Source organism: Porites lutea, chromosome 2 (genome assembly GCF_958299795.1).
Source record: "Porites lutea chromosome 2, jaPorLute2.1, whole genome shotgun sequence".
Taxonomy (NCBI): domain Eukaryota; kingdom Metazoa; phylum Cnidaria; class Anthozoa; order Scleractinia; family Poritidae; genus Porites; species Porites lutea.
This window is the reverse complement of record NC_133202.1, coordinates 43,024,155-43,095,573: the sequence shown is the minus strand read 5'-3', so window position 1 is coordinate 43,095,573 and position 71,419 is coordinate 43,024,155. Positions and strand designations below refer to the sequence as shown.

At 38.7% G+C, this 71,419-nt stretch overlaps 8 protein-coding genes across 8 annotated transcripts; all 8 read left to right on the top strand.

Moving 5' to 3' along the window:
• Positions 1 to 1,552: 1,552 nt before the first annotated feature.
• On the top strand, positions 1,553 to 3,353 carry LOC140928694 (uncharacterized). Its single transcript, XM_073378474.1, has one exon. It carries the CDS (start codon positions 1,971 to 1,973, stop codon positions 3,039 to 3,041), a length of 1,071 nt encoding a protein of 356 aa, XP_073234575.1. The 5' UTR covers positions 1,553 to 1,970; the 3' UTR covers positions 3,042 to 3,353.
• A 5,794-nt stretch (positions 3,354 to 9,147) lies between these two features.
• On the top strand, positions 9,148 to 18,903 carry LOC140928685 (uncharacterized). The gene has a single exon (XM_073378465.1). It carries the CDS (start codon positions 9,148 to 9,150, stop codon positions 18,508 to 18,510), a length of 9,363 nt encoding a protein of 3,120 aa, XP_073234566.1. The 3' UTR covers positions 18,511 to 18,903.
• Positions 18,904 to 28,927: 10,024 nt separating this feature from the next.
• LOC140926249 (histamine H2 receptor-like) lies at positions 28,928 to 29,917 on the top strand. The gene has a single exon (XM_073376023.1). The coding sequence runs from the start codon at positions 28,928 to 28,930 to the stop codon at positions 29,915 to 29,917; it is 990 nt and encodes a 329-aa protein (XP_073232124.1).
• A 5,044-nt stretch (positions 29,918 to 34,961) lies between these two features.
• Positions 34,962 to 35,939, top strand: LOC140926248 (histamine H2 receptor-like). Its single transcript, XM_073376022.1, has one exon. It carries the CDS (start codon positions 34,962 to 34,964, stop codon positions 35,937 to 35,939), a length of 978 nt encoding a protein of 325 aa, XP_073232123.1.
• Positions 35,940 to 41,223: 5,284 nt separating this feature from the next.
• LOC140926247 (histamine H2 receptor-like) lies at positions 41,224 to 42,237 on the top strand. The gene has a single exon (XM_073376020.1). It carries the CDS (start codon positions 41,224 to 41,226, stop codon positions 42,235 to 42,237), a length of 1,014 nt encoding a protein of 337 aa, XP_073232121.1.
• Positions 42,238 to 49,960: 7,723 nt separating this feature from the next.
• LOC140928698 (trace amine-associated receptor 6-like) lies at positions 49,961 to 51,178 on the top strand. The gene has a single exon (XM_073378478.1). It carries the CDS (start codon positions 50,126 to 50,128, stop codon positions 51,086 to 51,088), a length of 963 nt encoding a protein of 320 aa, XP_073234579.1. The 5' UTR covers positions 49,961 to 50,125; the 3' UTR covers positions 51,089 to 51,178.
• Positions 51,179 to 55,956: 4,778 nt separating this feature from the next.
• Positions 55,957 to 56,987, top strand: LOC140926246 (histamine H2 receptor-like). Its single transcript, XM_073376019.1, has one exon. The coding sequence runs from the start codon at positions 56,028 to 56,030 to the stop codon at positions 56,985 to 56,987; it is 960 nt and encodes a 319-aa protein (XP_073232120.1). The 5' UTR covers positions 55,957 to 56,027.
• Positions 56,988 to 61,672: 4,685 nt separating this feature from the next.
• On the top strand, positions 61,673 to 69,291 carry LOC140928692 (uncharacterized). The gene is made up of 7 exons (XM_073378472.1): positions 61,673 to 61,822; positions 62,098 to 62,277; positions 62,995 to 63,250; positions 63,473 to 63,651; positions 66,381 to 66,613; positions 67,789 to 68,032; positions 69,029 to 69,291. Exons 1-7 carry the CDS (start codon positions 61,756 to 61,758, stop codon positions 69,199 to 69,201), a joined length of 1,332 nt encoding a protein of 443 aa, XP_073234573.1. The 5' UTR covers positions 61,673 to 61,755; the 3' UTR covers positions 69,202 to 69,291.
• The last annotated feature ends 2,128 nt before the right edge of the window (positions 69,292 to 71,419 follow it).

Genomic DNA, 71,419 nt, shown 5'->3' with positions numbered 1-71,419 from the left:
TATATAGAAGATCGTTCTTAACAAAAATTCACTGAATAGTCAGGCTGAATAGTATTCAACATAAACTAGACATGATCAGAGCAGACTACGTTCAATAAAGGGTCGATATCCATCCCTCTCAAAGCTGCCTAAAAGTACGGATATACTACTACTGCACGAATGCTTGTGCTAGTTTGAAAGAATAATGAACTGCATTGTACCATAATAAGACAAGACCGTCAAATATAAATCAGGAACGTTTCAAGTCTGCCTGAATCTGTCTAAAGAGTCAAAGGTCTAAAGGTGGCACACAAAACACTTTTTAATTTGTAGAATAAACGTTTCCTTGTAAAATACGGTTTTGGACCTGTTTTGTCCTAAGAATTAAAGTGGTTCATGGCTTCGTAATAGATTTTGAGAAAACTAGGTTTAATAAACATAGATTTGTACAATAGTAGCCCGCAAATAGCAGTCCGAGAGTTCTCCACATGTTAAATTTCTTATGTCAAGACAAAATTCACAATAAAGTGTTATTGCCCCTTTGAACGTTTTAATTGCGTCTTAAGTTTTATAACCAGTATAATTTTGCCCTGTTAAAGTCAGAGTGGCGGAGTCGGGGTGGGTTGGATGGGCTAGAGAAAGCGACAGTCTTAGACAAAAGTAGTTGGTACACTTCCTCCCAACACTGTTTTTTTACTTTTTTCCCCCGTCTCCTCGTCCTCCCAATGTTGTTTATCGCAGTTACCTCACCAAATCTTGCACATCAACATTGGGAGGGCAAGAAGACCGAAAAGTATCCCAACAATTTTGACTGAGACAAGGTGCCCAAAGCGTTCAACCGCAAGAGAACGTAACCTAAATCTATTTTGGGTGCCGATTACGTCTAGTTGGCCACCAAAGGAAAAAAAAAATACGTCTATCCGACCGTGTGCGACGAAATCAGCTCCCGCTGGCCCTTGGTGATATTGTTGTTCGAGGTAGACGTCAAGATGAAATGTTTAGAACATTCTACATCATTCTATTGTTTTAATTCACAACGGTTTCCCAAGCAATTAAAACCATTTCATCACAACGTCGGGACAGTCGAAATTCAGGTATCCATACTTTGCTCCGGGGCTTTAAGGAATAAAACAAAACAAGTGAATTTACCCTATACCTACAAGGGATTTCCCTTGTTTTATTCCCCAAGTCTCGGAGCCAAGAATAAATTTTAATGTATCAAAATTACCTAATCGAATACCTTACAGCCAGCGGTTGTGCAAAAGTTGGATAGCGCTGTCCACCGGATAGCGAATGTAGAGATTATTGGAGTTAAAGACGCCAAACAGTTAGGTATGCTGCCAAATATGAAGGTTGCTCATTTAAATTTCTAACTTATCTTAACCAATGAGACGTTGTTACCAAAGTGTCTGCAAATGTACCACCCGCAACATGAAATCATTGCGCTAAGAGAGTTCAGGTTTTCAGCTGTCAGATTATTAAATTATGTATACAAGCGTACCTGTTTTTGAAAACACTCATTTTAGATGACTCGGTCTTCTTTCCTTAATCGGCAGAAAACCATTCAGGTGTCCAGATTCTCTGGAATGGGGACTATGTAAATGCTACAGCTTCAGAAATCGATTCCGAAACGATGTTGATCCGATTCGTTTTTCCTTGACATTTGCTCACTTAAGGAAGATACAGTTTCAATGACCTCAAACGAATATTGTGATTATAAGAATAATCATTTGAACCAACTACAACCCCTTACGTACCAAATTTCTGCGTCGTTTTGTCTTACTAGCCATCTTTTTAATTTTTCTCTGAGCTCCAAATGGTGAATTCAGTCGTCGAGTGCAACTTGCGGTAAAACAAAAAATCAGAGGGAAAAACAAGAGTCGTTAACCGCAAATTTTCTCCGCCTAAACCTTTGAGGAAAAACTTCAGGTCCTTTGTAAACGTGTAAAAGGAAGCCTGGAATTATTCGTTCTTCTGCGCTCTTCTGAGAAATGTCGAAATCAGTTAGATTCGCTGATCAAGGTGTAATAAAAGACTACGCGGAATCTGTAGCCACGGATATACTTCAGGAAAGACAGAAACGGAAGTTCCAAAATAGCAAAGCTGGGAAAGGAAAAGGGAAGAAGCGGCGGCGTTCAAACACTGTCCAACACTTGGCAGGTAAAAATGGTGCCAAAATAGCGGGCTTTAACAAAGGCTTACTTTCAGAATTCATCATCTTTCTACTACTACAGGGTTTTGACTTGATCAGTAACATTTGGGTCTTGAGCGAGTCAGTTGGAGTTCAATCTAGAGCGAAAACGTACGAAGTTTACACAAACGTAACATCACTAAACTATTCCGTTCCAGATTTTTGTGTCGATGTACAATGGTCAAAAGAAAAGATGACACAAGAGATTGACCATTTCTCTTCGGTAATTTACGTTTATTCATTTTTCCTTGCGGTTTCAGTGTGTATCTTTACTTTGCACTTATTGGCTTGGTTGTATACCCTCCAGCGTTCACTTAGAAGTCGACGATTTAACGCAGATACCCAAGAAACTTTAATCAGAATGAAGGTGTATTTTCTTATCGCCGCTAGCCTGCTGCAAGACATTCCACTCTCTGCAATCTCCGCTGAGCTGTTTTCTGTGCAGCAAGGTGGACAAGGCTTGGTATGCTGGAGTTGCAAAGTGTCAGGGTCATGCCAAGATGTTAAGCAGCTGGAAGCTAGGCTAAACAGGAGTACCGTTGCTATGTGGCTCAACTTGGCAGCCATCGGTCTCACGTCTCTTTGGAAAGGCATCTCGAGTTTCTATCGATGGAGTCGAGTGAATTATTGCGAGGCGTTCTATTTCAGAGCTTGTACAGCCGTGTTTGCTGGTGGTCTTTTCTTCATTGTCATCCTAACACCAGCTATGACAGTTCTCCAATACCGCTATTTTATTAAACCAGACGTAAGTGGGGGATTGCTGAAGGATATCATCGATCGCGTGTATATTATCGGTGCGATATTTTGGGTCTTGGTTCTTGCTGTAATTTTTTGCTGTCCTTTGCTGAATTTAATACGGGTGACGCAGTAACCACGACAATGACATGTAAGCTTGTCTCTGGTGTTTCAATGAGACTTCTTGAAGTCCGCCTCTTCTCTGGAAATCAATTCAGTCACTTACCCGTAACAGGCGGACGTCGCAAAAACAAGGTTAATAAAAAAAAAACTTAATTGGAGGAACACAATTACCGGTAAACCAGAGTAGTTTTCATTGTGGCCCGCCAGAATGACGCAAGTGCCAGTTATCATGATCTCTGCACAAACTACCTTGGAGCTAAAGAAGCGCTTTCAAGTCATTAATTTTATCCAAGCTCAATTGCGAGCTTTGTAAGCAAGACATATTACATACAGTACATGTACATACCTAGTCTCCCTCGCAGCCGTTTTTAGTATCGTCACGCAACGCTCCTAGGAGCAGGAGGGAGGCAAGTACATACCTAGCCTTTGGCATTTTACCTCGATAGAACGCAGCCTATGATTTCGATACTGAAACTTATTTCTCGAAGCCTAGATGATGCCAACTTTCTTAGGTCTAGCAATGGATTGCTTTTTTTCTCCGTAAATACGCGTCATGCGTAGCGTAGAGTCCACTTTTGTTACGCATGCTCAGCGGGCGTAATACGAGTGGACTCGATGAATGACATCATCCTATCCGAAAACTTCCTTTTTCGTTCGTCCACAGGAAAACGATAAGACAGCGTTTTTGGTGCCTGAGAACGCCGTTTGCGTATGGGCAGATTAGGCTAAAAAAGCTCAATTGCCATGATAATTTTCTGTCAGTCTCGTCTTTGTTCATATAAATATTTCAAGCAAAGCACATTGCATAATAGTTAGACAGTGTTATTGTCAACTTATTTTTAATTACAACCTGTAAGCAAGTCTTTGTTAGTGTCATTTTGTAAGCACTGTGAAGACTGCAATAATAAATACGGAGGAAAAAAACTTCTTTTATATAGATATAAGCTTGTTGACTTTTTCAGTTGTCTATATGTGCCACAAAGGCAATCCTTGTTGATTTAAGTACGAACTTAACTTGACGCTAAATGCTGTAAGTCTGTATTTTTTCTCTCCATCTTGTTGATAATTGTGTTAATGTTAGTGTTCTTTTTGAATAAATTTTCTTTAAAAAAAAAGATAAGAAACTTACAAACGAGCAAAACGAGTCGATATAATATGTAACTGCTGACAACAGATGAATACTTTAACCACAACGCAAAATTGTTGTTGTGATTGTTATCAAAGTGGGTAAGTCAAAGTCGACTTAAATGAAAGTGAATTTTTCTGGCTCTAACATTAAGGTCAGTAAAGCAATGTATAATCTTGTTTTTTAACTAATTTGCTCGATGCGTGGGCCGGGCTTTGGCGTGATTATGAATCATAAATTCATAAAGTTGAGATTATCCACGAAATCCTAAGAATCCGAAAAATTCAAAACAAAACTCTCATGAAATTGTATTGGAAATACATACAGAAATACATCAGGGAAACACATAAAAGATGGAACATTTTCCAAGATATTGGGATTTGTTTAGCCCAGATAAACGATGTGAAGTTTTCAACTTGGAAACTCAAAAGTTGGAACCGCGTTGAGGTCTGAATTTGTGAAAAAGAGTCAAGGTAAATCGTGGGGAAAATTTGAATTCTCCGAGGATAGGAAAACCAAAAAAGTCTTAAAATCTTACTGCTGTAACGCTATGAATTATACATTTCTTATTTGAATCACAAAATATAAATTGGTGAGAAGCTACAGGTGCCAAAGACCGCGATATTCAATGACGCTTCAATCCCTCGCGATGCTGACGTTCTGGCAGAAGCAGTGATTTCTTGACAACTGAACCCATTCAGAAAGGTTTAAAAGGGTAAGTCCTAAGAATCAGGCAATTAATTACACAGTTTATAGGTGTCAAGTTTCAATTACCTGAAACTGCAAAGCTTGTAAACTTTTCACACGTCTATGCATGAACTGCGTACCTTTTTTATTGCCAACTTAAACATAGCGTTTGTTAATTGAAACGGGCTTTTTTAAAAGGCGGCTTTTTTTGCAAAGGAAACAGAAATGGGGAAGACTTGTGTATCATTTAAAGAGTAATGTTTCTTCAAATCATTCAGAGAGTATTTTTGACTTCGAAACAAAGAAATCAATTAAAATTACATAAATTCTCAAGAAACGGTAACAGGCCTCTGTCCATAAAAGGGCTGCTGATACTCATATTCAGATCCAAGTTGCTGGGTTTGTAGTAGAAATTAAATGACCGTGATTAATCCAGTTTAGTTTCTATTCCTTTTGCTTCTGCATTTAAGGAATTATACGTCGTTTACGAGTTTGCTAGCAATTAAACTCACATTGCGGACGAATGTCGTTAGTAAAATATCAACGCATGTAATTTGATAAGCATTCAGAGAAGCATGCAGCACAGTAGAAAGGCAAAAGTACTGAGATTTGCTTATCGTTGGTTAAGCCAAGATTTTTAAATTGAAGAGAGATTTCAAATAAAAATGTGAGATAAATTTATTGTGGTTTAACAAATTTATACACTGTAGAAGGTTTCATCAAATTTGTGGCTACGTTGCCAAAACCATTGTTTTCACTCATTTTATGATTAATATTTTATACAGGAAGAACAAGAGCTTTTAACATTTTTAGCAATTGTTCTTCTATTAAACTATTAGCTATCGGATCTTTAAGAGATTTATTTGATTAAAGAAGTAAAATGATCAATTTAAAGGGGACAGTCGGCCTATTAAATGTCTGCAATTCCACAATTGGTTTCATTTCCATGAAATGACCAAGCTATCCATGCCATAATAAAGAGATGAAACTTCATTTAATTTCGAGATTCAAATCTCGATCTTAAAACAGTGCTTAATTCGATTCAGTTATAATTTAGTTTTAGCATCATATTGAGTCCTTTTTATTCTCCTTATTAATGTCAAATTCGCGAAGCATAAATTGTAAGATCGTAAATATTAAAATCCGTTCTCAAATACGGCTGGTATAATAGTAAAATTAAATTATTTTCAGCTGGGAACAAAGTGCAATAAAAAAGCTCCGTTGTTTATTGTGGTGTGAAATATAAACGATTGCTTGGGCTGCTGTCGCTAGAATAGCCAAGTTTTGAGTATTCTCGATTATCCATTTTTAGTCTTGACTAGTTTTACAATGGAATAAGTGATGCAATCACAATCAAGTTAACATTAACTCTGAGAAAGAAAACAGTTTAACTTTCGATATACAGTGAGTTTGAATAGAACGCCGAAGTTGGCAACTAACACTCATATTATTACATAACATACTCGGTCTGCTTATTGTATGAAATGTAATATAAGTACTCATTTCATTATATTAGTATGTTATAATTGACTAAAACGAGTTAATTTTCCTAATGAACAAATATATTTCAAAATATTGAGATTATTGCGCAAGTCTAATCAAGCGCAGAAGTGGACAACAGCACACTGTTAATATTCCAATCGACCAAAAGAGGGCCCCTATGATAAACAACTTATCTACTAAGTCCGCCAAAAATCCGGGAGTCACGCCCGGTAAAGTAAAGTATCGGTACTTCAAGATTGTCATAGCAGGTGTCATTATAATACAGGCATAAAGAAAGCCTGCGAACAGAGATGTTGTAGCTCGGATTATGAAGACATCACATTCGTCTGCACGACTCCATCGAAAGAAGGAGGAAATTGCCTTCCACAAAGTTGTCAGGCAAATGGCTAAAATAAGGAAAGTCAAGGCCTCGGAGCTAGGAGCTAAAAGCGTTTCAAGGTAGTCCACAGTTTTGCAATCTGGGTCCACTGAACACTGCCAACATATTAATCCACCAGTACCCCTTCTAAGAAGGTACAGTTCAATCGCAATAGTGGAACATGGAATGTCCTGCAAGAAGTTTGCCGCCAGAGTAAACACGATCTTTCCCTTAACCAAAATATCCCAATTCTCTTGCAGAAAATCGGCTGTCATAAGTGAAAACGCAATGGTTGAAACCCACAGTAGAAAGTGAAGACAGAAAATAATTGTCGCAACAATTGTAAAAGTCAAGTAGATTTCAACTGTGGTTCCATATTGGTCAAGCAGTTCGTTGGTTTTTTTAGTATCAAATAGTGAACTGGAGCAGAATTCCAAAGGCAAAACTGTAAGGTTTCTCCCTGCTGCTTTTTCAGTTGCGTTGTTAGATACTAGCAGCGAGGCAAATTCTTCATACGTTGCCGACGATTTTGAAGATTCAAAGTAGACGCCATAGTTACAGTAAATATCAAAACCTTGTAAAAGGAGAAATATTATAAATTCCACTACAATTCCCATGTTAAAGCCACCTGGTACAGCATTTTGGTTTTTCTGGACAACTTTTCTCGCCATTTTAAAAGACTGAGTTCCTCGCTCTTGATTAAATTGTAGTGATGATCACCATTCGTGCACAAAATATTAGATTTAACCACCGCCCACAAAATTGCAACGCTTCGTTTTGATGCATTAAATATTAATAGGCTTAAGACAAGTCCGCGTTTGTCCGGCTGGATTGTTTTGAAGTTGCGGATGTCGACCTAGTGTAAAGATGCTTTGTGAAAAGATCCAAGTTAAAATGTCATTTTTAGGGTGGATCTCAGTGTCAATCTGAGTAAGGATATTTGCCTCGGTGGTTCTCATGTCACTAGCATTGTAGGAAACAACTATTTTCTCAGGTATGGACATTTATAGACAGAATTTAATTCGTACATCTGCTTGTACAATGACACTTTTGTTTGTGTAGCGACGTTAGCGAATAAAAGTTTATGCTTTAAATATATATAAAGTAAAGATATATCTTTAATCCGACGAGCCTAATTACTAAATAAGAATTGAAACGATATATAGTGCATCATCAAATCTTGAACTTTAAATCATTTCTAGAATTTAAATGTAAATGCGACTAAAGCTGCATTTGTAAGGAAATAATCGATTTTAATACAGGTTGGAATTGATATCGACAGAGATATAGACATTTGGCAATTGAAAGCGATTGGGTAGTGTTACTATGTAAAATGTTCTCTAAGTTCTGCGAAGCGACGAGGCGAGACAGTTTTAAAGTTATGTTATCCCCTGTCAAATTTGTTTTTAACAGTCTAAAGCTGGTACCAGTCAGAATACAGGTGTTTGGTTTGAAAGAGGTTTACACTAAATTTTATATAGTGAAAACCCGTCGAGGGGTGATGCCAGTTATTCGCGAGTTGGCAGTATTTTAACAAAATATAATACAAATATCAAATAATATTTAAGGAGGGGGTTTCCAACCACCTAAAGGTGGTTGAAAACGAAAGAAACGATGACCTGCTTTTCTTCAGATCGTAATGATGACAGTTATTGCAAAAAATCAAGTACAAAATGGAAACCTAAAGACTAAAGGATAGATAAAGCAATGATAATACCAATAAACCTTGTTAGGTCTTTCCATTTCTTGAAAAAATAACTCCCGTAATAAAAAACAATGTGACTTTTTAATTTTGTCGAACAAGTTTTGAAGCCTTCATCATTCCGACTAAGACCAGTTAAGCAATATTATGAACACATTGTATCTGTTACAGTAATGTTTTAACCCATTTTAGTATATTGCAATAACTCCTTCACTAACTAAACAAACTTTACTGTAAAAACTGTGAGCGGTTTTCATTGTGGTCCATTAGTACAAAGATAAAATACTAAAAAAATAAAATTAAATAATTCAAATGGAAAAAAAATTTCAGTGAAAAATGATAACAATTCGGCATGGTTAAACATTATGAATGTCTGGCAATGGCAAAATTGTGAATTCCAAAGTTCCCAGAAAATCTCGTTCATTCGCCTCCTAAAATTAATTGTGTTGGGTGGTTAGGTCTTTAACGTCCCTAGCTAAATTATCCCTAAACTGAAATTGCCCCTGAGCAATTGAAACCTCGAAGTTCACTTCAAAATGCCAAATTAAAGGTTGGACGTGTTTTATATTTGAAAAAGGTTTGTAATCATTTACTTCCTCTCCTGGAAATGACATTAAATGTTAAAGAAACCCGTTTATCGATTTTACTTATATATTTCCCCTACTCAATTTGTTCAGTATCACTAATAAGCTTGCGTTATTCTTTCTCTCCAACCCAGACTAATACGTCATCACTGACTCGTCATGTCTGACGAAGACTCAGACAACGCTTCTCAAAATCTTGTGCAAAATCTGCTTGGGCAGATCAACACAACAGCAGATAAGATTAACAAAAAGAGGGAACATTTGGAGGAAGTCACCGAAAAATATCATAATGAAGCAAAACACCTCCAAGGAATGCTTTTAAAGCTTCAAGGACTAGAGGCTTCGTTTATCGAAGGAGATAAAATCAAATCCGAATTTTTGGAATTTTCTGAATTGCTTAGCGACAGGTGCGATGACGTCATAGAGAAACTCGGGAAGCTGGACACAATCCTAAATGAAATCAGATCAGAAGAGGATAAAAAGGCAGCGTTTGCTGACCGTGCTCGCAGCTTGGATGTTGAATCGCTTTCAAAGGGCGAAGGACGCCAAGAATGTCTGGATTTGAAGCAAGAAGTCGACGACTGGTTTGATGTCATCCGCCAACTGTTTAAAGAAGCGAAAAAGAGGAAGATCTCTCTTATCTCAAAGTGCAATGTTGAAGATGTTTCTCAGTCATTGAATGCTTGGAGAAAGGCTTCCGAAGTTGCAAGAGAATACAGTCGAAAACTTGCATTTTTGAAGAAAGACGCAGAATCCATGGAAACCTCAATGAGGTCTGAAATAGAGAGAATGGAAGGTGAGGTGCACAGTCTCAAAGACAAGAACTTGACATTGGACAGCGAAGTTTCACTTTTAAGGGAGAAGTTAGTTGACGCAGAAAAGGTGATTCTTCAAAGCCAAACGATGCATGATGAAATAACAAAGGATCTACGAGAGAAAATTGATGCCCTTGACAATGATTTAAATGAGGAGAAACGGGCGAGCTGCGAAATGGAAATGGAAGCCGATGAAATTAAAGGAAAGTTACAGGATCTGGAAGCTAGAGAAGAACTTTATCAGCGTAAGATTGATATGCTTCAGGAACGTAATAAACTGCTGGAAGGAGACGTGGAATCCTTGAGAGAAAAACTCATTGTGGGTGAAAAATTAAAAGAAGAAGCCGAAACGCTGCTTTTTGAGATACAAAAAGAGTTGGATATTGTAGACATTGCAAAAGAGGACAGTGCAACAGCAGAGGACATATCTGACTCCAGTCGAATCCATCATCTTGTGCAGGGGCTGAAGAAAAAGCTGGAAGAAAATCAGGGCTACATCGAGAACTTGGAAAGCGAAGTAAAGGGCGAAAAAGATCGCAACAACGAGAAGGTTGAAGAAATAGAGAAGCTCCTGCACAGAATCGAGATTGAGGAAAAAGGTAAAGAGGAGCAGGGACAGTTAATTGATACTATCCGAAATTTACTAGATGAAAACGAAAAGCTTGCTACTGATCTTGAATCCCAAAACAATTCCTTGAATGAGGAAATTTCAGTAGAAAGAGAAAGAGTGGTGGAGTTACGAGGAAGAGTTGGAGAGCTGCAGCAAACTATCAGTGATGAGAAAAGGGTCAACTTTGACATGGAAATGGAGGTTTCCAAGTTGAAAAACAAAGTAGAAGATGAAGAGTCTAAGAATGAGCTTAATCTAAAGAGGATCGAACTGCTCCAGCAAGAAATTTCGAGCTTGCTTGATACTATTAAAGAAAAGGTAAGCATGAATGAGGAGCTTCGTTCTCAAATTTATGATTATGAAAACGTTAAAGACAAACTACGCGCAGAAAGACAAAGAAATGACGATAATCTGCAAAGTATAATGGAGTTGCAGAACAAAATGATCAAAACGGAGCAAACATTAGAAGAAAAAGAAGAGGAGATAAGAAATATTAAGGACGAGCTGAAAAACACTAGCCAGAAATTAGAGAATGTGGAGAAAGAACTGGATTGGATCAAAGAGAATAATGATCTTTTGTCAGGTATACTTCAGGAAAAAGACCGAAGCTTACAGGAGAAAGAAGAGCGATTAAAACAAGCGATAGCAAATCTCAACTCAGAACGATCTGTCCAGGAGGAATATTCCCTAAAATGCACAATGCTGGAAAAGAAAATTTACCTCACCGAGTCGGAAAACAAAGAGATAATCAAAGTTGCCGAACTCGCCGAGAAAGAATTACAGAAAGAAAGGGAGAAGAACAGTAAGAAAGACGAGGAGGTTGTGAAGCTGAAAGGCCAAATCGAGGAGGAGCGCAAAAAGAATATGGAGAGCGAACGCATTATCCATGAGCTGGAAGAACAGCTTTCCGATGCCGATGCCTTAAACCAATATAATCAAGGAATAAAGTCAAGTTCTATTGAGAACATCATGGAGGCAGAGAAGCAGAATGAGCAGCTTTTGAACGTCATAGAAGAATTAAAGGAGAATGTTAACGAGAAAGAACTTGGGATTGAGGAGCTTGTTACAAGATATGCTGTTGAGGAACAGAACTTGAGGGATGAGGTAGCTCAGCTAAGTGGACAGTTGGCATTGTCTAAAATGGACAACCATACAAAATCAGAGATCATAAAGTATCTAAAAGAGGAAATTGAGAGAATGCGGAATGTGATGAGAATCAAAGAATCTGTCCTTGGACAGGGAGAAGACAGAAGACAAATAAATGAGAATGTGGTTAAGCAAGTTCAGCAGCTAGAGCAAGACCTTCAAGCGACTGCCTCTTATGAAGATATAAAGGGCAAAGGAGAAACATTTGGTTCTAATGAAGAGCTAGAAGAATATGAATCAGAAGTTCAAGAACTGTTGGAAATCTTACAAAGCGAAAAGGAGAAAAACCTTATGTACGAAGACATGATACAACGACTCGAAGAAATCGTGAAACTTCAAGACGAGGCAAAGGATGTCGATGAATCTGACGTGGCTGGAGCAAATGATACGAGAAATGAACTTTGCGCCAAGAAAGAAAATTACAAGTACAAAAAGCGCAGGTATATGGAAGGAGAAGTACTCAGGTTGGAGAGCTTGGTGGATGATCTTCGTGAGCGACTAAGAGCTGAGAAGAAGCAAGTCCACGATCGAGACAATCTTATTTCCAAATTAAACGAAACAAGCAAGAGAGACTTTGCAAGAAACGAAGAACTTAATGCTCAGCTTCAAGCGATGAAAAATAAGGCTATGCAGCAGCTTCAACACTCTGAGGAGATGGCGAAGAAAGTTGAAGATGGACAAAAACTTATCAGAGATTTGGAAGTACAGGTGGACAAAGAGCGACTCCGTGCTTCTACCATAGAAGCTGTTTTGGCGTCCGAGAAAGGACGATCCACTGACAAGAAGGATGTTACAAAAGATCTGAAACGAAGGGTAGAGGAGTACCAGAAGACTGTAAACGACATTAAGGGAAAAGTGGACAAGATCAATCGGCATTTGCATTGCATGTCGCCTGGTTCACATGACTCACATCGCTTTGGGCAACCCGATGTCTCCATGAAAAGAATCAATGAGAGACTAGCCTCACATAGCTCTTTCATAAGGGAACTCAAAGCAAGTGTTGGTGCTGTAGAAGAGACAAGCAAAAATATGCGTACAGAATTGAGAACACAATCAAACCAAAATAGCAAGCAAGATAAGAAAATTGAAGATTTGTTAAGCAAGTCTACAGAATACGACAATTTAGTGGAAGAGATGAAGAAGGAACTTGGAGAAATAAGAAAGAGGTATCAAGAATTAAGCGGCGAGCTTGCACCAGCTGAGGAGAGCGATACAGCTGATGGAAGACCAGAAAGTCCCACAAAGATGATCCGAAGCATGCCTGAGCACGAACTTAGCAAACAATTGTCTCACTTTGAAGAACTTTTAGAGACTATCTTTTCTGAGGAGGCCAGGAGAATCGAAGAACTTCAAGATAAAATGGATGAAGTGTTCAAGAAGAACATAGAGTTTTCGTCCATTCTTTGTGAAATAAGAGACAACCTTGAAGAAGACAGAGTAAAGCGAGTACCTTGGGAGGTTGAGCGAGATGAATTGAAGGCTGCTCTAACAAAAAGTGAAGTCAAAATGGATCATTTGCTCGCAACACTAGAAAAAGCAGAAATGGCAAAGGAAAGGCTACAAGAAAAGATAAAGTTTCTCGACGAAGAGCTAAAAGAAAAAGAAAAGTCGTTAGTTACGTTGCAGGCAGACATTCATGAAGCAGAAGGAACCATCAGACGGCTAGAAGCAGAGGTAGCCGACGAAAAAGAACGAAACTCTGATTTGCAAGAGCGAGTGATTAAAGAAATGGAAGACAACCTCAAAGAGAGCAAAAAGAATCTAGAAGAAATAAGAATTCAAGCGGACAAAGAGCTAAAAAAGACAGCCGATATGTCGGCAGCGGAGAAATCAGAAAAAGAAAGGAGAATCAAAAGCCTGGAGAACGAGATTGCAAAGCAAAGTGATTTCCTTGAAGAATTAAAGTCGAATCTAGAAAAGGAACAAAACCACGTGTTTGAATTAAGTGAACGCCTTGAAATCGAGCGAAGTCACTCTACTATGAAGGAGAACACGATTGAAGACTTAAGTAAGAAACTAAGAAGAGAAATAGATCGAAGTGACGAATTTCGCAAGTTTATAGAAGAGGCCGAAGATAGAACACTAAGGATCAGTGAAGCTCTGACAAAAGAACAAGTCCACGGAGTTGAGCGTGAAGAATGTATAAAAAAATTACAGGACCGGATAAAAGATGAGCAAATTAGACTAAGCGAAACAAAAGAGGCTTTAGAAGAGGAGTTGCAACTGACCAACCAGCTTAAAGAAAAGTTATCTTTAGAACAGCTTCTTAAATCAGAATTTGAAAGCGAGCTCGACAAAATCAAGGCGTTTCTCTTAGAGGAGAGAAAGGATAAGGAGAATCTCGTGGAAAAGGTAAACAGAGACAAAAACAGGATTTGTGAAACCGAAAACCAGCTAAGAGAGCAAGAAGACGACGCCAAACAAAAAGATGCCATCATAGAGGAACTCAAGTCTGATTTAGATACAGAAAGAAAGTGCTATAAGATTTTAACGGAACGGCTGCATGCAGAACAAAATCGAATCGTGGAGTTAGAGATAAAACTTAACGAAACCGAATCAGTGATAAACAGCGACAAGAATATGTTAGAGAGTCTGAGAGAAAACTGCTTGCAAGGGGAAGAGAGGCATTTTGAAATTCTTGAAAAGCTGGAGCGAGCAGAGAAGCTGAACAAAGAAAAGGAAGAAGAGCTGAGCGCGTTCATAAGCGAACTAGCAACGGAAAAGTTAAGAGTAGAACAACTTGTAGCCAACTTGGACAATGAGCGATGCTTGAAATTACAGGTACAGGAAAGGGTCAAAGAATTAGAAGAAACTACCAGTAAAGATGAGGTTTTGTTTGAGGAAATGCGTCGTAGACTTGATACAGAGGTTCTTAAACATCGTGAAACTTCGGAGCTCTGCGACCAGGAAAGATTATTAAGCCAAGCATTTCAAAAGAAAGTCCAGGATTTGGAAAGGCAAGTTACTCAAGACAATGAAATCTTTGAGGAGCTCAAAAGAAACGTTGACAGGGAAAGAGAACAGAGTCGACAACTAGATGAATTGCTGCAACAAGAGAGGAGTGAAACTGTGCGTCGTGACAACGTTTTGAAAGAGTTGGAGGAACAGCTTTACATTGAGCGTATAACAAAGGATGACGTTAAGGGACAGTTGGAATCAGAGAGACAAAGTAGCTTTGATTTGCAAGAACAATTGAGACAGAATCGCGAAGAAGAGTTTAATAGAAAAGATGTAGAGGGAAAACTGGCGGAAGAGATGAAAATTGAAACGGAGGAGAAGGTAGAAATCCAAGCGCAGAGAGCACAGGAACTTGAATGTATGCTAGAAGCGGAAAGATTTAAAGTTTTCGAGAAAGATAGTGAAAAGAACGAATTTCAGAGGAAGCTGGAACAAAATGATCTGTGGCTTTCACGGATGGCTCATGAGCTCGCAAAAGACTTGGAAGATAGCCAGAGTTCCACAGATGAGGACGTTTGTGGCTACGAAGAGAATGAGAGCGTGGGACGTCGCCATGAGAATGATAGAGAAAATCAGCCTACATATGACGACCTGTTTAGTAAAATATTAGCAGGACGTATTGCCAAGAAAAATGTCAAACTCAAGTCAAAGGAGCGAAAAAGACGACTCGCGGAAAGAGAAACTATGTTAGAAGACATAAATCGAAAATTTGAAGATGAGAAAAGAATGAAAGAACACAGGCTTGCTGAATTGGAAGAAAATGAAAATAAGCTAAGAATGTTTGAGAATGAATGTGAAATACACCGCAGGGAATCTACAAGGCTGCAAGATGACCTAAACAGCGAGAGAAATCGTAGCCAATACTTTGAACGGTTACTGGCTGAGCAACAAAAACAAAATCAAGATCAAGACGAAATTGTGAAGTCACTTGAAATTCAGGTCATCGAGGGTTCCAATCACCTGCATGCTACTACAGAACAGTATGAAAAGCAGTTGCAAGAAAGTCGTGCACGACAAGAAGAAAACAGGAAAATGCGGGACTTGTGCAAAGTGCAACAAGATAAGATAGAACAACTTGATAAAGAACTGGAGGACATGAGAAGCTTCTACCTTGAAAAAGAAAACCTGACTCAGGAGACCATGGAGGGGATTAAGACCTTAAAGAAGAACTTAGATGAAGCTGAACACAATATTCTTTACAACGAGGACCTTCTTAAGAGAGAGAAAGGAGAGGACGCCACTGACGGCAAAATGTCACTGGTAGGATCAAAAGCGCTTATTGGCAGTTTAAGGGAGGAGGTGACAAACGTTAAGAGAATTATTGACAACAAGTTAGCAGAACTAAGCAGCCTTCGTAAACGGTTGAGTGGAAGAGGAGATGACGGTGAAAGTGCATTGTTAATAAGAATGGAGGAAAGGGCGCAAAAAGCTGAAGCTCAACTAAAGAAGCTCCAGGCGTCTAATCAACTTCTCCTGACTGACGTTGACGTGAAGAAGTTTTTAGTGGAGGAGATCCAAAGGGAAGCTAACGATCTTAAAAATACATTGAACGAAAAAGACAAAATAATTATAGAGCTGAGGAAGGTAGAAAAGTCAAAGAAGCCACAAGAGGTCTGCAGTGACAGCCAAGAAATACAGAACCTGCGAGCGACCGTAACACAAAAGGAGAAACAAATCCAAGATCTTACAAACGAAATGCAGAAAATGAGGGTGGCTTTGGGAGAAAAAGTGAAACAAATTCAAGTTCTTGAGAAAGAATACTTAGCTAAGCTATCCGACAAAGACAAAGATCGACGGTGCTTGGAAGTATCGGTGGAAGTTATGAAGTCTGTTAATGACGGATTAAAGGCAGAGAAAGAACGAGAAGACGCAGTTAAAAACGCTGAGAAGAGAAAGAAGGGAAAAAAGTATATAGAAACCGCAACTGAGATGGTAGCCGATCTGCGGGAGCAAATCGAGTCCCTCAAAGCAGACATCGCTGATCACCAACAAATGGCTCAGAATTTGAAAGAGGACGACAAGCGCGCAAAATTACCCAAAGAAAATGAGAAGAATTATGTTAAGAGACGAGGCAGTCTTCGTGGAGTTGTAGCTTTACAAATTGATGAAAAACAAAAGAAAATGAAGCGTTTGAAGATGCTGCTTAACTCCATCGAAAATCGACACGGGAAGGACATGTTGGCGCTTACAGAGGGAGGTATGACACGCGATTCATCGAGAGATGGTCTAGCTGAAGAAGCCATTATAAGAACCGAGGATGCTAGCCTGCAAAGGACGTTGCCTCTACCTGATCTGGTAGGAAGCTCAGAAAAATGCGCTTTCGTTGAAGACAAAGAATTGAGACTGGGCCATTCTCTCGACACTAACCCATCATGTGTTGACTCAAACTTACTCTTCAACAAGGATCTTGACGAAAAGTCGAGAAATTCCTGCTCTATCAAGAGGAATTTGCTTGCATTTTTCCTTGTCGCTGTCGCTATTGGTTTTCTGACAACTGGTTTTAAATCAAGAGGTTTCGAAAGCGTGCTTGCGTCTTCTGTTGCAGCTATAGTACTTCTGTTATTTGCTTATCGCCTCAAAAGAAACGCGACTGGTAAAACGACACCTAAGAAGGAATATCCAGAGACAGAGCTCCTCGAAAAAATCACCCAAATGAAGATTCGCCAAGAAGGAGACGCAAAGTTGATTGAAGAGCTCAGAAGACAACTGGAAGAAGAAATCTCTGACAAAGAGGTTAAACGTGTAGAGCTGGAAGAGCTAATGGCCAGCAAAGATGCACTTTTCAATTCTGACAAGCAGCGAGATTCGGAAGAGTTCGAGGCAAAACTGAAACAAGAAATCGAAAAAACTAAACTTTCTGAAGCAGAAAAAAGGAAAAGTGGACTTGAAGAATACAAAGCTTTACAGGCAAAAATCGATTATATGAAGCACTTGAGGGAAACTGATATGGAGGAGAGACAAGCCAAGATTGCGGAACTTGAAAAACTAGCTGTTATTTCTGAAGAGAGGCGTGAGCATGGAATCAAAGCTATGAACATACCAATCTCAGCTATTCCTGTATGTGTTGCTATGTCAGTGTTTCTGTGCCAGCTTTCTGGATACCACTTCACAGCCCCCTACGCATTGTTTACCCTGTTGATAATCGTTGCTTTTAACGCTTCTTTTTCTAAAAAGAAGGTTGCTCAGATGTTGAGAGATGAAAGGCAAACCTTTGAAGAACAGAACGAAGAAATAGACGAGATGACGGATCTCTTGGACAGGCAGTTTGAGGTGGTAAAAACTCAGAAGGCTGCGATAGATATGCTTGTAAAAGAAATTGAAAAGGAAAAAGAGGAAAGGAAGGAAAAACGAAACACGTTAGCAAAGTTAATTTGGCAGCTTCAAGAGATGGAAGGAATGCAAAATATTATTTCAAAGCAGACTCCGAGGGGGACGGAGCTTGAATCAGCCGTGAGAATTAAGGCAGAGGAAAAGGCTCTAGAGAGAGCAAGGTTCTACAACAGAATGGTCAGCACATTGAAAGAAATAAACGCTGAAGATGAGGACGACGATGATATGACAGATGACGTGTGCAACGCTGTACAAGAATTGGCAGACTATGCCGAAGATCAGCTCGAAGAACAAAAAAAGAAAGAGCTTGAAGGGGAAAAAACGCCCCACCTAGCAACGAAGTCCCCAGTCTCATGGAAAGCCGTTGTATTGGTTGTAGTCAGCACATGCGCTTTAGCAGCATCGCTTGTTCTTAGGTCATATTTGATTTCTGCGCTCATTATCATTCAAACTGTCATCTATGGGTTTCAAAGGAGAGAAGGCTCAGTGGATCATTTTAGGGAAAAGCTTAGACGCGAGAGTATACGAAACAAATCATTACAGTTGGAAACAGAAAAGCTGAAGAAACTGCTAGAGACAGAAAACACGTACAAGATGACGGATGAGTATGCACAAGAAATTAAAGAGAGAAAGACAAGAAGAAAGTCCAGAAAAATTTTTTGATGACTGTAATGAATAACAGACCTGAGCAAATAGCCTGGTCATACTTTGAAACCAAGAATTACTATTAAAGTATTTTTACATCATGAATTTTTGGTGGAAAGAAAGAACGAAAATGACATTAATGATGAGGTAAAAAATGTAGGAGGGAAAATGGTTAAGAGAGAGAGTACAATTGTACGTTGGTCCTTTTCAATTTCACTTTTAATTAATACAAGGATATTCCTTTAACGTTTTAAGGCTATCGTTTTCGTTGCGGATAAGCAATACTTGCAGATTCATTACTTTGAACTTTTGTGGATTGTGTTTATGTGTTTTGCCTAACAAAACAGAAGTCTTATTGCTAAAGTAGGCGTTGTAAATATTTTCATGAAATGTTATGAGCATTAATTATCAACTCTTTTTTTTTTTTTTTTTTTTTTTGTATTTTATTTATTTATTTTCTTTTTACAGGTATAGTACAAACAACATACAGATCGAAACATACAAACACTACAAAATTTACAACAACTACCTTAATTACAAAAAACAAAAAAAGAAAATAGAATAAATAAATAAAAAGCTACGCTGCACTACACTACAAGGCTTACATAACTTATTCGACTTGAACTTAAAATACAGAGTAATACAGGGAGTATTAGAAAAACGAAGTTTGGATAACAGCTACTGTTGTATTAATGGGAGTAACGGCTTCCATTTTTTATCATGGAAATGGATTTTGTTGTTTCTTTTCGCGATAAAACGTTCGGTTTGAAAAGTTTTTTTAAATTTATCGACTAGCAGACTTACACATAAACAGCCCTTATTTAACTTACAGCGGTAAATAAAATATTTGCTTTCAAGAATGATGTAATTGACTAGAATGCTTATATTATCTGTATCTAAGATCCCAAAAAGGACATTCATGATATCAAACCTAATAGTTATATTAAAAGAATCAAGTACAGACTTTAAATCATTCCAAAACATGCTTACTTTTGTACAATGGAAAAAGAGATGTTCTATGGTCTCCAACTCCTTTTCACAAAAATCGCACAAGGGAGAATCTACTTTTTTGAACTTAAACAGCATCTTGTTCGTGTATAAGATCCTGTTTAATATCTTATATTGGAATTCTCTTAATTTAGTATCCAATGTTGTTTTGAAGGGCAGTAGATATATCTTTTCCCAGTCCAACTGAAATGTGTGTGTGCTGAAAGCTTCGTTATATTTCTTTTGCGCTGTTGGTATACTGGATATCTTAGAAACAAAACTGTCATATAATGACTTTGATTTAAGATTTTGGAAATTGACTTTTTTCCCTTCAATACGTAACTTGAAATCAGTTTGGATTAGATCATGAGTTTTTGAAGAGATAGAGTTTTTATTTGTTTTTAATATTTTGCGCCATTCTTCAGGAAAAGCATTGAAGAGACTGAAAAGTAGAAAATGTTCAACTGGTGAGAGAGTTGAATATAATGGTTCCTTGTTCGACTTGAAACCTCCCCACGTGTCGTAGAGGTCTCCAATTTTTACAATTCCAAGATCAATCAGCCTACTGTTATAGACTGACTTTGATTCAATGCAAATGAACTGGTTGTTCCATATGACCTGATTTGCTATTTCAGAGGATGAGGAGGGGTTGTCTTCATTTAAAAGGGTCCACGCCACAATGCATTCTTTGTAAAATTCTGGAAGAGTTACCGGTAGTTTAGTGTAGTTAAAATTGCAATGAAACAAGAATTTTCCCCCTACTTTCTTAAGATAAAAATCCAGAAAAAACTTCCAGCCAGCGGGGTCAATGGAGAGATATCTCTTAATACAAATTATTCTTTGGGCAGAGATCATTGACTCAATGTTGGGCATTTTCAAGCCTCCTTTATCAATAGGGTTAATAAAAGCTCTGCGCTTTACTTTATCTTTTCCCTTCCAAACAAAGGAATATAGCAAAGTATTTATTTTTTTGATAAACTCTTCTTTATATGAAATGAGAACAACCCTGTATAAAATCTTTGGTATGGCGAAAGACTTGATCACTTGAATTTTTCCAAGTAGTGTAAGACCTCTCCAGCTCCAGCCCTTCAGCAATCCCCTCAGAGATTTCTCGATTGATTCAAAGTTAAGCTTATAAAACAGTGCGTGATTAAAGGTGAAATGAACCCCTAGGATCTTTATGGCCTTACTTATTTCATTAACACCTAGTTCTGAGCTGTTTACTTCCATATTTCCTAGTAGAAGAATTTCCGTTTTGTCGTGATTGACCTTCAATCCGGAGTATGTACTAAACAGATCGATAGTATCAAAAAGGGTGCGATGCGAAAATTTGTCCCTAACAAATGATGTCATATCATCAGCGAATGTAACTAATTTGATTTCGGAACCACCCACCTCAATACCCTTAATTTGATCGTTATTACGTATGGATAATGCCAATAATTCAAGTACTATTATGAAAAGAGATGGCGAGAGTGGGTCGCCCTGGCGAACACCCCGTTTAACATTGAAAGAGGGGGTGGAAAAACCATTATTAAAAACACAACTTGATATATTATTATAAAACGTCTTGATCCACCCCAAGAAGGATTCTCCAAAGCCAAAGAACTCTAGCGATTTGTGGAGGAAGTTCCAATTTAGAGAATCGAAGGCTTTCTCAAAATCAATTGCGGTCATTATACCTTGGTAGTCTCGCATTTTAGTAAATTCCAACACATCGGTTATCGTACGAGTTGCATCAAAAATTGTTCGTCCTTTTACAAAGGCATTCTGGTCATAATGGATAATATGTGGTAGGACATTTTCTAGCCTTTTAGCGATAGCTTTTGAGCCAATTTTAACATCAACATTTACCAGAGAAATCGGTCTCCAGTTTTTTATCCATCTTCTATCTTTGTCCTTTGTCCTTTATCAACTCTTGACACATTAAGAAAATAGGTTTCGTATCACTTCAAAGACATCAATTTTGGTTACAATTTTGCCTTTCTTTTTTTTTATGTTATTAAACCTTTAAAGTTGAACTTTATTTACTGTCTTTAATTGGTATAAATCTTGCACTAAATGGAAATAAACAGCTTGCTTAAATCTAAGAAAGCCTATACCAGACGTCGGACAATCCTCTTTGTGACAACTGCATGAGTCAACTGTGAAATCTCCTGGACCGGGTTATTCAAAGCAGGTTTCAGATACTCAAGGTTTACCCGAAATTTGAATTCATTTAAGAAATCCCAGTTACTTTTAATAGTAGCTTACAATCATAGTTTTGGATGTTGTAAAATAATTTGCTGTTTGCTAAATTGAATCAACTGAGGAAATGTTCTTTAAACAAACGAAACATAGACTCCATGATTAAAACTTAACACCGATAATCAGCCTACACTGAAACATCTGTGCCCTGATTCTTAACAAATGGAAAGCAAAAGAACGCATAAAATTCAGTAACGTTTCCTCCGACCGGTGTTGGGTGCTTTGGAGGCACCCCTATAACTTCAAAAGCACTCACGATAGGGCCATCAAAATTGCACAGAATAATTTACTCATAACATCTAGGCATAACTTGATTGACACGATGACGTAATTTGACGCCATTATGAAGTCATAATGTTGAGTTTTTTGGCAGAATCCAAATTCCATCAATTTTTCCCCTCTAGGCGAAAATTACTTAAATAGTAAGGTATCTGAGAAAATCAAGGATTTGGCTAACAGGTTAATAATCTTTAACAATGCAGCGATGTCGTGATGACATCACTTATTATTGAAGAAGGAACTAGAACCGTCGGCCAGTTTGAATCCGTCATTTTGAATTAATTAAATGAATTCAAATTCCCTTAAACCTGCATAACTCGAGGTAATCGTGATAAAAAAAAAATGATTCTTGTACAAAAGGGTGTATAGGAAGCAAAAAAATAAGCAAGTTGTGAAATTCCGAGAGAAATACACACTCTATAAAAGTGAACCCAACATCTGCTATTTGGTCATTTAAATTTATGTTTTTTCTCAAACCAGTCACTAAAAAAGCCTGGATTACACTAACAGTTATAATAAATTTGATGAAATAGTTCTAAATTAGGGGGTAAATTCAAGATGACTTAAAAAAGTTATCAGGCCTCAACTACAAGTTCGAATGCAGCGTCAGTGTAAGCGCGCAGTCTTTCTTTACGAGTGCAATACCGATGCCGAAACCGTAGCAGCTTGACGACATTGCCGTAAACTAGAAAAAATTTAAAAGAGCCTAGGATATTACGCAGTAGTCGTAAGACCAAATCGAATTGACGAAGAATACAAAACTGCAACGTTTCTCTCGGCGATCGGCGAAGAGGCATTGGAAATTTACGATGGAATGAACCTCGACCCGCCTGAAAGTGCAAAGGCACTGGGTTCTGTTCTTCAAAAGTGCGAAGAATTTTGCGTCGGGCAAACAAACGAAACATTCGAGCGGTACGTTTTTAATTCCAGGTCGTAGAAGGAAAGAGAAAGCATTGACCGTTTCGTTTCATCTCTGCGGACACTAGCCAAATCTTGTAATTTTTGTCAAGCTTACAAGATTCTTTGTTGTGCCATAGGATTGTGTTTGGTGTTACGGAGCCCGCCTTGAAAAAGAAGCGACTGCAGGAAAGGCATGTCAGCCTAGAAAAAGCGATCGATATTTGCCGAAAAGCGGAGAGACAACTGCTCAGCAACTAAAGGATCTCGTGGCAGCATCGGACACAAGTGGGGAAGAACCGAACATTTTGCTAAGGTTTGTATGCAGCGGGAAAGAAAGAAAAATCCTGAACGCCGGAATTTCGTTAACACAGTATCTAGGGACTTTTCTAATGACTCTGGAGAATCCCTTTTCACGGTTCGACTAACTCCGGAAAGAGAATCGGTACATGCTGTACAGTCTACGTTTCCTTTCAAGATCAGTACGGCAATGAAGATCATGGGTGTACCGGAAGCTGATTTCCAAATCGATACCGGGGCTACATGCGAAGTTGTTAAGTTGAGTGCGATCAAGGGAGAAAAATACATACTAGACAGAATCATGCCAACCAATCAAGTTTTCAGGGTGTACAATTCCTCTACCCTCAGACTGTTTGGAAAGTGTAAGACTCAAGTGAAAACCCGGGGATAAACGTGGACTTTCACCACTGGAGAAGACGAGCGTTGTTTCAATCTGATCGGAAGTAGAACAGCCCAGCAGATGCAATTAATTGCCTTCAGGGATAAAAAGATCAAGACTTCGTATCCCGAAGTAGCTGAACTCGCGAACAGCGAGAGCGTGAGCGTAAACCTAACATGTAGCCAAACGTCCGCTGAAATTAATCTTGAACACATTTGCTCTAAGTTAGGTTCTTGGACCCCCTTTGCAGCTCGAGGTCGACAAAGATGTTAGACCCGTTCAGCAGCCATTAAGAAGAGTTCCTGAAGCCATGAGAAAGCCTCTGAAAGAGCACCTTGATGATCTTGAAGCTAAAAGTGTCATAGAGAAAGTGGAGAGACCTACCGAATGGGTGAACTCTGTTGTAATTGCAAGAAAAGCTAACGGCAAGCTTCGCCTCTGTCTGGACCCTAGGCCTTAGAACAAAGCGTTAAAGAGAGGTCAGTTTCCAATGCCAGTGATTGAAGACATCCTGTCTGAGCTGGGCAAAACCAAAATGTTCACTAAAGTCGATTGCAAGGATGGTTATTGGCAGGGAAAACTTTTAAAAGTTGTTCTTTGCTCACGACGATCGCCACACCATTCGGCAGATACGGGATACCCTTTGGAATTGAGCATGCCAGTGAGATTTTCCAGTTGCGCCTACATGAAGCAGTTGAAGGTCTAGACGGAGTGTATGCGATTGCAGATGACATCCTTGTAGGTGGTGTTCGTGAAACGATGCAAGGTGCGATTGCAGGTCATCATCTCAAAATCAAGAAGCCTTTGACAAGATGCGAAGAGCGTGGCGTTAAGCTAAACAAACAGAAAGAGGTTTTTAAGCAGACAGAGTTACCCTGCACTGAACATTTGCTAACCTCGAAGAGAGACCCACCCAAGATTGCAGCAGTACTTAACATGGAGAATCGGACTGTTCCATTTGTTGTTCAGCTCATTTTGGGCACCGTGAACCTAACAAAGTTTCTGCTATGCTGTCCGAAGTTTCAGAGCCTCTCAGGCTACACACAAAGAAGGACACGGAATTTCTGTGGGATGAAATCAATGGTAGAGCATTCAATAGGATCGAGGAGATGGTGACAGCTCCACCAGTGCTGAAGTACTATGTGCGAGAGAAGGATAGTCATTCAGTGTAATGCAAGTGAAGGATGGTAGGCCGCTAACATATGCAAGCAGAGACCTGACTCCAGCAGAGAAGAATTATGCGCAAATATAGAAAGAGCTTCTTGCGATTGTGTTTGCAACCGAAAGGTTTCACCAGTATACATACGGGAGGCAGGTGCTTGTCGAGTCAGACCGTGAGCCCCCGGAGACGATTTTTACTAAGCCACTGGTTTCCGCCCCAAAGAGATTGCTGAAAATGATCTTGAGGCTGCAACGATACGATTTAGACGTGCGGTACTGGAAGGGAAAAGAGCTCGACCTTGCAGATATCCTAAATCTGCATTTTCCCAAGTTAAATGAGACCACTGGAGAGCACAGGGAGCACGTCTTCTTAACCAGATCCGCCCTTGTGGAGGGACTTGAAGTTGAGCAAGACGTTCAAGAGATAAAACACCTCCTGGTGAGCGAGCACGAGGCAGAAATGTTCCGCAACGAGACCAAGAACAATGATGTTCTGCAAGCTGTAATATCCATACTACAGTCTAGGTGGCCAGCGGATAAAAGAAAGCTAACTCCAGCAGTGGCGATCTACCATGATTGCCGCGACGAATTGGTGGTCCAGGGTTGATTACTCTTCAGGGGTGACAGACTCGTAGTCCACTAGACACTTTGCAAGCGTATGTTCCAGGCGCTTGAATCTAGCCATCAAGGGATAGAGTCGACGCTAAGACGTGCTAGAGGAACAATTCACTGGCCAAATGTGCGGAGTGATGTTAAAGACGTCACTTCCAGGTGTGAAACGTGTGCAACTTACAGTAACAGACATAGAAGGAGACGCTTATCGATCATGACGTTTCAGATTGTCCTTGGGCGAAAATCTCCACAGACCTGTTAGACCAACAGAGTTACATGGTGACAGTGGATTAATTCTCGAGTTTCTTCAAAATTTAGGCTGTACGACTTGAAAGCTACCACTGTAATCAATAAGCTTAAGGCGCACATGGCGAGATTTGGAATTCCCGACGACATTGTGTCAGACTCAGTGGTTCCCAGTACAATAGTCGAGAGATTAAAGCCTTCATCAAAGAGTATGGGTTCAAGCACGTGACAGCGATCCCCTACCATCATCAGTCTAATGGAAGGCGGAGTCCGTTGTCAAGGAAGCACAGAAGATTCTTAAGAAAGCTGCCGAGTCTGGAACTGAACCCTACCCTACGAGGACCGGAGTCCACTAGAGAATGATAGATGTTATTCAACACATATTCGTACTTTTTGTTGTTGTTGTCAACGTACAACGTTCAAACTCCTTTCGATACACGTACTGATCTAGTCTTTCAAAATCCTAGTGTCTTAAAATTTCATGATATAGTAATATACTTAATACAAATAGATTTATTCATGGAATTTGATCAAAACCATACCCTACCTTTAAAATTTCATTTTAAATTTACCTTACAAAGGCAAATTCACTCGTATAATACAAGAACCTGTTGTAAATTTTGTCTGTCTTTCTGTCGTACTCGAATCAAACAATTCTCGGTATTTTATCAAGGACTTAAATTTTATAACACCTTAAACATAAATATCATCAACGCTTCCTCCCCTTTTTCCTTTAAAGGAGCACCTAAGGCATTGGTTTGCAATAATTATTAGTATTCTCTAACAAAAATCTTGGGAAAAAGCTGTTTAATATTCAGCATTTGTAAACTTCCTTAATATTGACTGTTATTTTGATTTTCCATCTTATAGTATTTTGTATCCGTCGCTGTAATTTTTATGCTATCTTTAAATTAAAAATTGTAATTGAGGAGGCCTAATTAACATAAGCTTTACTGAGTTTCCTTTAGGCCTCCTCGCCATTTCTTCCTACATTTTTTTGTATCGGTTTGTAATTGTAATAGTGTTATGTGTGGCAAATAAAATCCAAATCCAAATCTAAATGGCAAGTTCATGCATGAAGATTACTGTCGCTCTCTTTGGCCCGTGTTTTTGCATGTTTGCAACAATCCTTGGTAAATTGAGCCTTCCTCAGTCTGGTCTGGCCTTCTTTACGGCACTTTCTGTCCAACAACTTCTTATCTTTTGCGTTGTTCAATGCCACCCAACGACTTTTTTCAGTAAAGTATCTGTTCTGTGAAGCAAATATTGCCTAGAATTTTCTATTGCTTGAGGACGGCTAAAAATTTTTAGGTGTTTGTTCTATTCATGTACAGTTTTCGAAGCTTATTATATCTAATTATTTCCCTACTACTTTCTGAAGCTTAATTCTTTACACTTCACTGCCCAGGTAAGGATATTTTTCGTACAAAAAGAAAACCTAAAATTTTCGGATTCAAAAATGTGAAGGAGGGGGTAATCAGAAAAGTTCTCACTTTCGAAACAGGGTAAATTGCATCTAAAATTTTCTGGAAAGCCCTTGTAATTTCGAAAAGACTCAAGTACCCCTAGGATGACCGAACAAGTACAAATTTTATAGCGCCGATTAGAATGCATTTCTAGAGATCTTAAGTACTCTGGATAGCCTAAATGATTTCAATGTATTTAGGAGGAAGCCGTCGTTGGGTGTTCCTGATTGTAGGCGGCAGATCTTCATTTAAGTATAAACTAGAGGCGGAAAAAGCGTGTTCAATTGGGTCTCATTTACAAACGTTTTTATTTGCAAATATTCATGTAGTTAGTCACCCGCTAAGGGCTAAGGTAATATTTCATCTCGCAGTAGACAATTAACTCCAAATTCATCAGTGAAAACACAGCACAGTTTTGCAAGAGACACGAGCAAATGTTGCTTTGTCATTAATTTAACTGACAAAGCCGAAGTTTCCTTTTCATATGGAAAACGACCACGGTCCCCCCACAAGTTAAATACAGGTGACTTCAGTCATAACCCTGATCATTATTTATTCAAATTTCGAAAACCCTTTGTGATGAGTTATAGATGTTGTTAGTGAGATTTTCATGGATCTGAAGTCAAGATACAGCCGACAGGAGTAATTTTTAAGCTGTTCATGGACAATAAAATATTAAAATAAAATGCTGCCATTTAGATAGTGTACATGTAGTTGTGCTGGTGTCATTGCTTCAACGGCTTAATCTGCTTAATCGTTTTTTACATAAAGGAAACACCCTGTCTAGTTTGGACTGAAAGCCGCAAAAATTTACATTGAGGTATTAAGCAATGATTTGTTTTGTTGACCTTTCATTGGAAGCTTCACCAGTGCGTAGTACAGCTTTTTAAAACACAATGCTGCAAACGGTAACGAAAACATATTACTTTGACCGTAATTTTTCTGATAACAAGGTTTCTTTTTCAGGTAAAACGATCAATATTCGCCTACACATCAAACACAGATGATTTCAATAATAAAAACTAATTGAGTACCCATTCAAATTTCGAAAATCTCCCTTTCTATAATGAAATAACTTTGTCTGTTATCGATCTTTTTTAATAAATAGCATAAACGGGCATTTCTTGTTTATAGAACAGGCGTCCGACAATGATTCTGTTTTCCAGTCTTCATGTCGGACAGCTGCTCTCGTTTGAAAGGCTTAGTCAATCTTTCAGCTCAAAAGAAGCCTTTTCTTTTACAGAAAAGCTGCCAAAAATTCGATCGAGGTATGTAAACAAATTGATTGGCCTGGTCATTTTTCGAAACTTTTCTGAGCATGGTGCAGCTGCTGTGCAGAAACTTTTAGGTTGTCTTCTTTTCGAAGCTTTCATGTGATGTGTATACAAGTTCCCGTTCACTTGACGTCTGTGATGATTGTTTTGCCCACCTCAATTTTCTGTTTTTCTAACTAATCTCTCTTTTTTCAAAACACCCTCGAATTCAGTGTGGGCACAGCGTCTATTATTTGTGTCATGATGAAAGTGGCCAAGGTATACTGATTATAGACCACCTAACTGTCGGCTTTAAAACTGTATATGGATATTGTTTTACTCACGAGCTTCAAGCTAGGCAGCTGTATTAGTAGCGGCTAATAAATACTAGTCTTCTTTAGATAACTTCAAAGTGTAGTGATGACAGCTGTTTGAATTAAAACAGTAAGTAAAGCAAGAATATAGTGAGAAAAGCATCAAGATCTGCCAAACTGTCCAACAGAAGTCCCCTAGTCTAGGCTGCAAGTTATAAAAGCAAGCCCTGTTTTTGTCCGATCTTAAAATGTTGCCTGAAATCACTTCATGTTTCAGTTGCAAATAAACCAACGATGATCGACGAAAGTGTTTACAGAAACATTACCAGAAACGGAAGTTTCTTCGCAGCGCCCAGGCAACGATGCTTTTTTCTTGACCCACTCAACGAGTACAAACCAGGAGGACTTCTTTACATTGAAAGCGTGGTCACTTCCTTGATAAATTTTATTGGGGCTTTTTTCGCCTTTTCAGGTAATGGTATTATTTGCTTAACGTTCTGGAAATCGAGTCAGCTTCGATCGCAGTCCCAGCTGTTTCTCTGGTGCCTGGCATTTGCGGATTTTCTAACTGGGTTGATAGTTCAGCCGTTTTATGGAGCGTACAAGATAGTCTATATAGCGGGTTATGTCTCTGCTTCGTGCGTGTTACGAGTAATTATCGAAACGGTTGCTTGGTTTTCAGCAGCGTTGTCCTGTGCACTGGTATCATCTATCATTGGCGAGCGTTACTTGACTTTGCATTATCACATGAGATATCACGATGTTATAACCACGAAAAGGATCATTCTTTACATCGTATTTCTGGTCATTGTAATGGCCATTGCAAGCCTTTCAAGGTTCGCCATGGCCAACATAAGGCCATTTTTATACTTTAGCATTTGTGGATTGCTGTTAAGCCTCATAATTTTGTTAACCTGTTCCTGGAAAATATACAAACATGTTCGTCGACATTTTCTTCAAATACATGACCAGAACTCAAAAGAGAGAAAATCCATTGATATGCGACGGTTCAAGAAATCTCTTATAAATATGGCTTATATTGCTATTTTGTACATTATTGCCTACATGCCATTTACTTTTGTTTTGTTTCTTTATTTGCACAATGGCTTCACTGCCGATGTCGAAGTTGCTTATGACATAACCCGCACTTTGGCTTTTGTGTCTTCTATATGGAACCCTTTCCTTTATTTCTGGAAAATACAAGAATTGAGAGAAGCTGTCAAGAAAGTTTTAAACCGTAACAGTCCCATCAACAACTTTACCGAATATACCGGCAAACTGTAGAATAACCTCGCCGGAATTCTTTGTTTTAGTTTTGTTTATGTAGCTGAACTACAACAGATAGTATACGCAGGACATGTATTAATTACTGTTTGAAATGCTTAAACGGCAGTGCGAGTTTTCTGCATTATAAAGTATCGTTATTAATAATTTACTAACAGTAATGGTATTGACATTGATTGAGAATTCGGTTATCCAGATCTCCTCACTGTTCATCCAATTCTCTGGAGGATTAACATAATTACACAGGTGTTAGTATAGGTAATCACATGATTTCAAGTACAATTTGGAATAAATAAGCACGAGTAAATTTTTCAAAGACCAACAAAAGTGCACGAGCCCGTAGGGCAAGTGCACTTTGAGTCTTTGAAAAATTTACAAGTGCTTATTTACTCCAAATTGCACGAGAAAAATCATGTGATTACTTATTAATAATATACACGATAAACATAACTACAACAACAAATTTTGACAGCACGCGCGTTTTTAGTTCATTCAACTGATTGGCTGAAACAGACTACTACCTTTGTCAAATTCAAACTTTTTCAAGACCAACGCTTTCAAAATCATTCAGCTAAGAACCTTGAAAATTTGCAAGGATTTTTTTATATGGTCACCAGCCTGTTAAAGATAACTTGGTTTACAACAATCAGCACTGAAAAGTAAGCGTTTTTAAATTCATCCTCGATTATGAGAGCTCAGCGTTTACAAGAAGCGTTTTCAGGAAGTATACTGTCGTTTTGAAATCAGGAGAACGCTTCGAGCAGCCAAAGATGAAAGACACTTGCTAAGGTTTTTCAACGACTGTTTATCATTGTCTGTTCCTGAGACCCCATCATAGCTGGATTCATGGACAAATTTTTGAGATTTAAAACGCGAAAGTGAGGGAGGCAATTTATTTTCTTTCGACGCTGCCATCGATGGGTGAGTGGAGCCACAGTTTTTGTGATGTCGGAAACTGTCAGTATTAATATAATATTTGCTTTTTCTCAGCGCTGGAGTTTTCATTATTTTATTTGGCCTACTGCAAGAGTCATCGTAGCTCTTCTTCGTCGGCTTCATCGTAGTCATTAAGGAAATTTATACCTCTGTGACCTGTGACACTGACGATATGTGCACTTCTGAACTTACAATTTTTGCTTTCTTCAGATTCCTGACTGTTGTTTTTCTTGCACAATGATTCGTAAACTTTTTTCTCACTCTCTTTAAGGCTAGTACCAGCTACGGATACTTTCATTATGTGATTTATGGTATTTTCGCCCATTGGTTTAGTTTGGACCAGATGTTTAAATTTTCGGTTTCGTTTGCTACAGAGGTAGAAAAAAAACAGACCAGCGCATGGATGTTTTAATAGAGGTCTTCGCTCCACAAAAGACTCAAAGAGACCAACAAATAACGTACATGACTTGAAGTCCCCTGTTGTTATCATGGAATTGTATCCTTGTTCATTTAAATGCCTGAAGAGTGTAGTTGTCATGGTTTGCGTGTGGTTGCAACCGTTTTTGTTCTTTATTTTTTTACTTTAGCGTAGTCTGTTATAAGTAGCTTGTTTTTTAGTTTCTCTGGCTCATTTTCCTCGATTTTGTTGACAGTATTTTTCTTTTAGCAACGCATTTTCAATACATTTAGCCAGAAAGACGTTCTTTTTACTGTGTTCGGGTTTTTGGAATATATTTTTTTAACTTTTCTATTGTTGTTCTGCTTACAAAACTAAATCCCGTCGTCGTCTGCTGAAAAGCATGGCCATTTTCTTGAATTTTTGTTGTTAAAACAGCTCTAATCTGATTGGTTCTTGTTGGTTTCTTTTGTTTTTTCAGCCAATCAGAAAGCATTTGTAATTTGCACTCGTGTTACAAGTTTGCACTCGAGTTAGACATTTTGCACTCGTGTTACAGAAGAGCTGCACTACTTTCTCAGCCAATCAGAATTGAGTAATTTTTTTCGTGTATACTATTAAACAAGGAACTCGTTAGGCTAAATCACAACTAGACCTTTTGGGGGGGGGCTGAAACACGAAATTCAAGAACAACTAGAGAAAATGGAAGACGATTCAGTCCCAGAAAAGCCGGTCAGCCTGCATGATTGGATAAGTGACACTTGATGCGTCCAACACCTACAAACTCGAAATTAAGGAAAACGCTCCCAAACTTTTCACGTCGTACTCACATATTAAATAGTTATTCTTTGAATTCTCTTCCTGGCAAGGAGGTGGTGAAGAGGAGACGGGCCCCATCACTATGTTAATTTCCAACTGATGTGTATGACCTGAGTGTATACTAGTTTGGCCAAGAAAATTGTTTGGTCCCTCCTTTGAAGGTAAAGAGAAGGAGTCATCTGAATAAGCTACTTTCAGCAGTTGCACATTAGAAATCGCATGAGGCAGTGTTTTCGAAGAGGGTCCTCGTTAATTTGGACCATGAAGAAGCAGTCAGAATCAACTCCCAAACTTCCATCCACAGGGGAAATTCATACTGTCTTCTGAGATCGAAGAGGGGACGGAGTTCCCAGCTTTTAACACAGGTCTCCAAGCAAAGTAAATGTAATTTTCCCATAACTAAACTCTTTTTTTACAAGGTTTTGGCCTTCCTTCTGTAGAATTAAACCTCTTACCGCTCCCATGTCGATCGTAGTGCTGCGTAAAAAGTTGGCAAGTCATTTGTTGCATACTCGTCCCCCAGTCTACTGCACCGTAGAAGCCCCCGATGAATTAAAGTGGAGGAGAGACCAATAGGCTCTTTGCATGACTTGATCACGTGATGAACTTTCGCCAAGAGAGAAGGATCTCATTCTCTCTTGCTTTCGCTAAACACGAAAATAGTTAAATTTTGTAAGCACAAGCTGAAAGGGCATATAAAAATTAGGTATCCTGAGAATTTTATAAATGCAGTTCATTAATATTATATATAGCTAACACAAAACGCTTGCTTCTGGACTAAATGAATACTTCTCGAAACGCGCGGCACTAAAAAACAAACGCTTCTATTGGATGGTTAAAAACACGCCACAACCGTCTAGTTTGAATTAGAAATTATTGTTCAAAAAGTGAGAATGAAAATTTGCTTATTTATTCGTTAACGATCAACGGAAACTATGTAAAAACAAGCTAAGGTAAAGTAGTCTTTAAGTCCAACTAAAGGTAATAAAAACACTCAAACATTGAAGACATATTAAATTCTGCAAGCAGAATACTGCAATGCTGATCGTACTACGTGAAAATAAACTCTGCAAGACATCAACACGACACCGAAAGAACTCAAAACAGAGCGGGATTGTAGCCATAGACAGCTGTTTCACCCTCTTTGGGGCTTGTCAGTATGGCGTAACAACCAGAGATCAGGCTCTGATAAAAAAATATCCGCGCACTCTGATTTTGGCCCTGATCCAGAACTCTTGACACCCACAGAATCACGTCATACCACGTGTCTTCTGGGGAGCAAGAAACCAAGTGTCAAGTTGACGTCTCGCAAAGAAAATAAAGAGTTGGCCAAAACCAATCTAAAAAACATGGACAGAACCATGCAAAAATTACAGCATATAGGATCTATAAAAGAAATATTGAAAATATTGAATTCGTAAGAGGGCGTTGAGTATGGTTTGGATTCGTTGAAACCATGTTTATGTTTTTGCTTGGCGAAATCCATTAAACGTATTGTTTTGCGAAAGCGACTGTCATCCTAGCTACGTTTTATTCGTTGCTAACAATGGTTTCCGTGAGGCGACCTGGCTGCAGTAGTTTTTGTGTAATTTTATTCGTCTCGGATTGTTTGGTTGATATAACAAAAGTGCATAATTTTTCGCTATTACTTCAAAATTAACTTGTTTCAGAAGGATAAACAGACGTTAATAAAAAAAAAGGACACTTCATAACTGGATATTCCCCGCGACAGACCAATTTATGGTCTTTTTCAGTCCAATTTGGCTTTCCAAAGACTCCTGCTCTAACTTGCGCAATATCTTTACCGCCTTTGCTGTTGGTTTGAGTGGCTAGAAGCTCGATTCCAAAAATGCTAGACAATTCATCATTGCCTTCGATTTTCAGAGAAGAGAAACCGAGTGTCATAGACAACTGTACACGTGTAAAAAAAAAAATTTTCATAGCAACTCAACAGACTTTATTCGCAATACCCGCCATCTTTGCATGCGCCTTATGATCAATGGGATATTAGCAATGTCACGTGGTTTCTCAGGGGGCAAACAATGAATAAAATTTGCCAATACGAGTTCTCGCGGTCGAATTTGCTTATTCTGTCAAAACGAGACGACGATTTAATAGTCATTCAAAATGTACAGTTCGAGTTTCGACAAGTTCTACGTCATTATTGTACATGATGAACGGACATCTACGGTCGCTATTGCTTTCAAATAAAGGTACAATGAACACTTCCACTAATAACTTGTTATTAGCGTCTTCAAGAAAAAAAGTTCTTCATTTTCCTTTGTCTAGAACAAAAAAAACTCGATCGCGATCTCTTGTATTGGCAGATTTTATCACTTATTTGCCCCCTGAGAAACCACGTGACATTGCTTTTATCCCATCAGTCCTAAATAAGCGCGTGCAAAGATGACGGGTATCGTGTAGTGCTCTATAGGACTTACATAGGGCAGGCACGGACGCTATGTTATAATTTATTCTTAATCACATGAATCCCCCTCTCAAAAGATAAATGAAAAGCCCCAAAAGTTAAGTAGGGATTTAAAAATTTCTTTGTCTTGGCTTTACGTCTTTACGTTAAAAGTTTATTGCTTTCATGATATGTATATAAACGGAAGCTTTGCTTTTTGGCCATGGCTAAATCTATATATTACTGATTAGAATATACAGATAAGGCAAAAGCAAACAAGCATGTCCATTAAAATATCAAGCACTTGTACTGATTGTTACATCAAATATCATTTAAAAAGATATGAATAACATGACAAATTAGAGAACTACATGACAACATTTGGTTGGTTCTGTGGTAATAGTACAGCAGGTGCTGATTTTGTTTCCTTATCGGCTTAAATAGTAAACAAAAACTACCCAAAATCATTCTTGATCCAGAAAGCCATGATCGCCGAAGCGGACTTTGTTAACAGAAACACCTCTGAGAACGAAACTTCCATTTCTGTACTGTCTAGCCAAAGGTGTTATTTTTACGACCCTCTCAATAATTACGAACTCGGAGGAGTTCTTTACATTGAAAGCATAGTCACTACAGTGATAAATTTTATCGGTGCCGTCATCGCTAGTTCGGGCAACGGCATCATCCTAGTAACGTTCTGGAAAACAAATCAGCTTCGATCGCAATCCCAACTGTTTCTCTGGTGCCTGGCATTTGCAGATTTTCTCACTGGGTTCATAGCGCAACCATTTTATGGAGCATTCAAGATAACTTATCTAGCGGGGTATGTTTCTGCCTCTTGCGTGTTAAGAGCAATTCTTGAAACGGTTGCTTGGTTCTCAGCAGCGTTGTCCTGTTCACTGGTCTCGTCTATCATTGGCGAGCGTTACCTGGCTTTGCATTATCACATGAGGTATCACGATGTCGTAACCACAAAAAGGACCATTCTTTACATCGTATTTCTGGTTATTGTCATGGGGATTGCAAGCCAAGTTTCAAGGTTCGCCATGACGAACATGAGACCGTTTTTATACTTAAGCATTTGTGGATTGCTGTTGAGTCATGTTACGTTGCTTACCTGTTCCTGGAAAATATACAAACAGGTTCGTCGGCATTTGCGGCAAATAAAAGACCAGGGGTCTGCAGAAAGCCAATCTCTTGATATGCAGCGACACAAGAAATCCGTGATGAACATGGCATACATCGCTTTTTTGTACATAATTTCTTACTTGCCTTTTACGTGCGTTCTAGGTGCTTATTTGTCTAATGGCTTTACCAGTACTGTAGAGGCTGCTTATGATATAACTCGGACTATGGCTTTCATGAGTTCATCGTGGAATCCTTTTATTTATTTTTGGAAAATACAAGAACTAAAAGAAGCGGTCCAGAAAGTGATGAAAAAGGATCATGCTACAGTTCACTAAATCATTTTGTCAAAGTTTTTCAGTACTTATTAAAATTTTAGTGTGGACTACTTGATAATTTTAACTTAACTTGATACTTAGGATCTCAGATAACAGATCATTGAGAAGATTTTCTTTTCCTTGACCTGCCTTTTTGAGAGTCGGTTTAGCTATAAAATTTTTAGCTAAGTTGTATGTTTGTTTTTTTAACTGCATCAGCTGGCAACTTTCCTCGACGAATTACTCCTTAATTTTGGCGCGAAATTTCAGCGTTAATTTGTAATTTCACATGTGAAATTACAAAATTACCATGGCAACCCTTCCGTACGTCTCAGTGTCAAGATGGCAACGAAGTTTTAAAATGCCGTGAATGAAGATGTCAGGGCACAAAAAGACGCTTTAGAAAACCAGAATACACAAGAGAACATCAAGAACGATTCTAACAGGTATTTTTCCGTAAAAGTCTGAAAAATTCTGAACTTTATAAGCCAAATTTAAGGTCTAAACATTTCATAGAGTGGAGTTCTGGATCGATACGATCCAGGATAAAGATATCAAAAATCCAAGATTGCTAACGTAATTCGTCACCCATGATATTAATAGGTAATCAAATGGTATACTCGTGAATTTAGGGAATAATTTCACGCGGGTTTTGTCCAAATCCTAATAATTTAGTAGGATTTCGACAAAACGCGCGTGAAATTATTCCCTAATTTCACTCGTCACCATTTGATTACACATAATTAATCTTTGTTCGCGCGGTTAGTTTCGATCATCTAAGAATAAGTTAGAACATACGGATGATGATCGCATCTCAATCAGTGTATTAGTTGCTTACTTCATATTCTATTCCCCAAAACTGTCAATATCACCATGATTTTACTTTTTTAGATCTTCCACTGACCCAGAGATAAAATTACATTTTAAATTTTTAACTCTACAGATCAGCTACTGTTTTGTTTTGTGACTCATATTTATTTTATTCTTTTTCCAGCTCCCTCGAATAGCGTTTTGTGCTAAATTGCTCGGCAATTGCATTTTCCCTTTAATATGTGTGAATGATTAAAAGTTTTATTTGTTGTTATTGTTGTTGTTGTATAGCAATAATTTCACCTCAAAATAGTTTCTTGCAGGAATTGCATAAATGCGTTAGTTAATGTATTTGTCAAGGAAAATATAACTAGAGAACGTTTCTGTTTTCATAATCATTTGGTGGATAACAGTCAGAAGGTTGTTCTTCTTGCATGTCATGACACAGTTTTCATTAATTGTGCATTATAAAAAAAACTTGAGTCAAATTTACCTAAACCGCATTGGTCAATTTATATGTTTGTTAAGGCAGCAATTTCTGTTTTTCAGTGATATTTTTATATTAGAATAAACCTCCGATGGACTAAATTAAAAACTTAATTCATAGCTGCATATTAGCTGAATAAAACATAAAGCTAAAAGTGAGGTTATTTCCATTTTGGATTTTTCAGCGGTATAAAACTAACAATTTTTTCGGAATATTCCTATATTTTATTCCTACATATAAGTAACGATTCAGACTACCTCAAGGATCGTATTTCAAGGTTTTTTAGCTTTTCACATCAAAATGTTTTTTCCCTGTCTCTTGGTGTTACAATGATACGATCAGATCGGGTTAAAGTAGAAAACGAAGAGGGTAAGTACCTCTCGGAAACAATTCTCAATGCTAGGTTGAAATCACACGTACTGAAACAAATTCATAATTTTTCTCCATTTGCAAAAGCTTCCTACTGCCCAATAGAACTCGGTCGATAAGTGCACTGTTCGTTATTCAAAAGTGTGCACTATGCAAGTGCTTTATCGTCCGGTCAGGAAGCTTTTAAGTAGAATTGGCCTGACTGTCTGTATTGAGCCTCCACGTACGTGGATGTATTCAAGATCGGTTGAACTCAAAAGCTCTTCTCTGAAGAATATCACTTCTCCTCAGTTAAATGATTTGGTATTTCCAAGTGATGTTTCAAAAACACATTCCTTTTAAACCTGTAACAAATTAAACTAGACTAAGTAGCAATTTTTGTTTTTGATATTGCCTTGACTTGGGTCAATCTCGACCCCAGTCAGATTGCATAAGCACTGGGCTCGAGATTGGACTAAGGTGTCAGGGACCTCAGTATCATGTGCAGTTTCCATTTCCGGTCGAGGCGTCAATTCGCTATACTGAACAGCACGAAAAACGCGAGAAAAAGCCTCTGGTACCCAGGCTATCCCTTATAGGGAATGGAAATACTATATTCTCTCCCTCGATCTAAAAATTTACGTCGCAGTTTGTAATGACCTGTTGCACCTTTAACTAAAACATGCTGTTGCTCCTTGTAATACAATCGTTCCATGAATGACAACTCCTTTAATCTTCTTTTTGTCAATCTTAATATTTCAGGTGAGATTTTATTTTCAGTTTTGATCTTGGGTTAGTAAAGCATTTTTTTTTTTTGGATTTAGTCTATAAGCTTCATCTCTCTTGCTTCATCACACTATTTTATAAACTTCGGAATACAACCATTCTGGTGGTCTGTACCTGTTGGTGTAGAACAGCAACACCGACGGTACCGTCTCATCCAGTTAGTGAGGAATTATGCTCAATTACCTCTACGTAAAACCCTTAGCTTAAACGAACTCAATTCTCAACGCTTGGCTGAAATCACATGTAGTATAACAATACGTATTCTGCTGGCCTCCCGCGCAGATGCTTTTATGGCTTCGTCACAAGTCCTGCCCCACGGCTGTGTTCTGAAACGAGCGGTCAAAACGTAGACCAGTCACAAGGCACCTTCAAATGTAGGAAATGTACTTTCGACCTTTTGCGTTAGATTTCAGAATAGGTCAGATAAAGTCTCATAAAAGATGAAGCCCTTAGACTTCTTAGAACTCTGTTACAACGATTTCCTCAGTTATATCATTCGATATGTCTGCGTGGGAGGCTTCAGTATTCTGCGTATAATAGAGACACGTGAAAATCTGAAAAGCTCAAAAGGGCTAAGTTCTTACCATGAGCATCATCATACCTTTTCCTGCTCGCTTTAAGAAAAGTGGAATTGAAAATTGAGGTTTTGATGCAGCTGTTTAATACTTTTAACACACTTTAGTATGACAAAAAAAATAAGCTTGGTTAAAATCTTGTATTCGAAGCATTAATTCCTTCTAGGACTTGGTGATATAAGAACACTGCCTTATTAGTTTTGTAAATGTGTAAAGAAAGGGTTTAATACTATTTAAAAATATTGTTTGTCTCGCGTTCTGTTCTATTTGTACTTCTTTTATGATATTCCTACAGCTTTGGTAGACTGTGATAACACAATTCGGATTATTTTACCAAAATTTCTTTCGTTTATTTATTTATTTATTATTACTGTTTTATCATCATTTTTTTGCTTTCACCCGAAGATTTAGTCCTGATCTCTCAATAGCCCGGGTCGTATTCTAGGACCTTATTAGAGGGGCGCGTGCCGCTTAAAATTTGCCAATAATAATATATAGATTTAGCCAGGGCTAAAAGCGTCCCTTCAGTTATTTAATCTATAATTTAAAGCAAACAAGAAACTTGTAATCCACAAATCAGTTAAGTTTAGGTGAGAATCATATGACTAGCCTTTAGGGGTGGGGCTGGGTGATTTTAGAGAAAAAAATTAAAATTTGCAAACAGTGCAAGAATAAAACAACCTCCAAAATCTTACACCCAATAAATAGCAATCTCTCAAGCAAAATGACCTATTTGCCCACCTACACAACTCTTATTTTATAGGGTTAAGTGCATGGACAGTCCCGAAATATAATTTTATACTATAAAGGCCGTTAAGACACGATAGTCGTCGGTGGCAGCCAATTTACACGCAGTATAACTTATCTTTTTTATCTCTCTGTATACAGGAAAGGCCACAATGAAAACTGAATGAGGCCGGATTTTTTTTTGTACACTACAAGTTTTACAAATCTGGTGCTGTTAGCAAGTAAACCAGCCTTTTTACATTAAGTCCGAGGTAAACAGAATTATCAGGCGTCGTTTGTTTATCGTTCAGACCTCGGAGAAAATTGCTTATAATTCTGCCGTTTTTACAGAAGACAAATTACATACAAGACAAATTACACTCATTCAATATTCACGACGATCAAAGTACACACTTCCCTTCCACAACAAATTATAAAAATGACGACAGCATAAAACGTTGCAAGTATAGAGAGAATTCACCATTAGACCAGACTTTGACCAAAAACTTTCGAAAACACTTATTTTGAATATAATTTCCAAAACCACCCGTCTGCTTAGTACGCTGACGTCATAACCAAATTTTATCGGATGGGTAGATAACTAAATTTTCTTACCTAAGGTGCTCCGCTACGGACGCTTCGCGCTCGCGAGAGCTCCGCTATGACAATTGACCACTCCAGAAAATACCATAACATACCATAATGCTCTTTGTTTGTCACCCCAAAATTTTGCATAAGCATTGTTTGCAGTTTCTCTTGGGGCCATTTCAAGCGAGAAAAGTCCGTATTTTGGAAGGCATCTTTTTCCAAAACAAGAACTGATTATGCGCGCAAGACTTCGTGGACAAGACTTTGCGACTGGTAAGAATTTCTCTTTTAATCAGTGCCATACACAGAGTTTTGCCTTTTTTCTCGGAAATTTATTTTATAAAAGCAATAGAAAACGTTTTTCCTGTGTTTGCATAGCCTGATATAAACACTAGAGGCGTTGGGAGAATTCTCGACGATTATGCAAACCCTCGACTTCGTCTCGGGTTTGCATAACTGTCCCGAATTTTCCCAACCCCTCTCGTGTTTATATCAAGCTAAGCAAACACGGAAAACGTTTTCTATTGCTTAACTGTAAGCTGAATAACAAGTTCGCGTTATCCGGTTTATAAAATGGGTTAAGTGTATAAAAAGACCACGTAATTGTTGGCGGTAAATATGAAGGGATATTGCTTGGCTAGGGAGTGTCATGATTGGCGACTGTTTGAATAGACTCTGCAATTTACTAATTTCCAAAATTGCTCCTCCGAGTTTATTTACTTACGGATAACACCTGGTTCAGTGCTAACACTGAACGCGTAACAAGGGAACAATGCTATGAATAAACAGAATTATAAATTCGAAATTTGACCTATTGGCCAGTCAGTGGCATTGTCAGAGATCAAATGAAGTCGACATACACGGCAGCTGCTGTATTCTGATTTCACTATTTGGTCGCTTTGCCTTTAAGCTGTCTTCCATATCATAATTGTCCATGAAAAAACTTCATTTTAAAACCATTTCCTAATAGACCAAGAAAACTATGATGGTCGACGAAAATTATGTTAAGAATAATTTCAGCGGAAAGGAAAGCTTCTTTGCAGTATCTAACCAAAGATGTTTTTTTCTTGAGCAACTGAACAACTACGAATTCGGAGAACTTCTCTACGTTGAAAGCGTTGTCACTATGGTGGTAAATTTTATCGGCGCTATTATAGCCATCTCGGGCAATGTTGTCATCCTCTTAACGTTTTGGAAATCAAAACAGCTTCGATCACAATCCCAACTATTTATCTGGTGCTTGGCATTTGCAGACTTTCTCACTGGGTTGATAGTACAGCCGTTTTATGGAGCCTACAAAATAGCTTACATGGTCGGCCATTCTTCTGCTTCTTGCGTACTGAGAGTGATTTTTGAGACGGTTGCTTGGTTTTCAGCAGCGTTGTCCTGTTCACTGGTTTCATCCATCATTGGTGAGCGTTACCTGGCTTTGCATTATCACCTGCGATATCATGATGTGATAACCAAGAACAAGATCGTCCTTTACATCGTGTATCTGCTCGTCGTAACTGCGATTTTAAGTCTGTCGAGGTTCACTACGACAAATGTAGTGTCATTTTTATACATCAACGTTTGCGGATTGCTGTTAAGCATTTTGACTTTATTAATCTGTTACTGGAAAATCTACAAAGTGGTTCGCCGACATTTTCAACAAATAAGAGACCACAATTCCACAAGAGGGAACGGTCAAGCAGCCATGGATATGCAGCGATTTAAGAAATCAGTGATTAACATGGCATACGTTACTGTTTTGTACATGATTTCGTACATTCCGTTTACCTCTGTTCTATTTGCTTATCTGTGCTATGGCTTTACCGCAAATGTCGAGGCTGCTTATGATATCACTCGTACCATTGCTTTTATGAATTCTTCGTGGAACCCTTTTCTATATTTCTGGAAAATACACGAGTTGAGAGAAGCAGTCAAAAAGGTTTTGAAGCGCGGTGATCCCTCAACATTGATTGAAAGCCGTGCTCAAACCACTCGTTGTGAAATTTAATTTCTTTCTTATTTAAACAGCTTAATCGATTTACGAACGCAATAAATAGCATTGGTTAAGATAGATAGCACAAATGTCAACAACGGTCAGAAAATAGCAGTTTTGTTTATTAAGCAGAGGTGTCTTTGATCCCCGATTTTCATTATTGCGTAATTTTGCTAGCATGGCAATGATAGCCGTGATATTTTAGTATCCTTAAGAGAGTCGTAAGATGATGGTGGCTTAATTATAATAAATAACCCCGGCTATAATACTCAGTTAACAATTATTAGGCCGATTAGAAAAAAGGCGGATAACACCCTCCCGAGATCTCCATAATTCTTCAGATGATGGGAAAGCCAAATTCAATAATTGTTTTATTATTTATTCAAGATAATTCCTAGTTTGAAAACAAGCTACAACATGCTTATTTCCATCAATGTTAAGTTCATATTCAACTGCCTTTTTATCGACAAGTTTAGGAGATAAAGGAATGTTTAGTTCTGTAAATAATCTCCAAAGAGCAGATGTCGTCCGTCGAGCTGTATTTTTGCTGTTCTTGCTATGTTTTTAGCCAGTAGTTTGCCTATTTCTTCTTCGCAAAACGAGTGAAATCTTCCATCATTTTTCATTGCTCTACCCACAGGTGGCCCAAGCTAGGTGCATTATAAATTACCCCGTGTTTCGAACTAAACGAACGTTCGCATATTACGAACGATTGGTAGACTTTGTACGAAAGGTAGATGTTTAAAAAAATGAGAAACATATGCATAAATATAGAAATAAATTTTACTTTCGTAAACTTGAGTTTGTTGTTACTTTTTCTGCGTAACCTGGCCATTTTATACAGTCGGCTTGTTGTTTGTTCTGTGTTGTTTTCCTACAAAATCACTGATAAAATGCGGAGCAAGGCAGGATACTGTGTGAAGTCTTAACTCACCAATCTCTCCCGCATCAAAGAACCGAGCACCGATTCGCTATGAAAGCGCCAAATCCTTTTGAATGAATGAATGAAGAGAGTCGTGGACGAGAGGAAAACAGACGTACCCTCTTACAATACATTTTAACATGTCAGAACAGTAACCTCGGACGTCAGCATACAAAGGCGCCACTGGCAGCCGCTCTCAGTCCATTTATGAGCTTACTGTGCCCACCCAACCCAAGATATGAATGATGTGATGTGTGAAGGTTGAGCACAACACCGGGGCTTACGTCCCCTACTCTTTTCGAACAGTGGTGTGGGTTCTTTTACGTCCCACAAGAACCAGATTAGTGTAAGTGCTGTGAGACGGGTCCTACGGTTTTTAGGTGCTCATCCGAGAAGACTAGAATCTCTAAACATTTGCAGATGAGCAATGAGCAATGAGCAATGTCACCCCTATCCATAAAAAGGATGAAGTAACTGACAAAAATAACTATCGACCAGTCAGTGTACTCCCGGCAATTTCCAAACTTTTTGAAAAAGTAATGTTTGATCAGCTGTATGTCTCTTTCGCACCTATACTCTCATCGAACATGTCAGGTTTCCTCAAGGGACACCCATGCGCTACGGCGCTGATCAAGCTGACGGATGATTGGAGAAGCGCCCTTGACGAAAAGAAGGAGATGGGTGTGATTGCCATCGATCTGTCTAAGGCTTTTGACTGTATATGCCACAATCTACTGCTTGCAAAAGTAAAGGCTCACGGTGTTCAGGAACCAGCTCTTCAACTCTTAAGATCATATCTGCATGACCGCAAGCAAACGGTGATATGCAATAACAAGTGCTCTAGCTGGTCAACGGTACGATGTGGCGTTCCACAGGGAAGTCTCCTTGGTCCTCTACTATTTAACATCTTTATGAACGACATAAAGGAAACTGTCACCGTTTCTTCCCTCCGCCTCTATGCAGAGGATACAACTCGATATACTGCGGATTATAGCCCAGTTGTTCTTCAACACTTATTAAACCATGACATGGAAAAACTATCTTCCTGGTTTGCCTCTAACTATCTACAGGTTAATGAGGACAAGACCCAGGCGATGATCCTTGGGAACTCATCCTATCGATACGACCTGGAGTTTGCCGGCACTCCCATTGATATTAACAACCATTTAAAGATCCTAGGAATATGTTTAGAAAACAAATTATCTTTTAAGGAACATATAAGTATCATGCTGAAGAAAGTATATTCCAAGATAAGCGCACTTCGCCGCCTTAAGCGTTTAGTACCGGCAAATACTATGTTGCGTCTTTACAAGAGCTTTGTGTTATCACATTTTGAATACTGCAAGTCTTTACTTTTGGGTATAGGTAAAACACTCAACAAGAAACTGGAAGATGCGAACTATTATGGTCTACGAACTATAATGAACATGGGGAAAAGTACCGATTATGAATCAATTCTTAGGATGGCAGATATGAATACCTTGGAACATAGACGCATAGAACAATCCTAAATGATATTTTTTAAATGTTTCAAGGAGAATGGTCCAGGCTATGTAGCCAATTTATTCAAACCCCGAATTACACCATATAATCTTAGAAGCAATGGTCTGAATGTTGTTCAAACTTCATATAATAGTAGATTCCTTCGTGGTTCATATGCGTACACGATCTCGCACATCTGGAACCAGTTGCCATCTGCTGTAAAAAACGCACCTAATGCATCATCCTTTCGGAGACCTTTAACTAAGTTAAATTTTGTCGGCTGTCAATGCAGCAATTTACTTTGACCCGATTTATTTTTATAGATAGATGTTATTATTTTTTTTAATTTAATTAGTTGCTATTGAGATATTAATTAATTAATTTTTCTTTTATATTTTCAAACACTTTTATCATGTGCCCGTGGCTCGGGGGATTGGGAGACCACCCCCTGTGTATCTGACATTGAATAAATTATCTTATCTTATCTTATCTTATGTCATTACAAAGGCAGCCTTTTTTTTCGCAGTTATTTAAAGACCCTGACCGGCGCTCTCCCAACTGGGCCAACAAGGCGGCGGTTTTTAGGCCAGGTGAGCCGCGGTCTCATATCTCTTCCTCTCATCATGGGTATTACGTGTTTTTTTTTTTTTTTTTGTGGGAAAATTTTTTGAAAGTGTTCGGTTCTGGGCGATCTGACGAGCACGCAGGAAATTCGATGACTATGTTTAAGTGGTAACCGCAAACCTTTTATATACGCTCATCCAACTGGATAATTTCAAACACAGCTCACGCGCAATCAGTAGACTATCTGGAGGTAGGAAGATCCATGTTTTGTCATGGGATATTGAATACCCGCATCCCCTGAGTCCATGTTCGCGGTCAGCAAGCAACGCGTAGTCATCGACGTTCCCGAGCCAACTCATTCTCTCTTGGTTACACAGAAAAAGTAATAAAAAACCCAAGTTTAAGTAAGTGAAATTTATTTCCAGGTTTATACCTATATTTCAAAGTTTTAAAAACCGTTCTTAATATACAAAACAGCATCGAAACACGCGGTAATTTACGCACCGAACAGCGTGTGTTCTACCAAAACAAATCAACCTCGTCTCCAGGGCTTCTCGGTCAACTGTCCAGTTTTCTGGCAATTATGCTGTAGCACTGGCCATTTTCACGATGACGACATTTGACTACAACTACCAGTATTCATTTCGTTTTTGTTTTCTTATTTAAATCTGGCATCCCGCTGAGGATTAACAACAGCCCTTATTTGCACAAGGAAAGAACACAGAAGAACACACTGTAGTAGTTGTAGTAAAATGACGTCATCGTGCAATTTATCATATTGCCGTCATTTTTCACATGTCGCAAACTTCTTCCAAATTTGGTCAACAATGGCTGGTTGATATTTGAATGAACATATCATCGTCGCAGTGATACGCAGTGGTAATTGCAATTTAAGCAGTTGCAAATTAACCTGAAAAAAATTTCGGGACTTCAAACAGGATTCGAACTCATGGCCTGTGCGTTAGCGCTGCAGTGCTCTACCAATTGAGCTATGAATACCCATACATTGGAAGCGCTAGCAGACCAATTTTTTGAGTTCACCTTAAACCGTGAAAGGAATGAAGCAGAATTAAGATGATGTGAGCTGCGGAAATACAAACTTAATACAAATAGCTGGTTATGATGAATTATCCGTGGGATTTGAACCTATTAGAAACGGGTAAATATTTTGAATCAAGAATAATATTTCTTCATGTATGTCATCAAAAGCTTTAAAAGTTTGACTGCAAGTTCTTAATACCGTTAATGACTTTAGCATTGGAAAGTCAACACAGGTAAACGGATCCGGGACATTTCTTTCTTTTTTGGGATTAAGGTAGCATGAACTTCCATTTTGTTTCCAGGAAGTATTTAACAACTTACCGGTGGAACGGTGAAAAAGAATCCAATTTTGCATCATAAAACTGTCCTCTGCCTTAGCCCACGCAGTCAAACCATGCTTGTGACAGCAACAACTTCTGTTTATGCCATGCCTTGCTTCTACCAGTTATTGTTTAAAATGATTTAAAGCCGAGTTATAGGAAAGGTACCTGCGAGTGAGGCCCCACACCAAATTAAAATCGCGTCATTTTTTTCCCGACCCAAATTGCTTTGTTCCTACGAATCAGTGCTTAACAATTTTTCGAGGTTACCAAATTTTGGAACGTGCTGGTAAATTTTCTCAAAGTTATGATCATTCCTGCAGTAAATCTGTGTCGGGTTGCTGTTCCCACTATCCCGCTTAGCTTTTCGTGTCGGCACAAAAGCTATCCAAGTTAGTATGAACATTCTTTTATTAGCATAATCGTTTCCTCGTTTAAGCTCATGATACTCTGAAAATCGGTGTCTCTGTACCCTTAATTTTCCTGTTACGTAAGAAACGAGACCACTTATGGTCAAATCCAGGAAAAAAGAGAGAAAACTAAAACTGGGGCGGAGACTGTATTCCACACAGTAGATATTAAATGCAGTATTTTTGTTATTGTATCATTGTTTCTCGAATAAAACTGGCCGTATTAATTTATTTAATTCAGCACGATGTGTGTGAACGTCTTGTTCCATTTAAAGCATGTTAAAGCGTGGCTCAATTTTAATCTCTTCTTCCCGCGAAGATATAACTATTTTTCTTCGACGGTCATTCATTCTAAATGGCGTTGAATTGATTAACGTTGAACTGATGTGGTCACGTGAAGCGTGAGGTCATAATGATATTCTAAAAAGAAAATTCTAAATTAATGCTTATGAGGTAGAAATGGTTGATTAAAAATAGAGCTAGGTACAGACGGCAACAACCGCCAACATTGTTGGGCAAACGTGCAAACGGGCGCAACAACGCCCAACAATGTTGCTTCCGTTTGCACGGGGCTAAAAGTTTGTCCGGTTTCAAACTTTGCGCAACAAAGCGCAACAACATCCAACAACATGCAACAGGGTGTTCAAACGGACGCAACATGTAACATGCAACAATGTTGGGAGTTGTTGGCCAACAATGTTGCGTTCCTTTGCTCGGGGCTTTGAGTTTGACAGCCATCTTAGCACGTGCCAGTGGCCCCAACAACGTTGGAAGAGCTGTGCAAACGGATCCAACATTGCCGCGCTACGCTTCGGCGATCACGGAACAAAAGAAATGCTGAGAGTTGTTGGCTCAAAAGTCTGATCAGTTTCTAGCTTTGCGCAACAACTCCCAACAACACCCAACAACATACAGCATGAACAACGTGCAACAGGGTATGCAAACGGACGCAACATGTAACAACCAACAATTTTGCGTCCGTTTGATAGCCACTGAGAAACTCATGATAGTCTATCTACCGCAGCATATTCAATAAATATTCGGTAAAAAGTAAATAAATATAAAATAATAATAAACTACTGCTCAACTACTACAAAACTCGGTAAAGGTATACGAGAGAAATTTCTATTATATAGCAATGCTTTAGCAAATCCAGTCAGATGTATTTGTCAGCTAGGTTTTACGGTCGGCAATAGTCCTGTTTGACAGGTTTTGATATAGCTTATGCTAGGTAAAAGTAAATCGCATCCACGTAAGTGACCGCAAAAAATCTTACTTCATACAATGAAAGCTGTAAAAGTCTGGAAAGGGAAAACGGAAACTGAAGTATTTCGTTGAGGAGCAATTATCTTCCTGAAGTGTAACCCGAATTTGTCGACGTACGTGTGGTTTTGGATTGGCTTTGTAATCGTAAAATATAAAATGCTATAGTGTGTAAATGGCTTTCCCTGCACTGACTTTCCAATTTCAGCGTTTTCCTTTGTGCTCGTCTTTTTATTGCCCATTTAGAAGCATTTTCTCGTTTGCAGTAAGGCAGTAATTCCAGTAAAAACTTTTGGAGCAACAAATGAGACCGCCGAGAGAATTCTACCAGTCTCACCATGAGAATATTGGACAAAAACAAACAAGGATCTCGACTAAAAAACGTTTAAACATTATTAGGAGGACAACCAGAATCGAGTAGATTTGCCGCCACCAATCACATACTGACATCCCTAAACCTTCGACGGCAGCGAGGAAAAAACGAAGGTTTTTGGATGCAAATAGCAGTTACCTAAAAGATAGAAAAAATCCATGGACAGGTATGCTAGCCGAGTACATAAGCTGTCAAATTCCTCTAGTAATATTAACCACAGGTTCAAGTAGCGAAGTTAATGATACTTTTGCGTATTATATTGTTCCCTTGAGTGCCGGGTAAGGCGCCTGACCGGTATGCGTTATTGGCCAAGCGTGACGTCAAGATGGCTGGATATTGGCCAAGTTCTTTTTTTGCGTTTTTACTGTCTGCCTGACTAAATAAAGGGCAATAAAAACGCGAAAAAAGAACGAGGTCAATGTCCAGTCATCATGACCGAACAGGCTTGGTCAATAAAGGATTTATTATATGGCCAAAAAGAGAACTTTTTCTCACGGGACTGAAATAACCAAACATAGGCCACATCTTGCTGCTCTGGTAGCCAATCAGAACGCAGGATCCGCTTCTTCTTGTCCGCTCGCAGATCCAGCCATTGTAATAAACTAACTTTTCGTTATAGCTCCAATCTATGGCACTGACAAGCTAACACGGTAAAAGAGCTCCATTTAAAAGTTATGTCAAGACTAACGTGGTTTCCATTTTCGGCAAGAAACGCAATATAGGACACGGTCACGGTTATCGAACACGATAAAGCTTGCATACAAAGTGGTACTGGATACAGAGTTCAAAACCAAAGTATAGCCTTATGGATGATTTTTTTCTCGGAATGGTTATGGTTACGAGCCCTAACCGTGTAGGGGTATTTCATGAAGGCCCTAGTCATGTTTAAAAACAAAAGGATTAATATCATAGGTGTTCTTTCTCGATAACCAAAATAGCTCCATTCTGGTTATCTTAATTGTAAACATCTTGTTGCTAATTACCGTTTTTATGCGTCGGTCCTTGAATCAAACAATTGTCAATAAGCCAAGGTAAATTCTAATGGATTAATGACGAACTTGACCTAACTGACTTGAAGTTCAGTTTCCGTTTAAAGGCGGTGACTTTTCCTTGAGTTTGTCAATAATAAAAACAGCGTTTTCTTTCGGTATCATCAAAACGTTTCGGCAATTATTGTAAAAGAAAAGATATAGATCACTGGCTTTTTAAGAGGTGCAAAAGAGACAACAACAATGTCAAATATATTTTCATACCAAGAGTAATCTAATAAAAGCACAGAACATCCATATATATAAACCATTCATCGAAACTGAATGTTACCGGCTAATATATTTAATGATTGATTTCGTTATTTGAACCGCTTACGAACCAATCCGGTAAACCCTATATATAGTTTAACGTTGCACAGTATCTTGTGGTGAAAATATGACGAAAGAACGAAACTGACTAGCATACAGTTTCATTTAACTTCTTATAAAAGGCATAGGCCTCTTCCTTCTGGAAAGATTGACTGTAAATCCATAAAACGATGATAGTCAACGAGGATTTTCTTAGTAACAACGTTAGCAAGAACGAAAGTTCCCTTGTTGTGTCTACTCAAAGATGCTATTTCCTCGATTCACTTAACAACTATGAAGCTGGAGGACTTCTCTATATTGAAAGCATAGTTACAACCGTGATAAACTTTATCGGCGCCTTTATCGCTTCTTTTGGCAATGGAATCATCCTGTTAACATTCTGGAAATCGAAACAGCTTCGATCAAAATCTCAACTATTTCTTTGGTGCCTGGCTTTTGCAGATTTTGTCACTGGTTCAGTAGTGCAGCCGTTCTATGGCGCATACAAGATAGCTTACATAATTGGGAAGGTTTCTACCTTGACGTGCGTTTTTGGAGTTATTCTAGAGACGGTTGCTTGGTTCTCTGCCGCTTTGTCTTGTGCACTGGTTGCAGCCATCATTAGTGAGCGTTACCTTGCTTTACATTATCACATGAGGTACCACGTTGTGGTAACTACAAAAAAGGTCGTCATTCTCATTGCATTTCTTCTGGTCAATATGGCGATTCTATCCCTTTCAAGATTCGCCATGACAGATGTCACTCCATTTTTTTATGTGAACATCGCTGGTATACTCTTTTCACTTTCTACCTTAATAATTTGTTACTGGAAAATCTACAAGCACGTTCGTCGACATTTTCGACAAATACAAGATCACGGTTCTAGAGAGAGCAGGAGAAAAGATGTACAGCGACTGAAAAAATCCTCGAGGAACATGGCATACGTTGCTTTATTGTATATAATTTCTTACATGCCATTTACATGCGTCCTATGCGTTTACTTGTCTTGTGGCTTCACCAGCAGTGTAGAAGTTGCTTATGATGTGACACGCACTGTGGCATTTATGAATTCATCATGGAATCCTTTTATTTATTTCTGGAAATTAAACGAGTTACGGGAAGCGGTTAAGAAAGTGATGAGGTATACCTCTTGACTTAATGAATACAGTGAGCAAATAAACTCAGTACTATTCGTTGTTGTTTAGTTAAAATGGTTACAAAAATAAAAACGTGTCGTAAGAAAATTTAATATAAATAGCCTATGACTGAATTGTCAAGAAAAAAAATTCTAAGCTAAGTGCATTCAACACTTAGATTAAAGGACAAAATCAATAACAAAAGTGGAATTTCTTCCTTGGCATTGACTCAATTTTTTCACTAGTTCTGGCTAATGGAGCGTTAATTACAACCTTCACAGCCGCAATTTTTGGTGTTGCCTCTTCCGCTTAGATGTTCACTAGATGCCAAGCCGAACTATATAGCATGCCGCTTGAACGATCAAAACTGAATTATTGAAAATTGAAAGTTGGAGAATTATTTCAAATTACCGTAGGTTTATCATTGCTTTATCACGGTACAACCAAAAAAGAAAGAATCGAATGCAAGATTATAAGTTTATAATTTATGATTGATTTACATAACCTATTATGATTTGAACTCTGCTATTGTAAACATCACAACGACAAGTCGAATACTTCAGTTGTTTTTCGTAATGCTTCTTCATTCTTTAGATTTTCTATTTGTTCTTGTCTTCTGCTGCAAACTACACGCGTCTGCGACTTAACCTCTCTGTACGTCTATGTTACCAAATGCAAATAATGAATAAAAAACGAGGAAGGAAATACTTGCACGCTACTGACTCCATTCTGACAATTGCACTGAATGGGCTAGTTATTTCTTTCCTCTTTTTTCCCAACCGATTTTGGCTTGAATCACAATCGTCAGGAGCTAATCAGGTGGAGATCAAAAAGAATTTATTAGATTGCTTCAAAAATTCGATAGTCTGATACAAGAGGGTCGGTATTGGGAAAAAAGGAAATGGGTGGAAAGAGCAAAACAAAACTGGACTTTTTATTTTTCCCCTTTTTTCACCCACTGCAGAGTCTGGTCCCGGGCAAAACATTTGTGAGTTATGTAATTAAAGGTTATACCAGGAGCCAATTACTTGGAGCCTCCGTAAGATATGGGAGAAAATGAAGGCTCCAAGTAATCGGCTCCTGGTTATACTCATAATGCGACCAAACAGTTTTAGAATGAAATTGTCTTCATTCTCTCTTCATCACGCAGTGGCTTAGAAAGACAGTTGTTACAGACCGGAGGGAAAATTAAATGTTTGTGGTATTTCGAACAACTTTTAATAGAAGGGGTGCCAAGTATCTGCGGGCCATGAAGCACAATTTATCTTTGTGCGCCTTTCAGTAAGCATAAGAATGAGGCTGAAATAATTACCTTATCGCCAGGATGAAAAATTTACAAAATTAACAATTTTTCACAATGACCTTGCAAAAATAGCTATTGTCAGGTAAGGCATTCGTCGAATTTACAAAATTTTTCCTTTAGCTTAATATGTGAATAACAGCACATCTCAAAGCAGCGCTACGGCTTAAAATTGTTCCGGCAAAGCCTTGTAGGAATTTGACACGGAATTTTTTTTTTGGTTTTGTTATGTTAATAAGAACACATCCTCAAAGCAGCAGATTTTCTCTACCCATCCCATACCGCCTTTGAGACAGAAATTCCAACTCCCCATTCGATTCTTTTTTTGCGTCTTTTTTTTTAGAAATGATAATGTTATCATTCTAGACCAAAACTCCTCTGATTTTTATACACAGACTGAATTTTATGAAAATCATACCCTTGACAGCCTATTATTCCATTATATTGGCCCTCCCCTACTTACTTCGGTATTCAAAAGTGGTTGCCTATTTTATATACGACGATCATTTTGTGTCATTTCTACCATCAAATAACAAATTAGACTTGAAGCATCCTTTAGAAAGGTTTACGGGATATTTCAACTTAATAAAGTAGGACTATGTACGTAGTAGGTACAGCAGGGTAACAGTCAATAAACTCCTTGACATGAACATCTTTAGCTTACATGAATATTAATTAGAACGTGAAAGCACTCGTATGGTACAATTACTGATGACAATTCACTGATAAAAACATTTGTCCACGTTTTGTGGTACACGCGCTTATGCGTTTTTGCCTGGTCATCAATAATTTTTATGCACAAGTAAAGAGTTAATATAACCCTTTGACCATAATTTTTGTCTTGGGATGGATACTTTTCCTCGTCATCGTTTTGTTCTTGGTTTCCTTCTGCACCTGCTCGTATTTTCATTTTGTTTTCGTATTTTTTAAGTTCTAAGAGTGACCAACATCAGTTTTCACCGCTAAAACCATGTTTAAATCATCATTTGTAAGAGAAAGAGTTATAAGAATGAACAAAGTGATGATCACAGGGAAAATGCTTTGATCTTTGAAAAAATTCTTGTTAACTCATCTTGAAGGGTGAAGCCGTCAGTTAGCCGGTCTTTTATTTAGTGATAACCCTTTCAGGAAAATATCCTTTTTCGACGCACTTCTATAAAAAGAATTTTTCAACAAATTAGTAATGACAGAAGACCGACACCATCAAGATTTTTGATATTAAAAGAAGCTCCAACATAAAGCTAACCACTTGATGCAGAGCAACTAGACTAAGGCCCAGTTCAAAGATCGAACTTTTCAAGTACCAAACTTAACGACCCAAGTGACAAAAGTTCGACGGATGATTCAATTAGTCGATCAGACTCAATTCATTTTCGCGATGTACAATGGTCTGCAATGGACTCTCTCTCTCTCTGACATTTATGGGATTGACTTTTGAGTGTGACTGTTTATAGGGGTAGCACAATTACTGGTAGCCCAGTAGCTTTCATTCTGGAACCAGTAGAAACTCCTTAAACGCGCGGTTAGATAAGCATTGCATCATAAAACGGCTAATAAAGTCTATATTTCCCGTTAGTCTTGCCCCAATACGGTCGAATGAAATATATTTCTTACCAGTATTCGCCACATCTCAAAGAAATCCGAAAATAAAAACTTTATTTATGTATTTATGCATTTATGTATTTATTCAGCTATTATTACTTTATTTTATTTTATTTCATTTTTTCTTTTTTTGGTTATCTCATTTTTGCTTATTTTGATATTGATATTCGTAAACATCAACTGAGTTCAACAAGTTAAATATCCGCCCGTTATATGAACCTTATGGTCAACAACAATATTATGTTGCGCTAAAATTTAAGTAATTTACAACTCCATATTATAAGATCCAGCTGAGACTTTAATTCATATGCAGCTTCATATTCGGTTAATCAAGAAAAACGTTAATCTTTATCTAGCGCTCTCACTCTGTGATTTTATAAGTAAAAGTTGAATTGTCTCCGCGGGATTTCTGCCGGGGGATGAAATTCAGGTGAGGAATTATACTGCCTTGAATTTCCCAAGTATAAGGAAAGTAAAGAGATGAAGTATAAAACCGAATAAAATACTTGCTGAATTGATGAATGTATGAATCTCATGTATTTGAACTGGGGAATGAAGAAATAAATGTAAAGAAGATCGTCGTAGTTAACGACACAACTTTTCAGTGCAATTGCGAAAAGAAAGCCTGAAAAAATTTAGGCTTGCCGGAAAGCAATTACTGATCGAATAAACAGTTTTAGTATGCCAAATCAAATGTCAATATTCCTTAACTTTGGGCGCGTAAGGATGAAATGAGAAATAACTCACTTTTAATTTTGTTCCAAAAAACCTGGCAGGATCTCAATAATGTGTGTGTCTTGAGTAAAAGTAAAAGCCTATTCAGATAAATGGGTTATATTCATACCACAATATTAGGGATACGAGGATATCAGTTTTTTAGAAAGTGACGAAATTAGAAATTATAATTTTTCCCTTCACTACAAAATTATGTCTCGCTGCAAAATCACGATTTTTCACCCTGAAATCGTGTATATTTAAAAAAAAAACAATATTCCAGATCTTTCTTATAATTTTATATAGCCATGATCCACAACCAAGCTTTACCATTACAAGGACAAAACAATATTACAGAGGAAAGATGAACTTAACGATAAATTAAAACAAAAACCGATATATGAGATTGAATTTAGAATGCGCGTTAAGCTTAAATGGAAAAGGGATCTCAGCAGCCCTCATGAGTTATGTCAATATTACAGCAGAATCCAATTTTCGGTATATAATGCAAACCGGAACTAAGCACATTCCCAGCAAAATTTAACACTGTCAGGGCTTAACTTATTACTAGTAATAATTACTAAGAAGGAAGAGGCCGCATCAATTTTCATTTGGATAGCGGGCCATTTATCATTTACAAAAATAATTAAGAACCTTTTCAAGAACCGAAGCAGCCACCATTTCCCGCAGATACCTTTTTGGGGAAGTTGGAAAAGCGTAAAAGGTTCTTATGCGCTAGTTTTTACTGTAATCATTGTGTCTTTCAACCATGACCTATTTTTTACCATTTCGTGTAATACAAAATTGTTAAGTATAACCAAGCAAAGTATGCTTTCAAAGTTTCCTACCGCGCTATTCCAATATGTCAGTGTCAAACGAAACTGACTTGACCCAGCTGAGTTGAAATTCATGGTTTCCGTTTAAAGGCAGGTGGATTTTGAACAATCAGAATGAAAGCAAATGAGAACAAAAATTTATCTCGCTTAAAATTGTACGAAATATGCCTAAAAACATGTTATTTCCGTCATCACAAAAAACGCATTCATTTGCGAATTGTTTTTATGCTACTCTGTGAAATTAAGGTCAACTAAATAAATGTTTTTATTGGCTGATGATTCAGAGAAATTTAATATAGAACAGCTAATATTAATGTAACAACGATTTATATTTGTAGACCTCGCAGGAACCAATCAGTGCACACCTTTTAATAGTTACAGTTCAACCACAGGTTAAACTGAAAATAAATAGAATAATATAACTTACAAGTTTCCCCCTATTCTGCGCGACAGTGTCACCAGCTTTACAGGCTTTTTAATCCACCATTCTACGACCCATAAAGTTATGATTGACAAAGAGTATTTTGTAAACTATAACAACAGCAGCAACGAGAGCTCTTTTGTTGTGTCTTCACCAAGCTGCTTTTTTCTCGATCCACTAAACGAGTACGAACCAGGAGGACTTCTTTACGTTGAAAGTGTTATAACAACAGTAATAAATTTGGTCGGCGCTATCATCGCCGTTTGGGGCAATGGTATCATCCTCTTGACTTTCTGGAAATCGAGTCAACTACGATCACAATCCCATCTGTTTCTATGGTGCCTTGCGTTTGCAGATTTTCTCACTGGGCTGATAGCACAGCCCTTTTATGGGGCTTACAAGATAGCTTTACTGTCCGGGCATGCCTCCTCCTCTTGCGTGTATAGAGTGATTCTTGAAACGGTTGCGTGGTTTTCAGCGGCACTATCATGTGCGTTAGTTTCATCTATCGTAGGTGACCGGTACCTGGCATTGCATTTTCACCTTAGATACCATGTCGTGGTTACGACAAAAAAGGTCGCCTTTCATATTATGTATTTAGTAATCACAATGGCGATATTAAGCCTATCTAGATTCGCCACAACTACTGTCACACCATTTCTCTATGTGAACATTCTTGGATTATTAAGTGGCTTTTTTATGTTGTTAATCTGTTACTGGAAAATCTTCAAACAAGTTCTTCGGCATTTTCGGAAAATACAAGACCAAGCTTTTACAGAGAGTCAGACTATAGATATGCAAAGATTCAAGAAATCTGTGATAAATATGGCATACGTAGCCTTTTTGTACATGATTTCTTACATGCCTTTTACGTGCGTTCTTTTCGTCTATTTATCTTGCGGTTTCACCAGAAATGTCGAGGTTGCTTTTGATATAACTCGTACCATGGCCTTCATGAATTCATCTTGGAATCCTTTTATTTACTTCTGGAGAGTGGAAGAGTTGAGAGAGGCTGTCAGGAAAACTTTGAGGTGGGCACATTGACTGAACAAACCGAGAATGTGAATATTCCATTGAAAGGAAACATGATTACACATGTACACATGGGCTAAATATTTTAACCTGGTGCTTTGATTGATAAACATTTTATTTAATAAAGCATTTTTTAGCAGGAAAAATGTAAACTCAAAAAGAAATTCTCTTTTAACATGGTGTCATATTTTTGTCATTACTACTGCGGGGCATTTGAAAGTAATGTCTAATAACCATATAAAACGACTCAGCGGAAGTCTTCGTTCGGATCGACTGAACGATTGCATAATAAAAGTGAATCGAAATATTTACAATTTTTACCTCATAACGATATGATTATCAATATCTGATCAAACTATGAAATAGTCCTTACGGAAATTAAAACATCATAGTGAAATACGCGGCTATCTCTAAACATTTTAACAAAATATACCACATACCGACATACCGCGCAGAATCTTGTTTTAATCTCAAAATTTTTCGAAGTACTCGTGGCTCTTTCTGAGTTTTTGCACCCTGGAACTGTATAGTTTTCGATAACAAAGTTAACGGCTGGTTAAAATTTTTAATTTAACTTGCATATGCCAAAACGCTGCGCCTTGCGTGAGGTAAACAAGTTCTATGCTAATCAAACCAAAATATCAACAATGGCCTCACAATGAATTCGCCTATAGAGCTTCAGTCGCTTGAAAAACAAATTGATATTTCTTAACCCCGAGCAAGTCTCTCAACGATAATCTCGCTTTGCGTAGTTAGCGCAAAAAAAATTCAATTTGTACCTTTATTTTTATTTAGTATGCACTGGAGGGGCTCTTTTGAAAATGCTAGAACACCTGCACCACTTATAAAAAAAATGGATGTTCGGAGAATGGGTACAAGCTGTCGGTGTAAAGGCTTCTGGGGACATTTTTGTTGATGGTATCCAACATATTAATCTAACTCGCCCGGCCCAAAAGAAATCCTTGGGCCAAAAGCTTGTAGACTATTCGCCACTCCATATTTTTAAAGGGAGAATAAACTCCTTATACAATTTCAGGAGCCCTGACAATGTACATAAAATCCAAGCAATTCAATATGGCGTATATATTTGGACAAGCATGACTCGAAGTTACACCTAAAGACAATCCCTTTACTTATTTATTTGTTTATTTATTTGATTTTTGTAACTCACATAACAAAACAATAAAACGTTACAAAAAAGGTTAATCAAAATATATTAAGTTCATTAAATGAGACATGGAAGCCCAAGGAAGCTGGGAACTTATATTAATAGGCTTCCTTAAGCGAGATTACTAATGACGTACTTGAGTGAGAGTGTACAGAAAACATAAAACTTGAGCGATAGAATTTTCCTTGTGGAATCCGAAATGCGGGAAAATTTGGCTAATGGAATCGGGAATCTCTCTAATGATTGGAAACCAGAATCCAAGTTCTACAGACAAAGACTATGCAATCCCGGAACCTGGAATCCGCACTCCACAGCTTGGAATCCAGAACCCAAGACTCTCCTGAATTACGTTACATGGGGCGATAAATAACCTGTACGTTAGTATTTACGTCTGTACATATTATATACAACCTTGTGTAATCAGTTGTATCATGTATCATGATTCATCATAACCCTGCGTAGCATATCGAAACTGATTTTATACAGTAATGTAATATCAGGACTCAAAGTTAACGACTAACTGGTCGCATATGGGACTGGATTTTTGGTTGTGCGCCTAAAAAAATCTTGTGAGGGCACTAAATAATAAAGTTACATTGTTTTCCTTTCATCTGTGTATGTTTAATTCGACCTTTCTCCCAATTGATTCCACGAACTCGAATGTTCAGTTTTACTCCACCCCAGACTCTTTTGTTTTGTTATAAACGCCGCTGACGCAAATGTGCTACGAACGAAACACGTGCTTCTTGCGCAGTGGACAATCATGTCGAACGTTCAGTCCTAAGGTCAAGGGTGTCAAGCATGTTAAAACAAACAGTGCCAATTAGGAGCCTTTCTTTCTTCCAAGTAAGAAAGTTTTTAAGTCGTATCCCGGTTACATGTAAGTCATTGCGCATTTAACAAATTTATTAAAGATTAAGTTTCATTCTCGTTCGACATACTCATTTGTATAATAATGATTCCTTATAAACAGCCGGGGTCTCCGCCTTTAAACACAGAAAGTGAATCGGCTTCAAAAAATCCATTAACAGTTCGCGAAAAAAAGTATGAGCCAGTAACCAAGGAAAAAAAGGCTCTAGATTTCAGATGACCTGGCTGAACTAATTTGACTGGTTAGAATGGGACACGGATAAAGAATTGATGGCCTGCAGATACTGTTAAGCTTTCTCAATGAATTCGTCTTCATCTTTAGCCAAAGGATGCGATAATTTTTAACGCGAGACGCTAACTAAGCACTTGCAGACTGTGAAAAAGAGAAATTAGTATTAAAAAACACAACAGTATTACTGTATAGCAAGTCGGCTCTCTTTTATCAGTCACGGGACTGAAATAAAAGTAATAAACTAAAGATGACATATAAACGTGGCACTGTTAACCTTTTTACTTTTTCGTTTGAAATAGATGCTCCCAACATTGTAAGCTGTGCTCCTAAAATTTTCAGCTGTGTGCCTAAAATTTCGGCAGTGTGCCTAAAAATTTACATCTGGTAGCACAAGTGCTCCCAAAGTCAAATTTAAACTTTGAGCCCTGAATATCCGTGCAAAGTTATCGGTGCGTACTTGTAGTTATGAACCTTCAGTAGTTTGGTGGTAAGAAATTAAACACAAGTTGCAACGGAAGTTGAAATACTGTTGTGGCGCGCATGTGTCTCCTCAATACCTCCACACTATCCCAATTTCGTACAGCCTCGTGTGCAAGGACGGGGCACTGGTGAGAGAACTCTCAATTCCCCCCCCCCCCCCTCCCCCCTCCACCAATGTGGTTCAAGTCCCAGCGGCGTTGACTCCACATGTGGGTTCTGTTTGTTGTTGGTTCTATTACCTGATCTGAGAGTGTCCTCTCCTGTTAAACCCACTCTTTTCTACTTCCAATTCGATCCAGAATAGTAGACGAAGGAACTCTCTTTGTGGATTAGCTTCTACTAAAGGGTTAGTACACTGTATTTATTTTAAAAAGGATTGGAGTCCTTGTGATTTCCATGTAGAAAATTATTTCAACACTCACATGTTGAAACAAATGTTCACTGTATACAGATTTTTTGTATAAAGTTTTTTTTTATTATTTTTCTCAGTTATTTGTGGTATCTGAACATTTTCTGGACGTTGTCTCACCTGTCCAGGTGAACGACGAACATACGTGGGAAAAAAATACACGCCAAGATTTCCTATAGTCGTTACACTTTTCTTCTCCAGTAAGTCGACCGGCCTGAGGGGAGATAGCGATTGAGACTTGAAAGACTACAAGTAGAATAATCGAAATGTTATATGTCCAAGTAAATCTCCATGACCAATATACTCACAATTAGCTGTTTCCCAGTGTTTCATTTCATATCACTGATTTTATCCCAGTACTTGATTCCCTCGCATTTGCCCGAACGATAGCTAACGGTGATCAGTGAAAGATGGTACCGTCTTGCCCCTCCCCTCCCTCCATCCTCTCTCCCTCCAGCTGCATACATCGCTATCGTACACATTCTTGCGATTTTTTAGCTTCACAAAATGTTTTAAGGTTTTTCATCCTTCATCAAGAAGAGAGGATATAGGAGTGCTATTTCTTAGCTTGACAACCTGCTAACCTCCCTTCTTAGCTCTTGTTTGCACATAAGAAGTTTTTTAAGGGACTATGTCAAGCTATTTGCTATTATTTAAGAAACAAATTCAAAACCAATGGTACAGTTTTGTTATTTAAGACCATATTTAGGTACTGAAACTATTTTCTATCGTCTGTTGTTACGGGTGGCAAGGATGGAAATGGATGCGGGATTCAGGACACTTGAAAATGTTGGGCCAAATTTTTCAAGTTCAGTAATCTTATGCTTGTAAAAGACACCAAAAAAATTATGGTCAGTGCTCTCTCATAAAATTTGTTTGATATCATCTTTTTCTTTGTCCTTGATCTAACTCTAAAAAAGATCGTTTTTTTCATGGTTAAAAGAACTAAACAAATGCCTTCAGCACAGAATTGACCCAAAACGACCTAGAACAACAATATCCCAGTTGATGGGCCTTGATCGTGAAATAGCTCCTTTTAAATCTACATAGAGTCTGTGGATTGAGACAAATCAGTACACACATAGCCAGCTTGCAGGAAAAGTCAACCGAGCAAGGACTAGAGAAAACACAAAATCAGGTGTTACTTGCACTGTTATTTAAGCAGCAGGCCATCTGGTTGTCTAGTAGCGATTGGACGACTTGTGTCAACTGAGAAGCAACTCTGTTTTAACTGACAGCTGAAATTACTGAAGTCAACCTTCTACCCCACACTTTGACGCTTTCTACAAAAGACAGCCAATGTAGAGCCTGCCTGCCGTTGAACTTGGTTTCGGTGTATTCAAGTGCAAGCACACACAAAGCCAGCTTCCGCGGAAAGTCAAAGCGACAAGAGAAAACAATATCAGGTCAGAGTTATTTACGCAGCTAGCCATTCCAGTTGTCCGGTAGCTGACGTCCTGACTAGCTATCAACTAACAAGGGGACATTTTTGAACAGACAGCTGACATTAGAACCAACCTTAAGAACACACCTCGAATATTGCAAAACGAAAAATCACTGCCGAGTATAATAACAGTTCAGTGCAGTAACTTAACAGTAAAGAACACTGTTCTGTGTCGACATGGATTCACTGATGAGCAATCTCGTGCTTTTTCTTCTCACATGCGGAGGTGTTTGGTCATTAAGAGGTCAGTCGTTGTTTCAAAGTAATTTTAAGTAGACCATTATATAACTACAAGTAAAAAGAAAGCTTTCCTTGTAAATTTTCTAGGCAGACAGTGTCACTTAAACGGTTACTCGTTATTGGTTACACCTATCAAACGCTTCTTTAAAAAAAAGTTTCCAAATAACCAATATAAGCAGAAGGCGATGTGTAGTTGCCGAAACAAAAAAGTAATGTGAGATTTGCCTTATCATAAACCTTTTTGTCTATTTTAACTTTAAAAAAAATCATTCATTTCAGAGCCACGCTCGACTTATGCCGGCCGCCAGCTGTTGGTGGGTTACTGGGGACAAAACGGAGCTGGACCAGCAAATGGTCCAGCCAACTACGAGAAACCGCTGTTAGAAGTCTGTAGGACTACAAAGTATGACATCCTGGCTGTATCATTTCTCATAGTGTTCTTTGATGCCAGAAACAAAGGTATTCTTAATTTACAGCCACGCGACAAGGTGGCCAAGTTGGTGATCAATACAATGGAATTTTTCTGAAAGAATTTACGTAATAACAGAGTTCAGTTCTCAGAGGAGAGGAACGCTTTTGTTCTTGCATTGACTACCAAAACGGCCGCCGTTTTATGTGCTTTTGTTTGTTTTTTCACAATAATGAATTATTATTAATGAATAAATGCCATAAGAAAAATTGGCAAATACCGAAATACCGTGTCCAAAATCGACGAAATACGGATACTGCATTCATGATCGGTCACACTCATTTAAAGTTGTATCCATCTCGTGTATTTGTTTATCATAAACATGTGTGACCAGAAATCAACCTCGGTCATTGCTTCGAATTGATCGGTACAACCATCGAAAAGCCCGAAAATTAGACGCAGCAGCAATTCGATTGTAGATTAACTGTCATTTACCATTAGAAAATAGATCTAAAGATTTTAAAACTTCTGAATCCGTAAACTTTTATTTATTGTACTGACCTGTTAAGGACAGGAGAGCGCGAATCAACGGTACCGCGCGCAATATCGTGAAGGATCTTCTTTTGCCCAGTACCGATACCCAAAAAGATGAAAACCCGCATACCCCAGGGCTAGATGAAACCGAAATCAGTGGCGTATACCGTAAACCCCAATGTCCCCCTCCTTAAGATAAAAGACTTTAATTTGGTTGTTTTCTCATTCTCAAGGAATGCCTGCACTTAACTTTGCCTACCACTGCGAGACTCCAGTTTCGGTAGAGTATCCATTTCTTCTTCGATGCCCTAAAATAGAGGAAGGAATAAAGGAATGTCAGAGGCGAGGAAAGAAAGTTATTATGTCTATTGGAGGAGCCACGGGAGACGGAACTCTACCCGATCCTGATGAGGCCAGAGAGTTTGCCAAAACGCTGTACAACCTTTTCCTTGGAGGGAGTCTATATAAAGATATTCGCCCATTCGGAAGGTACTTTCCTTTAAACTATTAAATAAACTAGCTAGGAAAACAAATTTTAGGAATGGACGACAAACCGTTTAAGCCTCTTGATTTTACATGCCCACACTGAACATTTTCACTAGGGTCGGCCATTGACAGAGAAAAAAAATTTTTGCTTTCAAAAGGAAAATTTATTTTACTCTTGTCGATCGTTGGGTGGTTACTTTTACTTTCTTTTATTTTCATCCCCAGTGCTGTGATGGATGGTATTGATTTGGATATCGAAGGTGGAGATTATAAATACTATCCCGAGTTTATAACTGAATTGCGCAAGCTCATGGATGATGATCAAACAAAGAGCTATTTGATCACGGGCGCACCTCAGTGCCCATTCCCAGACCACCACTTGGGACCGGTGAAACCTGGCACTGGTAAGCAGCGCTGCATATAGTGGTTGTTTTTCGGAAACCTTGATGGAAAGATTCATTGACAAAAGTTCTAATTGTTCCTCTCTGTCTATCTGAAATTCAGGATGGCGGCAAAGATATCGCCTAATCGGCGAGTAGTTAAGAAAATTCTTCATAAAAACACGGGGAAAAGTTCCAGAGGGAAAGAGGGACTAACTATCCACTTATTCCAGGAAATTTTCCAGTGAAACGGCAGAAAAAAAAGCGTGTTTCATTTACATTCCAACCTTAATTACGGGAATTTCTTGGAAAGCGCCCCATGATAACTTTTTCATAAAAAGCTTTTCGATGTCATTTACACAAAGGCTTGCTGTCATTTTTTTCCATCAATTAGCTTTAAGACCTTTTTGTATTCCTTCCACATCAAATGGACTTATTATTGTTGATCACTATCAATCTATTTAGTATTCTATGAAATACGTACACTTGAAGCAATCTATTCTTTAAGCTTTGAGGCAGGTTGTGTGTCAAACCAAAATGGAGGCCGAGAGGACCGAGGTCACACGGTTTCGGTTCATATTATGTGATGACGCCATCACATTTAGGGCTTTTACAAAAGAAAACTAGCCCCCTAAAAACAAAATGTAGCGAGCCCATTACAGACCCCAAGAAACAAATCGACAGATTGGTGGAACACAACTCTGAACTCTATCTGCCTGAGGCAGTTGTTACCAACGTTGCCCTTAATCACTCCTCCCAGTCGTGGACAAGCTTGACGCTGAACTCGCCATTGAAGAGCTTTGCAAGACCTTAGACGCTCTCTTAAGTCAAGTCCGGCAAGTGTGCCCTCGTTGAGCCCCTTCACGAGCTGCTCTGTCTGCTGGAAGGACGGCGCTGTCCCACAAGACATGCGTGCGCCACCATAACCACGTTCTACAAGAACAAAGGTGACCGCTCGAACTCCAACAACTATCGTGGCAGCTCTCTCATGAGCTAGCATTGTCGGCAAAGTCATCGCCCGCGTGTTCCTCACTAGACTGCAAGCACTGGGTCGGACCGCGTCTGTCCTGTGTCCCAGTTTGGCTTCAAGGCGGAGACTACCACCACGGACATGATTTTTACTGTGTACCAGTTACAGGAGAAGTCACGAAAACAGGGAAAGCCGCTCTATCCAGCCTTTATTGAGCTGATCAAGGCGTTTGACCTCGTGAGCAGAAAGGGAATGTTCCAGTTTCCCAAGCTCCTAGGCATCATCGTCTCCTACCATGAAAACATGACGGGTACCGTGTCCTTTGAAGGAATGGGCTGAGTCTTAGCCACGACACACTCTTTGGAATCTTCTTCTCTCTCCTTCTGTCCTATACCTTTCACGCCTCAGTGTGACCTCCATGTCCGCACCGAAACTCTTCAACGTAAGCCGCCTCTGTACCAAGACCAACTTCAAAACTGTACTTTGGCGTGACATGATCTTCGATGATGATGCTACCTTCACACCACAATCCGCAGCATTGCACAGGCTCATCAACGATTCGCCAGCGCATATGAAATCTTTGGCCTCACAATCAGTGTCAAGGAAAGCAATGTGAGTGCCCAAGGTGTCAGCCATCGTCTGAAATCAAAATCGGCGACCATTCTCTCCAGGTCGTCGACGAATTCACCTACCTCGGTTCCAGCGTCTCTGTGAACTTTAGCCTTCACTTAGAAATCTCCCGTAGAATCGGAAAAGCCACAGGCACCATGTCCAAATCGACCAAGAGAGCCTGTGAATAGAAATATTAGAATGAAAGCACCTAAATGCACATCTTCCAAGCATGCGTACTCAGCACGTTATTCTACGGCAGAGAAAGTTGGATTACAAGGTACACCGCTTGAACTCTTTCCATCTGCAATGCCTCAGATGCATCCTCAGTGTCAAGTGTCAACGCATCACCGACAGTGAGATACTGGCACATGCTGGAGTCCCCAGCATGTACTCCCTAGTCAGTCAGCACAGCCTGAGATGGATCGGGTATGTTAATTCATTGCATGGATGATGGACGTATTTCCACTAATAACGTTCTATACGGTCAATTGAGGACAGGGGTCAGGAACGTCGGGGTGCCCCACTCTGCGGTTCAAGGAAGCAAGCAAACATGACCTCAAAGCATGAGAAGTTTATTCAAACAATTGGACAGATGCTGCGTGTGATCGTGCCTGCTGGAGATGGAAAGTGAAAGAAGTAATCGAAAGAACCGACGTGAAAGGTCACCAGAAAGCTGAGGAGCGCGATTGCCGCAAAAACAGCTCCACCACGTTTTTCTCCAAGACCGAGACTCGCGGAATGGTATATACAGCCACACCAGACGTTGCAGCACCACCAGAGATTGACAAGGGCGCACAAGCTATGTCTCTCGAGACTTCGCCTGCCAATGATGATGATGATCATGATGATGCCATCTAGAAAATCAGATGTTGTCAAAGTTCAAGAACTAGTTCATCTTTAAAAATGATTGCTTGACATCCGAGATTAATTATATGACATAGTGTGCTAAGAATTTAACGGAAATACGTGAAAGGGTTTATTTCTTCCTTCTTCCCTATTTATTTGTTCTGTTTTGTATTCAGATTTATTGGGGTATTTATCAAAAAATGACGTTTCTCTTGCATTTTCGCACTTGCCTATTCTACTATGATAAACAATAATCTTACTTTTCAAAGTACAATTTCTTGGAGGCTTAAATTCTAAACGCGTAATCCTTATTCGTTACTTACAGGTTTGGAGGAAGCAGGACAATACGTGGATCATCTTTATATACAATTCTACAACAACTACTGTCACACTGGCGCTGGACAATGGTTCATGGACACTTTGAACAAATGGCTGGCTTTTGCAGAACGGATGAAGCCGAGGGGACCACTTATATTTATTGGTTTCCCTGCGGACACCAAAGGAGCAAGTGGAGCGCAATTTTACAGGCCACCTGGAGAGCTACGTAGCCTGTATCAGGTACGAGGAGGGTTGTTTGAGTTCTTTCTATTCCTGGCCCAGGTTGCTCAAAGAGTGGATAACTTTATCCAGTGGAAAGGCCTATTCAGTGGATAAATCCGCTATCCACTGGATGATAACAAACAGTTGCACAAAACACGGATAGCCTTGCGTACAACTATCCGAGTGGATAGCACTATCCTTCAGTTTCGAACAACCAAGATGGCGCGAGTGGATAGTGGTTTATCCGCTGGATAGGATTCATCCGCTCTTTGAACAACGAGGACCTGAACTGCAATTTTGGTCTAAAAATTCTAGTGCCAGGATATAGAGTTGAGGAAACACGTGTTGTAAATGATTTGGAGGGTTCGTTCTTTATAGGTTAATGTTATTGGTTAATTTTAAAAAGTGCTTTATTCAATAAAAATCAGAGCAAAACAGCCAATATAAATCAAAAGTTGTTAAACATTTCACTTATCACTTCATATCCCCTATGGGTATAAGCCATTTTTTACTAAATTTACAGTCAATCTGTCTCAAAGACAAACAAACACCTACTAAAATGAAGCGATGTTCTTCTTAATTAAATTAAGGAGGGGCTGGCATCGCCCCCAGTTGTAATTACAGTGCAAAGAAAAAATTGTTTCTGGAGGTGTGACTGATTAAAATTAAATAGAAGCCCATGGGTAGATCTAATGAATCCGCAACACGACACAACGGGCATTAAAAATATTGAAAAGTGGCTGTAAGTTACTCTTTGTTTGGTAAGAAGTCTTCTCTTGAAATGTATTGTTTCTTATGCTTCCTCGGTTAAAATAACTTCGTAATTCGTAATTTTTGTCCTTTTTGCCCCATGTGTTTCTATGACCTCGATAGATTTCGTGTTGTGTTTTTACTCTTTTAAAAATTTATTATTTAAGTTAAAATTAATGTTATTAGCATTCTTCTAATAAGTTGTTTGAAGTAATACGCATTCCATTTTTTCAATCATTCCGTATTTCATCAGAGGCTGAAGCAAATCCATCCCCAATACCCCCGCCCCTTCCCCCACCGCGCTCAAGTTTTCAGTTGGATGAATTGTTCCCATTAGTAAAGTCCTGATTAAATTTCCTGAATTCAGTTGGATAATATGCCTACAGAATATTTATGAGTCTTTTAAGTGCCTTTACCTCATTTATTCCCTACCCTCTTTTTAGTCTGTGAAGAATCTTCGAGGGATCGGTGGAATCATGTTATGGGACGTGTCGTGGGACCAAAACAACGTCATTAATGGTCAGCGGTATTCAGAGTATGCTTTCAAAGAACTCGGAGACGTGACAGTACCTCCAACTCAGGCCCCTCCTCCATCGGTTACCACCCAGGCTCCTCCTCCGCCAGTCACCACTGAAGCTCCCCTTCCGCAAGTTACAACGCAAGCCCCTCGTCCACCAACAACATCTGGTAAGCAGAACATTGCTTCACGGGGACACAAGTGTTCACAAGCAAAGTTCTCCCAGTGTCATTGCACTCTTAGCTCAGTTGGGCGGAGCTCAGCACCTTGTTACAGTTCTTTTTTTTTTTTTTTTTTTTTAATCTTCTTATTCCAATTAACTAATTTACTTCCATAGCATAACTGCAATAATTATAAGAGAATTGTACGATGACATCATTTGACCACAATGGGGTCTTTGTGTGTGGCTGTCACTTGGTACAAAATCGCCAGGCTGGGATACAAGGAACGTTTTATGGGCTACATGGCTACAGGAAGCTAATAAAATCCTGAACAGTTACTCTCAATGCTAGGCCAATTCCAGAAGGTTTTGAATTCTCCATTTTTAACAGGGCAGAAAACGTTTTCTGGCCAACCAGAAGCGAAGATTTCAAATACGTCTGGGACCCAAAGGACACTTTCCATTTCTTACTGTTCACTTTGCCTACAATGATTTTGCTTGAACTTATCGATCTCCACGGATGTGAATCGGTGGACGTCAACTTAACTGCACCTGCATGCTTACAGTCACTCCTTTCAAATCAGTACAGACATATAGTCCAAATGAACTTAACTGGGATAAAAACCCCAACTGCCAGAAGGCAATCAGTTAGGTATTTAGCATGGTTGAGGAGTTGAACTAGGGATTGCTGAGAACAAATTGCCCCCTCCAGAAACTGTAAAGCAAATGGGCACAAGCCTTCGGTGCAACGATTTTGGAGATCGCTTGTGTTAATGATTACTTTGAATACCATCGGCCAATCATAACTAACGTTTGTCCACCCAGACGATCCCAAAATGCCTGTGCCCATTCCCCTTATGCTTTCTGGAGTAGGAAATTTCCTAAGTTTGTCAGGGTGGGACTGGAAACCCAGTACCGCTTGATTACGGATTGCTAGTCCAACGCGCTGACCGGCACTCGGTCACGCTGCCGGAGCTATCTCATATCATCTTCTTTAATTTCCTAGGTTCATTCTCTTGTGCATCCTCCGTAGACGGACTTTACCCTCACCCCTCTGATTGCTCCAAGTTCATACAGTGTCATGGAGGTCAGGAATCCCAGATCAGCTGTCCATCAGGACTTCTGTTCAACCCAAAAATCAAGGCTTGCGATTGGCCAGCGAATGTGCAATGTGCATGATCTATTTGCTTAAACAGTAAATCGAATAGCTAGCATACAGAAACAAGTGGATTTGCCAAACTGAATAAAAACAAATGAATTATCACACAAGTGTCCAATGTCTTTTTTAGTTGGCTGTTGCATATTTCCCCCTCACCACTAGTCTGTGGGTCTCTTCAAACCGATTTTTATCTCATTATAGATAGTACTCACTGATAATAACTGTTGACCGTATCTCATACTTCACGAAGGCCGTAAAAACATAAATGTATTGACTCTTTTGTCATAGAACTCATCTTCTCTCCTCTTTTTTTTAAAAGACAGCATCAGCTTTAATTTGAAGAAAACAAGAGCAATACCTAGTTGATAAGTTTTAAGATTAGTGGACCATAAATTATTTTTTACGTTCTCTACCAACGAAAAAAGTTTTTTATCCGATAATAGAAACTGAAGAGGTCTTGAAAAAAGAGGAGCAGCCTAGTATTTTGACGCCGAATTCCAAGTTCTTGATGTCAGATTAAACCTGAGTGGGGGTCACATACAGCTTCTGGAATGGACAAGAATTATTTGAGAGATTCAAACCTAAATTTCACAAAATTTCCCGGCAATCAGTATCCAATATTCAAAGCTGGTACAAAATTACCATTTTACGAGCGCTATAAATTTCAATGGCACCATTTTAGAGGGTTATTGGATCGAGCACTAGAGAGCGGCGAGCGTCCAAAACGCGAGACGCGAAGAGGGAAAGCGGTAAGCCCTTTTCACACCACTCCCTCCTCGTGTTCTCAGTCATAAGAAAAAAAAAGAATGCTCTTATTCGGATCACCATCCAATTTGATTCGGCAACACAGCTGACAACAAGAAGACAAGTAATTTTAATAATAAAAAATATCAATCCTAATACTTGTTTACCGTTTACTTGACGCTAGTTATTTCCATACATATGGATCCTTTGCTGATTACTGCCTCAAGTAGAATTGGAAGCAACACCCTGTCCGTGACAATGAGAAGTACACTTCTATCCTCAGTAATAGTTAGTGGACTTCGATCCTCATTACTCACACTGGAAGTTAGAGTTGAGCAATATTGTATACAATACACAACTGGCTTGTTTCAAATGGCATGAAACTCGTCGTTCTCATGTTTTCTAGTGCTTTTTTTCTTCTTCTTCTTTTTTTTTTACATAATAAAAGACAATGAACCATTTCCCTAGATTTGAAGTCATGTTTACAGCACCACCACAGTCATTTATTCAAATATGTTGTTTGATGTCACTCCTCTAACATATGGTCGTATGAACTCTCAAAACAGCTGACACCAAGCCAAATATTCCAGATATTGTTTATACAGGTGTAGCAACTGAAAAAATGAATGGTCTTAAGGTTTACTGGCGCAAATGTGTTTTTAACCCCAGGGGATTGCTTTGACATGGCAAACCTGTAAGGTTGCAATAAGAAAGTCGACTCAAACCGCGTAGACATGAATTCGGTCTCTCTGTGCCACTTTGTGGGATTTCTCTATGTATGCGGCCAGGTTTGGTCGTTGAGAGGTAATGTATATATAGTTGGCTTAGTTTCATGATTCAATAATGGGGGATTTGCGACAACGACGTCTATGGGGTCCACTTTGAACCCTCTCAAAGAACGAAAAAAGACCCAGGCAAAGAGGATTAAATCAAACTGTTCCTTAAAAACACTTATGCAGCCACTTTGAGGCCATATGTCTCGGAACTGGTTAACAACCAGGTAGGTAAGGACGTCCTGAAAGGTTTCTTAGGGAGGACTCACAATTCGAATGAAATCAGATTTAATTAATTTTTGACCAAGATGTCTTCCATGGACTAGTTTTACAATAAGAGACTATCTTGGACGTTCTCGTAACTTGATAAGTTCTCAGCTAGTCTCAGGAGCCACCCGAAAAATCTGCCATCTTTGAAAATTTCGTCCATTTTTTTTTTTTTTTGGAAAAAAGGAAATAAGAAATTTGAAACACGTACTTTTTACTCATTTTTACTGTGCCTGATAGAACCACGCTCAACCCCTGCCGGCCGCCAGCTATTGGTGGGTTACTGGGGCCAAAACGGAGCTGGGCCCGCAAATGGCCGGCCAAACTGGGAGAAACCGCTGTCAGAAGTCTGTCAGACAACGAAGTACGACATCCTTGCCGTATCCTTCGTCATAGTATTCTTTGATCCAAGGAACAAAGGTATCTCGAATGTATGACAGCTTACTGAACAACT

Excerpts from the sequence above, each read along its gene's own strand:
- LOC140928694 (XM_073378474.1), top strand. The coding sequence starts at position 1,971 with ATGTCGAAATCAGTTAGATTCGCTGATCAAGGTGTAATAAAAGACTAC.
- LOC140928685 (XM_073378465.1), top strand. The coding sequence starts at position 9,148 with ATGTCTGACGAAGACTCAGACAACGCTTCTCAAAATCTTGTGCAAAAT.
- LOC140926249 (XM_073376023.1), top strand. The coding sequence starts at position 28,928 with ATGATCGACGAAAGTGTTTACAGAAACATTACCAGAAACGGAAGTTTC.
- LOC140926248 (XM_073376022.1), top strand. The coding sequence starts at position 34,962 with ATGATCGCCGAAGCGGACTTTGTTAACAGAAACACCTCTGAGAACGAA.
- LOC140926247 (XM_073376020.1), top strand. The coding sequence starts at position 41,224 with ATGGTCGACGAAAATTATGTTAAGAATAATTTCAGCGGAAAGGAAAGC.
- LOC140928698 (XM_073378478.1), top strand. The coding sequence starts at position 50,126 with ATGATAGTCAACGAGGATTTTCTTAGTAACAACGTTAGCAAGAACGAA.
- LOC140926246 (XM_073376019.1), top strand. The coding sequence starts at position 56,028 with ATGATTGACAAAGAGTATTTTGTAAACTATAACAACAGCAGCAACGAG.
- LOC140928692 (XM_073378472.1), top strand. The coding sequence starts at position 61,756 with ATGGATTCACTGATGAGCAATCTCGTGCTTTTTCTTCTCACATGCGGA. Across the intron at positions 61,823-62,097 it reads AGGTGTTTGGTCATTAAGAG|AGCCACGCTCGACTTATGCC; the intron begins GTCAGTCGTTGT and ends CATTCATTTCAG. Across the intron at positions 66,614-67,788 it reads AGCTACGTAGCCTGTATCAG|TCTGTGAAGAATCTTCGAGG; the intron begins GTACGAGGAGGG and ends CCCTCTTTTTAG.